Source organism: Dendrobates tinctorius, unplaced genomic scaffold (genome assembly GCF_039654945.1).
Source record: "Dendrobates tinctorius isolate UK_male_01 unplaced genomic scaffold, ASM3965494v1 ptg000095l, whole genome shotgun sequence".
NCBI lineage: Eukaryota > Metazoa > Chordata > Amphibia > Anura > Dendrobatidae > Dendrobates > Dendrobates tinctorius.
The window spans coordinates 22,654,098-22,726,186 of record NW_027361763.1 but is presented as its reverse complement, the minus strand read 5'-3'; positions in this window follow the sequence as shown (position 1 = coordinate 22,726,186).

The following is a 72,089-nucleotide window of genomic DNA, read 5'->3' as shown; positions in this document are numbered from 1 at the left end:
TGTCCCTAACTGAATTCACAGCAGAGTGACCAGAAATGGCGGCTGCGGTGGCTTTTATAGTGCATCATGACATCATTTCGGCAGCCAATCACAGCCATGCCAATAGTTAACATGCCTACATGCCTAACAGGATGTGCCCACACTTCGGAGGATTCCCATTGGCTTAATCAAAGCAAGCAGGCTCATAGCATGATGGGAACTTCCTATTCCGATTCCGATCCCGGAATCCGATATGAAAAAAGTATCGGAATTAAGTATCGGAATTCCGATACCGCTGATATCGGCCGATACCCGATACTTGCGGTATCGGAATGCTCAACACTATTCATGAAGGCAAAGTTTTACGTGGGCAGTATGGTTGCAAAGCTGAACCTTAAAGGAATGTCCAGAAGGGCACCACCAGGAGTGGAGCCTACGGCGTAATTTGACTCAACACGGGCAACCTCAACCATGCCAGCTCCAGAACAGATGCACACATGGCAAGCTTAATTCCGTTAACGAACGAGACTCCGTCATGCCCCGCGGTCCGAGTCCGGCTTACTAGAGGGACACGTGAGGCTCTGGCACATGAGATTGGCCAATAACTGGTGTGTCATGCCCTTACATGTCCGTGGCTGCATGTGCGCTACACTGAAAAGCCAGCGTTTGTCGCTTACAGGTGCAGATAACCCGCAGAACAACGTTAGTGATGGGGATCACTGATTACAATTATTACTTGCGAACGATGATTTCCCAGTAAGTGCAGGTCAACCGCAGTTCCGGAATTAGGCCTAACCGTCATTCCTGAAAAAAATGAAAAACTTACGTGTGCAAACCACAGGTGCTGTAGCTTGCTTAACAGCTCGCCAGCCGTTCTCACGCCCAGTATGGGTTACACGTGATTGCACAAAGGTGAGAAAGGGTACCGTATCCCCGGATAACATGTATGGATAGCGTACACATTCAAAAGATATGTCTATACATCAGGAGGCAGGCTCAGACGGTGTTAGGCCCAGTATGGCTTGCACGTGATTGCACAAAGGTGAGAAAGGGTACCGTATCCCCGGATAACATGTATGGATAGCGTACACATTCAAAAGATATGTCTATACATCAGGAGGCAGGCTCAGACGGTGTAAGGCCCAGTATGGCTTGCAAGTGATTGCACAAAGGTGAGAAAGGGTACCGTATCCCCGGATAACATGTATGAATAGCGTACACATTCAAAAGATATGTCTATACATCAGGAGGCAGGCTCAGACGGTGTAAGGCCCAGTATGGCTTGCAAGTGATTGCACAAAGGTGAGAAAGGGTACCGTATCCCCGGATAACATGTATGGATAGCGTACACATTCAAAAGATATGTCTATGCATCAGGAGGCAGGCTCAGACGGTGTAAGGCCCAGTATGGCTTGCAAGTGATTGCACAAAGGTGAGAAAGGGTACCGTATCCCCGGATAACATGTATGGATAGCGTACACATTCAAAAGATATGTCTATACATCAGGAGGCAGGCTCAGACGGTGTTAGGCCCAGTAAGGCTTGCACGTGATTGCACAAAGGTGAGAAAGGGTACCGTATCCCCGGATAACATGTATGGATAGCGTACACATTCAAAAGATATGTCTATACATCAGGAGGCAGGCTCAGACGGTGTCAGGCACAGTATGGATTTGACGGCCCAGACTACACAGCGGAGGAGCAGGGAGAGGTAAAGATTGCAAATGCTAGGGCCCTGCCCAAGCAAGGGGGGGCCCACTCGTGGGCGTCGGTACTGGCACTGGGCCCCTCATAGTACGGCGGTGTGTCTGACGGCGGGTGTGCACCACCACCGTCAGAGACACTTGATTGCACTATGAGGGACCCTGTGCCAGTGCCCGCGCCCAAGAGTCGGCCTACCCAACTGTCCAGGGCAACGGCACTCGCACGGTGTCGTGCGCTAGGTGGTGACCCTGGCCATGGGGGGGAGGCAGCACAGTTAGGGAGTTTTAGAAAGTGGCATATGTTGATGTTGGACATTCAGCTGATGCAAAAGGCGAAATAGGTCAAGTCCCAGGAAGAGGTGGACCAAAGCAAGCCATTTTTCTGTCACCCTATGTGTCATCAGGGGAAGATGGGACAAAATCCTTGGAAACCCATGCATAGTTCATTTTAATGAAGGTTAGATCATCCACATTTTGGGTTGACAGACAGGTCCTTTTTTCTGTCAGGATTTCTCCAGCTGCACTGAAGACTCTTTCCGATAGCACACTTGCAGCTGGGCAAGTGAGCTCCTGTAAGGCATATTGTGCCAATTCAGGCCAGGTGTCCAGTTTAGCGGCCCAATAGTCAAAGGGGAATGACCTGTGTGGGAGAACATCGATATGGGAGGAAAAGTAGTTTGTAACCATAGTTGACAACTGCTGTCTCCTGTCACTTTCCATCGATGCTGTATTACCAGTTGTGTGAGCGGTACTTGAAAAATCAGTCCACAACATTGTCATGAAAACCCTGTCTCCAATGCCACTTCTGCTGTGTGCACCATGAACACCTCTGCCAAGCTGCCCCCGGCCCGTACAGCTCGTGTGAGAACCATCACCGCTGCTGTGTGCTGGGAATGCCTCAAGCAACCGATTTACCAGAGTTGCTTGTTTATTAGCCAATATTAGGTCAAGGTTCTCCTGTGGCATGATGTTTTGTAATTTGCCTTTATAGCGTGGATCCAGGATGCTGGCCAACCAGTAGTCGTCATCGTTCATCATTTTGGCAATGCGGGGGTCCCTTTTTACGATCCGCAAGGCATAATCTGACATGTGGGCCAATGATGCACTGCGAGTGCTGGTTGGAGGAGCACTTTCTGGCAAATCCACATCCCTCCAGTCACGCACAAACCCTGTACCAGACCTTGCCACACCAACATTTTCACTTGCCCCACGAGAGGCATCCTCCTCCCCTAAGTAATCATCCCCATCATCATCCTCCACCTCCTCTTCTTCCTCCAACTTGTCCAGGAGAGGTCCCTGAGCAGACAATGGCTGAATGTCATCAAGGATTCCCTCCACCTCTTCCTCCTCGTCAACATTGGCCGCAGACGCCTGCTCCTTAAGGTGCGTCAAAGTTTGCATGAGCAGACGCATAAGTGGGATGCTCATGCTTAGGATGGCGTCGTCTGCGCTTACCAGCCGTGTGCATTCCTCAAAACACTGAAGGACTTTACAGAGGTCTTTCAGCTTCGACCACTGCACACCTGTCAACTCCATGTCTGCTCTCAAAGTACCTGGCCGTGTATCCTCCCACAAATGCATTATGGCCTGCCTCTGCTCGCACAGCTGCTCCACCATGTGCAGGGTGGAGTTCCACCTTGTTGCAATGTCGATAATGAGGCGGTGGTTGGGAAGGTGGAGCAATCGCTGCAGCTTCTGCATACGAACGGAGTGTACAGGCGACCGGCGGATGTGCGCGCACAGTCTTCGCACCTTATGGAGCAGGGCTGTTAACTCCGGATAATTTTTGAGGAAGCACTGCACCACCAGGTTCAAGATGTGAGCCAAGCAAGGTATGTGGCTGAGTTTTGAAAGGGCTATGGCTGCCACAAAATTACGGCCGTTATCACTAACTACCTTGCCTGCCTCAAGATGTACACTGCCCAGCCATGACTCAGTTTGTCGCTTCAAGTACTCGGCCAGCACCTCGGCGGTGTGTCTGTCGCCCAAACACATCATCTGCAACACTGCCTACTGATGCTTTCCACTAGCTGCTCGATAGGGGGACACCTCGTGTGCAACAGTGGCAGCTGCAGATGGAGTGCTCGTACGACTGCGCTCTGTGGACAAGCTTTCGCTTCTGGAGGAGGAGGAGGAGGGTGGAACGCCTACAACCAACTGTTTCCTATACCGTGGGCTAGGCAGCACTGTCCCACCACCGCTGTCCCCTGTGGACCCTGCATCCACCACATTAACCCAGTGCGCAGTGATGGACACGTAACGGCCCTGGCCATGCCGACTGGACCATGCATCAGTTATGAGGTGCACCTTTCCACTCTCTGACTGCTTGAGTGCATGGACAATGTGGTCTTTCACATGATGGTGGAGGGCTGGGATGGCTTTGCGAGAGAAGAAGTGGTGACTGGGTAGGTCATAGCGTGGTACTGCATAGGCCATGAGTTCGCGGAAAGCTGCGCTTTCCACCCACCGATAGGGCATCATCTCAAACGAGATTAGTTTGGCAATGTGGGCGTTCAAACCCAGTGTACGCGGATGAGAGACTGAGTACTTTCTTGACCTACTCATAGTGTCTGGGAGGGTGAGCTGGACTTGAGAGCTGCATATGGTGGAAGTAGCGGTGGACAGGGCGGACTGAGAGAGGGTTGATGATGGTGATGGAGTTGGTGTTCTTTCTGATGGCCTAGATTCAGTATTTCGTTGATATAACAGTGGGATTCCCTGAGTGCTGTGGCCTTGCAACGACACCTCAACATTTGCTGCTGTGCTAACCGGTGGGCTTACAGTGGGGGAAACAATGTAGCGTTGCTGACTACCTTCTTTGTGATCAGTTGCACATGTGGCACTTGAGGTTTGTTGTTGTGTCCACGCTTGCAAGTGCATGCTGGTTAAATGTCTAAGCATGCAACTGGTATTCAAATTTTTCAGATTTTTCCCTCGGCTAAAGGTCTTTGCGCACTTCTTACAGATAACCTTGGCCTGATCATGAGGATTTTGTTCAAAAAAGTGCCACACTGCACTCTTCCTACTTTGGCAGACATTTTGCGGCCTAGCACGCTGTGATCTTTTGACCGTCTGGACAAGCTGTCCAGCAACTCTTTTGATTTTTGGAACCTGTCTTTGGAGTGCTCCGGGCCTGCCAGATAACAGCTGTTGCGATGTCGATGTCTGTTGTGGATGATCCTCCTCATCTGAGCTATTGGAAGCAGCACCCTCTTCCCCCAATGGATGCCAATCTGGGTCAACAACTGGGTCATCCATCACCTCCTCTTCAATGTCATGTGCACCTTCCTCTGTGTCACTGTGTATGGTGGTATAGTGTGCGGGAAGGGGCACCTGAGTCTCATCAGGGTCTGAATCTGGCTCTGTACACTGCGAGGACAATGTAGTGCTCTGAGTGAATGTACCAGCAGAATCATCTATCAGCGGCTGTGCATCAATGCACTCCATGTCAGATTCATCTTGGCCTGGGTAATTCACCATTTCACTTGATAATCCAGGCATGGTATGTGAAAACAGCTCCATGGAGTAATCAGTAGTATGATCCTTCAATCTTGGTTGTGGTGAAGGACACAAGGAAAGGTGTGGTTCATGAACATGAGCCTCCAATGACGACTCAGTGCTTTTACTTTTTGCAACTTCAGAAGAGGAGGCGATAGAGCTGGAGGCTGAGACAGCAATGTAAGACAAAACTTTTTCCTGATGCTCTGGCGTTAAAAGCGGTTTGCCAACTCCTAGAAAACTAAGCCTTCGAAGCCTTATGGAGCCAGACGATGACGCAGGCTCAACACCTCCTGCATTCGGTCCTATTTTGCTTTTGCCACTACCATCAGATCCACCACCAACACCATCATTACCAGCTGCCAACCCCCGCCCAATTCCACGGCCTCTTCCACCAGCCTTTCTCATTTTTGGTAGAAATGTAGACAAAATCCTACAAAATATATAGTAATGTAAAACAAGTTACAAGGTGTCTATAGGACAGGGGAGATTTAGATTTTCTGCAGACACTTGTGGACACTGGACACTTGGATTGTGTAAGGCCCACTGAATATCACAGCGCTATGTCACAGGCTCGATGGCACAGGTGTGAAAAAAGTGACTACAGGATATGGGAGATTTTAAATTTCTGGGAGATTTTGAATTTCTGCAGACACTGGACACTTGGATTGTGTGAGGCCCACTGGATATCAGAGCGCTATGTCACAGGCTCGATGGCACAGGTGTGAAAAAAGTGACTACAGGATAAGGGAGATTTTGAATTTCTGGGAGATTTTGAATTTCTGCAGACACTTGTGGACACTGGACACTTGGATTGTGTGAGGCCCACTGAATATCACAGCGCTATGTCACAGGCTCGATGGCACAGGTGTGAAAAAAGTGACTACAGGAAAAGGGAAATTTTGAATTTCTGGGAGATTTTGAATTTCTGCAGACACTTGTGGACACTGGGCACTTGGATTGTGTGAGGCCCACTGAATATCACAGCGCTATGTCACAGGCTCGATGGCACAGGTGTGAAAAAAGTGACTACAGGAAAAGGGAGATTTTGAATTTCTGGGAGATTTTGAATTTCTGCAGACACTTGTGGACACTGGACACTTGGATTGTGTGAGGCCCACTGAATATCACAGCGCTATGTCACAGGCTCTATGGCACAGGTGTGAAAAAAGTGACTACAGGATAAGGGAGATTTAGATTTTCTGCAGACACTTGTGGACACTGGACACTTGGATTGTGTGAGGCCCACTGAATATCACAGCGCTATGTCACAGGCTCGATGCAGCAGGTGTGAAAAAAGTGACTACAGGATAAGGGAGATTTTGAATTTCTGCAGACACTTGTGGACACTGGACACTTGGATTGTGTGAGGCCCACTGAATATCACAGCGCTATGTCACAGGCTTGATGGCACAGGTGTGAAAAAAGTGACTACAGGATAAGGGAGATTTTGAATTTCTGCAGACACTTGTGGACACTGGACACTTGGATTGTGTGAGACCCACTGAATATCACAGTGCTATGTCACAGGCTCGATGGCACAGGTGTGAAAAAAGTGACTACAGGATAAGGGAGATTTTGAATTTCTGCAGACACTTGTGGACACTGGACACTTTTGGATTGTGTGAGGCCCAATGAATATCAGAGCGCTATGTCACAGGCTCGATGCAGCAGGTGTGAAAAAAGTGACTACAGGATAAGGGAGATTTTGAATTTCTGGGAGACTTTGAGTTTCTGCAGACACTTGTGGACACTGGACACTTGGATTGTGTGAGGCCCACTGAATATCACAGCGCTATGTCACAGGCTCGATGGCACAGGTGTGAAAAAAGTGACTACAGGATAAGGGAGATTTTGAATTTCTGCTGACACTTGTGGACACTGGACACTTTTGGATTGTGTGAGGCCCAATGATTATCAGAGCGCTATGTCACAGGCTCGATGCAGCAAGTGTGAAAAAAGTGACTACAGGATAAGGGAGATTTTGAATTTCTGCAGACACTGGACACTTTTGGATTGTGTGAGGCCCAATGAATATCAGAGCGCTATGTCACAGGCTCGATGAAGCAGGTGTGAAAAAAGTGACTACAGGATAAGGGAGATTTTGAATTTCTGCAGACACTTGTGGACACTGGACACTTTTGGATTGTGTGAGGCCCACTGAATATCAGAGCGCTATGTCACAGGCTCGATGGCACAGGTGTGAAAAAAGTGAATTGTAGAATTGGGCAGAATAGGAATCTCCCTAGAGTGTAGGTCTATAAGAACGGAACAAGTCCTCCACTTATCCTTCCATAGTGACACACAGATAGCTTCACTGTGGCTGTGATAACAGCCGTTACACGGTACTGTGTGAGGAGCGTACACCGCTATATGGTGTGAATAAATGCATGCTCAGTACCTTAGCAGGACAAAAAAAAAAATTTGGATTGCTTTTAAAAAAGCAGTTTGCAGAGCAGTGGGGAAACAGCAATGCAGCTGTCAGGAAGCCTTAGAAGGCAGCCTAACAACCAACACCGCTGATCCACCACAATATAGCCTCCCCTTGCACTGCACACACAGTGACTGGTGTGTTGCACAGGCAAAATCGCTAGCAGCAGAAGCAGTTTTTTTTGTCTTCTTCCCTGCCTAACGCTCTCCCTACAGAATCAGCAACCTCTCCCTATGCTAAGATCGGCAGAAGTAAGATGGCGGTCGGCGTGCACGCCCTTTTATAACCCCTGTGACGCCCACCAAAGCAAGCCAATCACTTGCATGCCCTTCTGAAAGATGGTGGCGACCCCTGCCTATGTCATCACGTTGCCCACAGTGTCCGTGGATCCTGATTGGCTGAAAAAGAGCGCTAAACAAACTTTTGAAACGCGACTTTGGCGCGTAAGTCGCCGACCTCGTGGCCGACCTCATCCTAGGGTCGGGTTTCGTTTCATGAAACCCGACTTTGCCAAAAGTCGGCGACTTTTGAAATTGTTCGTCCCGTTTCGCTCAACTCTACCCACTGATACTCAACGACAAGCTTTGACCCAAGACCTGTCGCTGATGCTGCGACAATGGGAGAGACTGATTATCCGAAAGGGACTACTGTACCGTAAAATCACTTCGCAAACAACCTCAACGAATGTTTGGCAGGTGGTTACACCCGGAGCACAACTACACGAACTGGCTCGAGAGGCTCACGAAAAAGGGGCCCACTTTGGAGTCAAAAAGACTTTGCAATGGTTACAACAGAAAGTTTATCACCCACGCTTGTCTGCTGTTGTGGACGAAGTCTGCCGTACCTGCGGTTTATGTGAATTGGCCAAACCGCCTGCTCAGAGGGCCGCAACACAGACGATTGTGACTTCAGAACCCTTTGAGCTCCTGACGGTGGATTATCTGGACATTGGTCCCGCATTCCAGGGATACGAACACTGCCTCGTCATGGTGGATCATTTTACTAAGTTTGCTGTGGTAACCCCTACTCGAGACCAGACCGCGGAGTCAGCCGCCTCCGCAATTTGCAGAAACTTTATACAAGTGTACGGCTGTCCTCAACGTATACAATCCGACCAGGGAGCATGTTTTTTGGGGAAAGTTATGGAGGAACTACATCATCTTTATGGGATTGATAAATCCCGGACCACACCATATCACCCGCAAGGAAATGGGGCTTGTGAGCGATTTAATCGGACATTGATTCAAATGCTACGTACTCTGGAGAGTGACAAGAAAGCTCGTTGGCCTGAATATGTTTCTGAATTAGTGTGGGTATATAATAATCGGGTACATCGAGTAACGGGCTATACTCCTTATTTCCTGCTGTTCGGACGAGAGGGTAAAGGGATTACGGAGGTAGAGTTGGACCCCGAAGAGCCTCGGCCCTGGACCGGAGTGTCGTCTTGGGTCCGAAATCATCGCCACAGGTTGCAAACTCTTCACTGAATTGTACATACCAAACTTCAAGACTGGGAACACCCAGGGAAAAATACAACCTCCCCTCCCCATCTCCAAAGCGGGGACCGTGTGCTTGTACTAGATCAACGACCCCAGAGTAAACTGGAGTCACGTTGGGAAGAGAATCCTTATCGGGTACTACGCCGTATCCATCCAGAAGGACCTGTGTGCGAAATACGGCCCGAGCAGGATGAAACACTGCCCACCCGCATTGTGCATCGTAATATGTTACGCCCATGTATTTCCACTGACCCGAAGCAACTGGAACCTGTCCCGAAGACATCCGAACCGGAGTCCATATGCTGGGACTCGGACGACGAGGATTTCCCTGCAGTTCCCAAATGCCCTTCACCCAATAATGAGCCAGTTGACACAATTAACCCACCAGCAACATGCAGTCCACCGACGTCCACCACCCCAGAAGATTCCACCCCAGTCGAACTTAGACGCTCCGAGCGGTCAACAGCCGGCAAACCCCCCGAACGGTATGAACAAGACCAGTTCGTATGGCAACGAATATTGACACCTTTACGGGACAATCTCAATAGACTCCCTCGCCCGAGGACTGGCGAGCTTACAGGGTGGGGGAATGTGGGGAGGAGGACCCCCATATAGTGATTGGGCCAGAACCAAGGGGACCACCATCAGAGTTATTGAAGGAATCACATCAGGAGGATTACAAAGGGAGACATGCAACTGAGGTTGTCAGGGTAACAGGGGGCGGGGCTAGGGTAAAAGGAGCAGGGGACGCGCTGAAGTGGCAGTTGGGGAAGAGAGGGAGTGAAGGCAAGACGCAGGGTGACTTGCAGGGGCACCGAGAGGAGCCTGCGAGGAGAAAGCAACCGAATGACCGACAAGAGAGACGTGAGAGACTGTGCCCAGAGACTGCTCCCCGCTCCCATTCTAAGAGAATTATCCCCGCTAACCCCCGCCATGAAGGGAGAGGAACTATACCTCCGGTTGTGGCCGTGAGTACTGGTAACCAGGCTTCAGAGACCTGGGCCCTTCCCTCCTGCCTTCCCCCATCACGCCGACCTGGCCATCATCGGCCTCAAGATACGCCACATTGTCACAGGCGGGATAAAAGGCTCGCTACCCTGGCTTAGGAAGAGACTCCTTGGTAAAGGACGTCTACAGGCCTTTCTGGGGAACTGCGTCATCACCGCGCGCCACCTCCATCATTTACTTCAGGGCCCGTTGAGCCCCAACGGCGCTGCTTTCTTCAGGGCCTGTTGCGCCCCAGCGGCAGCGTTTTCTTCAGGGCCTGTTGCGCCCCAGCGGCAGCGTATCCTTCAGGGCCTGTTGCGCCCCAGCGGCAGCGTTACCTTCAGGGCCTGTAGCGCCCCAACGTCCCCGGTTCCTTCAGGGCCTGTTGCGCCCCAGCGGCAGTGTTTCCCTCAGGGCCTTTTACGCCCCAGCGGCAGCAATATCTTCAGGGCCTGTTGCGCCCCAACGTCCCCGTTTCCTTCAGGGCCTGATGCGCCCCAACGTGCTCGTTTTCTTCAGGGCTTGTTGCGCCCCAACGGTATTATTTTCTTCAGGGCCTGTTGCCCCCACCGACGTCACTTTCCTCAGGACAGCCGCCTCAGCGACCTCAACGCGGCCACGCTACTGAACCCCGCAGTCCCTGGAAGGCTAAGTGAAACTATATTTGGTTAAGTTTTTTGAGTCCCTGCGTTGACTGTTGGTGTTGTTTCTTTATCCTTGTTTTGTTCAGCCTAGCCCATCGGCTAGAGTTATATAAACGTGATTTCGAAAACCACCATTCGTCTAGTGTCTCGTCACTGCATCCTGCGAACCTGTCCGACCCTGCACCTCCTTGCCTGAACCTTGTCTTGCCTACCGGATGCCCTGAGCCTGCTGATCGCTGCCAGAGGTCTGTAGCCTGATGACTGCGGCATGATGGCCAGGGCTGATGTCCACAGCCTGATGTCCGGATCATGTCGATCGTTGCCAGATGTCCGGAGTCCGATGCCATCTGGCCCTTGTCGGAACACTGGCGTGCCACCTGGCATGTATCATGCCTTGGACCGTGTCGTGCCCCTGCACACACCTTGCTGTATTTCACTTTATCCTGTAACTATGTCTAGATCCTGATGAAACCATGTGACCATGTTTGTTGAAGAAACCCTGTGACCACGCTTTATGTCTTGTTTCCTTCACCTCCCCTGTTGTCAGACACTCACACTCGTGTCTTCCTTGAGCTGGCCGTCTGGTTCCAGCAGTCGTGGTGGCTCACCCCATTGGTCTTGCCCATGACACTCCCTGTATAGGGGGTGGTGCCTCACAAGGTCAGCTCACCCTCGGTGGGTGGGTGGCACAACCCAGATGGTTAACGCTAGAAAATGATTTAGCGCTAGCTGACTCCCTCACAATATGAATGATGGAAATCTTGGCCAGGGAATATGGGATGGAGGAGAGGTGTGAAGTTTAAAAATTAAACCAACACAGTAAATCAAAAACGTAACACACCTGAAATTAACCTTGACAATTTATTATTACATAAAAATACATACTGAATTAAAAAAATTTTAAAAAATAATAAAAAAAGGGTCCTTCTTTTGTGTCGCTCCATCTTTTTCCATCCTTCACTGCTGTTCAGGCCACCCTACACCAGCACAGGAGTATTGCCAGTGCACGGCACCTTCAGGACTCATAAAATAGTCAGTAAAAGTTTCACACGCACACCAGAGTTGGATGGCCTTCCCAGACCCACGTTGCGCACAGGATTAAATTGTGCCTGCTGGTACTCCACATCTACGTCAGTACTGTACTCACGAGCGTAGTTGTGGAGGACACAGCATGCTTTAAATCACAGTGTCAATGGTGTCTCGATCCAAATGGATGGCAGTGTGAAAGATTCTCCACTGATTAGTCAAGATCCTGAAGGTGCATTCCACATATCTGCGTGCACAACTCAGCCAATAATTAAAAATCCTCCGCCGGGCATTCAGTCCCCTTCATGGGTATGGGCGCAGCAGGGTTAGATTAGATTAGATTAGATTAGATAAACTTTATTGATCCCGGTTGTCATTAAGGGAAACGCCTCATCCGATACCATCACAAAGGGCACTGGATGTGTGGAACCTGGCAAAGGTCTTTGGGCTGGGAGCGTTCCGCAATCTTGAAGAATTTGTAGTCCACTCTGTGATGTTCGCAACACCCGAGAGTCCACAGTACTGCCATAGGCACCAACATCAATGGCAACAAATTTGAAATGTGCATCAGCCACCGCCATCAGGACCACTGAAAAATACTTCTTAGGCCGGAGTCACACTAGCGATTAAATCGGACGAATGCAATGCGATAAAAAAAAAATCGCATTGCATTCGTCCCAATGTTATTCTATGGTGCTGCTCCCATCGTGCGTTTTTTTATCGGATCCATTCCTCGGACTGAGACAATCGCAGCATGTTGCGATTGTCACCGATTTTCGGATCGGATTCGACAATGCAAGTCTATGGATGCGATCAAAAATCGCATTGAAAATGCACCACACGTGTGACCTGCGATTAAATCGCAAGACTTCTCCAGGTCAACAGGAAAGAGCATCAGGCATTGGCATTGGATGTCAATTTGATGCTTAGACGCGAATAAAATTGGTTTGTCGCTGGAAAATGGGATGACAGACGGATCCCTGGACAATATCCTTTGTGCAATTTCGTACCGTTAAAATGGGACCGATTTTTAAAACGTTGTGTGTGACTCCAGCCTTATAATTAAAGAAGCGTGATCCTGATAGTGGTGGCTTCTGCACTCTTACCTGTTTACCATCAACTGCACCTATGCAGTTTGGAAAATTGGGCACAGACTGAAAGCCTGCTGCGACCTGCAGCCAAGTTTCCTCTGTTGGGGAAAGCATCAAAATGGGCTGCAATTTCTGCCAAATCACGGTACATGTGAAACTCACAATTTGAGAGAGGGTGGATTTACTAACTCTAAATTGGAGGTGTAGGGATGTGTAGCTCTCTCCTGTGGCCAAAAATCTGCAAAGCAAAAAAAAATCATTAGAAATGTCACACAAAAATGTAAATGAACCTGTCAGGAGTTATGGCTGCTATAAGATGCGGCCTCGCCTGGTGTTAACTGAAGCATTTTATTATTCTGTCTCTCACACCCCGGTCAGAAAACAAAGCTTCAAATAGCAAAAAATGGACACAAGTGCGTGAGGCGATCATGTCAGGTGTGAGTTGCATGTCCGTGTCTGGGCAGTAAAATCATTTGTGAACACCGGCGGCCTTCTGTTTGATGCTCAGCCGTACTTTTTTACCCTGTAGAGGGAAGAAAAAATTCATGGAGTGAGCAAGCGCCGGAAAACTACTTTGAGGACCAGCGCATGCACACCTCCAGAGTTTAGTGTATTCTCATCAGGACGCAAAAGTAAGCCTGCGCAGTAGAGCAATGAAGCAACCAGGAGAGTGGTATCGCATTATCCGGTTGGGTTAATTATAGTATGCGGCAGATAATCCCTGAAAGGCAGTGACCACATCTTATAGCTGCCAAAAATGCAGACAGGTTATAGGCGTGTTTACACATCATGATATGTCCGGTACCACAAAACAATGTACCAAAGATATCCATGTCAGTGTGTCTGTGGCACGTATGTGCCACCCATGTGCTGCATCATTCCCACACAAATGACTGGCAGTGAAAAAGCGCTACCGAAAGTGCAGTCACACGGTGGCAGATGCTGAAGACAAATCCCATTCTTCCCTGATGGCGGTGAAATCCTGCAGACCAGGGGAGAATGAAGCCAGAATCTTCAGCACCTGCCGCCAGGGAACAGCGCTTCCTGTAGCACTTCTTCACCAGTGTCAATGCGTGTCACTCAGAGGACATCAATGTGTGTTCTCCGTATGCAGGCAAATTTGGGCACGGTGCAACTGGTCAAAATCTGAAATGTCATCGTGTTTTTCACAAGTGCCATGAAAACACGCTGAAATGTGCATCGACTGATTAATTTGAGTGGGTGTGTGTGTGTCTGTGTCTCCGGGACATGTGAAAACTGTCATCACACATACCAGACACACTGACGTGTGAAAGAGGCCAAATGAATGACATACAAAACAAAAATAATTTACTTACCGGAAGGTGATGAGCAGCCTTTCTTCAACAGTGATGGCCTTCCTCATCCGTATCTGCCAACGTAAGATGGGGTGATAATATTTCCAGCAGTCGGTCAAATGCTGGGATGGTTAGTCTGCAGAAGGACACGAATTTGTCCGGAAATCTGAAAATTATGCATGAAAAAAAAATATCATTATTTTTTTACATACACATTTGAATGTGGATAATATATTTTGAAATTTGTCTACTTACCTCCTCAAATCACTGTAGAGCACATAAAAATGGCCCTTTTTTGCACGCACCGCTACTAGTGGGTGCACCCACATTTTGCGTGGTCGTCTTCTTCTCTGGTGCTGCACCTAAAATAAAAACATTGTTTAGTTCACAACACAGTGATAAACCAAAGCCTGGGTTCACATTGCGTTAAAGGTGTGCATTTAACATCTCCCTTTCGTATTTAACACATCTGTTACATAGCGGCATTAACGCGTTAAACCGACTGCGCTAACGCAACTTCTTTTTATGATTGCATTATGTGATCGCGCTAGCAGTGACTGGCCCTAGAACGCTGCAGCCCTTGTAATAATAATAATAATAATAATAATAAATTTTATTTTTATAGCGCCGACATATTCCGCAGCACTTTACATTTCAGAGGGGATTTGTACAGACAATAGACATTACAGCATAACAATAATCACATACAGTAGATTATAACAGATACCAAGAGGAATGAGGGCCCTGCTCGCAACCTTATAGTCTATGAGGAACGAGGGAGACACGAAAGGTGGGTGGTAACAGTTGCCCTGATTGTATGGACCAGCCATAATGTTAAGTGTGTAACAGTACAGATGCAGAGGGCTAATGGATGCATAAAGCATGTGGGAACATGATGCGGGGAACCTGGTTATGGTAAAAAACTTTTGGCTGTGCCACATAGGGATAGATTAGGTTAATGTGTTGAGGCGATAGGCCAGTCTGAATAAATGAGTTTTCAGGGCACGCTTAAAATTGTGGGGATTGGGGACTAATCGTATTGACCTGGGAAGTGCATTCCAAAGAATTGACGGAGCATGTGTAAAGTCTTGAAGACGGGAGTGGGAGGTTCTGATTTTTGAGGATGCTAACCTCAGGTCATCAGCAGAACGGAGGGCACGGGTAGGATAGTATACTGAAACAAGGGAGGAGATGTAGGGAGGTGTTGAGCCATGAAGAGCTTTGTGGGTGAGTGTAACAAGTTTGTACTGGATTCTGGAGTGGATGGGTAACCAGTGTAATGACTGGCACAAGGTAGAGGCATCGGTGTAACGATTGGCGAGGAATATGATCCTGGCAACAGCATTCAAGACAGATTGGAGAGGGGAGAGTTTGGTAAGAGGGAGACCGATTAGAAGGGAGTTACAATAGTCCAGACGAGAATGAATAAGAGAAACAGTCAGAATTTTTGAAGAGTCAAAAGTAAGAAAAGGTCGAATTCTAGATATGTTTTTGAGGTGCAGATAACAAGAGCGAGCCAGTGATCGTATGTGGGGGGCAAAGGAAAGCTCGGAGTCAAGTATGACCCCAAGACAGCGGGCCTGTTGCTGGGGAATAATGGTAGAACCACACACCGAAATGGCAATGTCGGGTATAGTGCATTAGTAGCGGGAGGAAACACAAGGAGTTCAGTCTTTGACAGGTTCAGTTTCAGATATAGTGAGGACATTATGTTAAACACAGCGTTTAGACAATTGCCGGTGTTTTCTAGAAAGGCTGGCGTGATGTCAGGATGCCCATGTCCAAGGATCCATGACAGAATGACAGCACATGGCTAACGCATGCCAATTATGACTTGCATTAGTGAGGCGCTCGTCGATGGTAGTCTATGGGTGCGTTAACGTATGCGTTACATAGTGTTAATGAAGCTATGTAACGGATGCGTTAAACACACACCGACGCAATGTGAACCCAGCCTTAGAGATGTGCTGACATTCTGTGAGGGACCCTCAGACGAGGTCTGCAGCGTCCGAGGGTCCGTCCGTCACTGCTAGTGCAGATGCAGCATCTGCACTAGCGGAATCACATAATGCGATCATAAAAATAAGTGGCGGTAGCGAAGTCCATTTGCATGGGTTGATCGTGCTGCTCAAACGTAGTGTGAACCTAACCAAAGACATGTCAGTGTTTTTTTTACCTCTACTTTCGCTTACCTGCTGTGTGTGGTGATTGAAGATATTCAGCAGGAACTCAAGGATCAGAATTCTATCAGGCCTGCGGAGCCGCAGATGGGCGCTGTGCTCTTGTGTGTGCTGGGTGCTCTGCTGCTCAGTGCGCTGGGTGCTCTGCTGCTCATTTTCCTGTCCACTCATTGTATTATTTGGCAAGATGGAGAATGGAAGAAGGGGCTGGACAAGGAAGTGACATCTTTTTTTTTTATTTTCTCCAGTCCAGTTTGTAAAAACTTTATAGGTCTACATTGCTTGAAAAAATGCAGACAAATCCGCAGGCAAAACTGCTATGAAAACCGCAGCAAAACCGCAGCAACAAGAGACCTGCGGCTTCTGCCAAGAGCTGCAGTTTTTGTGCAGAAAAACTCCGCAGACAAATCTGCACTGTGTGGACATAGCCTCAAGGAGGAGCATGAGGTGCAGGAGGAGGCTGTGTAAAAAGAAGGAGCATGAGGTGCAGAAGGAATAAGGCCCCTAACTGTCACCGTTATTTGTTATAACTAACCACAATTAGTTACTCTGTCCGGGCAACGCTGGGATCATCAGCTAGTATATATATATACTCTATATATACATATACTGTATATAAAATGGTATTGTTTCTCCAGCGATCAGTCCAATGGTGGGGTAAAATATAACTTTTATTTTTCCATTAAAAAGGTTCCATGTTTCTTCAATAACAATTTTGCATATATTCAATCCCTTTTGGATGACATGTTTCGACACTACACGAGTTACAGAAATTTGTATGAAACATTCAGATATCCCAAAGCATCAGAATAGTTAATATTGGAATTATTTGATACTGGATCAATTACTGTTACTGTGAAACCATTATTGTAGTATCACCATTTATGTTTAATATTGCGTTATCAAGTCCATGCGGCTATTCAAACCGCACGGCATTCGAGTTTCCAGTAAAAAAAATCCACTTACTTTCCCTTGCCAGGATTTTTTCATGTAAATTGCCCCCCTGGAGGGCCTGGACACTTTCTCTATTCCTTTGAAGGAGAAAGATTTTAGATCTCCATTATGTCTATTAGCAAAATGCAGTGAACCTGCAGAATGACCTGCCAGCCGTAAGTTAACCGCATCGGACAAGTGTTTACAGATATGTTTTTTCAAAGGGCTCATGGTACAACCTACATATTGCAGTTGACAAATATTGCATTGAATTAGATAAATGACATTATCCGTATTACAATTTATAAAACTGCGTATTGGAAACTCTTTTTTATTTTTAAAGGAGACACATTTTTTATCTTTTGTGACATATTGGCAACATTTGTGGATTTGTAGAAACCAACGGCACAGAGCCAGTCTTTCTTTTGATCTTGTTCTGTCCACAAATAAGCTAGGAGACAAAAGGTTTTTTAATGTGGTCGCTCGTTTTGGCACAAATATGATTGTGTGATTGTCGAAGATCTTTCTGAGAATTATATCTTGTAAAATAGGTAAATATTTCCGTATTATATTAGTGATCTGATTGAATTGTGGACTATATATATATATATATACATGTGAGAAAGCGGCTCTGCGTGGCCGCGAAACACGCGTCGGGGAGCCTCACACCCTCCACCTGGTGCCTGTCCTCTCTCCTTGGTAAGCCTGACAATTTGCTTTATTCCCTACTGAGCTCTTGATTCACTTAGAATCATAGAATCATAGAATCATAGAAACGTAGAGTTGGAAGAGACCTCCTGGGCCATCTGGTCCAACCCCCTGCTCAAAGCAGGATTCGCTAAATCATCCCAGTCAGATGTCTGTCCAGCCTCTGCTTGAAGACTTCCATTGAAGGAGAACTCACCACTTCTCGTGGCAGCTTGTTCCACTCATTGATCACTCTGTCAAAAAGTTTTTTCTAATATCTAATCTGTGTCTCCTCCCATTCAGTTTCATTCCATTGCTTGATAATACTAAAAGCTCAGTCTGGTCAGCGTTACCTTTGCTATTATTTTTTCTGATCTAACATTCACTGCTCTGGCTTACTTTGATTTTGATAAACATGTGATATGTTTCTAATTTGTGTGAGAGGCAACTGGGCACTCGGGGATAGTTTTCCTCTCTGCACTTTTCACTGGTACTTGTGTATTGATATTTAGATACAGTATATGTTACTGTATTACTACTAACTATTTAAAAATAAATATTGATTTTTATTTCTAACGTTCAAGATACTACTGGCTCTTTCTTTCTCCTCTGGCACTGATTGTTTTTGAGCTGGTACTTTTTTCTTCTTTTGGACTGGTGATGAGATCTAGCTGTCCAAATTATGCATTGGGAATTTTGTGCTTTAATAAGTCGCAAATCATGCAGCCAAGACAACTAAAACTAAATCTCCAAGCACGCCAAAATACTAGGAGATCACCAGAGCATGCTCGGGGAGACCCCAGCAACGATGCTACTCACCCATCACTAGATTGCATGTTTCAGCTCTTTCCCAAGTTGCTCAATAGGATCTAGATCAGGGCTCATAGAAGGCCACTTCAGAATAGTCCAATGTTTTCCTTTTAGCCATTCTTGGGTGCTTTTAGCTGTATGTTTTGGGTCATTATCCTGTTGAAAGACCCATGACCTGCGACTGAGACCAAGCTTTCTGACACTAGGCAGCACATTTCTCTCTAGAATCCATTGATAGTCTTGATATTTCATAGTACCCTGCACAGATTCTAGACACCCTGGACCAGATACAGCAAAGCAGCCCCAGAACATAACAGAGTCTCCTCCATGTTTCACAGTAGGGACAGTGCTATTTTCTTTGTTTTCTTGATACGCTTCATTTTTAACGTCTGTGAACATAGAGCTGATGTGCCTTGCCAAAAAGTTCCATTTTGTCTCATCTGTCCATAGGACATTCTCCCAGAAACTTTGTGGCCTGTCAACATGTAGTTTGACAATTTCTAGTCTGGCTTTTTCATGATTTTTTTTTCAACCATAGGGTTCTCCTTGGTCATCTCCCATGAAGTTCACATTGGCTCATACAGCGATGGATTGTGCGATCTGACACTTATGTTCCTTGAGCTTGAAGTTCACCTTTAATCGGTTTTGAAGTTTTTCTGGGGTCTTTTGTTACCATTCATATTATCCATCTCTTTGATTTGTCATCCGTTTTCCTCCTGCGACCACATCCAGGGAGGTCGGCTACAGTCCCATGGAGCTTAAATTTCTGAATAATATATGCAACTGTAGTCACAGGAATATCAAGCTGCTTAGAGATGTTCTTATAACCTTTACCTGTAACATGTTTGTCTATAATTTGTAAAGTGCTGCGGAATATGTCGGCGCTATAGAAATAAAATTTTGTATTATTATTATTATTATTATTATTATTTTCTAATCTCCTGAGACAACTTTTTCCTTCACTTCCTCTGATCCATGTTGAGTGTGATATGCACCATGTCACCAAACAGCACAGTGAGTATCTGTATCCCTCTATACAGGCCACTCACTGACTCCAAGATTGTACACACCTGTGATGCTAATTAGTGGACACACCTTCATTTAACATTCCCTTTATGTATGTCACATTATTTTCAGAGGTAACATCATTTTTGTCCAGGCCTATTTCATGATGTTCTGATAAATCTAGATGGCAGGCTGCATCTTTACATGATCGATTGTTCAGCCTGCAAATAAGTAAGGACACTGAGCAGCATATGCTACTTAGTGTCGCGTTGTGGACTCATATGACCTGACTGATGTCACCTCGAGCGTGAGAAAGCTCTCATGATTGCAGTGCCATCAGAAATGTCCTGGGAGTTCACTACCAATGATCTCAGTTCAACTTACTGCAAGCGCAGAGGATAAGTTGTAATGATGTCAGATAGTGAAGTGAATTTATTTGCTGTGAACTTCAAGGACCTTTCTGACGGCTTCGCAAGCGTGAGAATTTTCTCTAGCTCAAGTTTATGTCAGTCAGGTCATAGGAGTTCACTGCAAGAAACTAATGGTACTGTCACACTTAGTGATGCACCAGCGATCCCGACCAGCGATATGACCCGGTCAGGATCGCTCGTGCACCACTAATTGGTCACTAGTGAGCTGGCACACAGGCAGATCTCACCAGTGACATAGCAGCGGTCAGCGGTCGCTACTTACCTGTCAGACGAGGCGATCCTGACGTCCTCCCGCCCGCGTCCACACGTCGCTCGTCAGCGCCACAGGAAGCCCAGCAGGAAGCTGATGACGAGAAACGGTCTAGGACGTTCTCGCGCAATCAGCGATAACCAGTGGGGGAGCGGTCGGAGGTAAGTACCAGACATAGCGATATCGATAGCAATATCGCGATAACATCACAAAAACCAGTGATGTTATAGCGATATTGCTAGCGGTATCGCTTAGTGTGACAGGCCCTTAAGTAGTGGTAGCATACGCATTGTCTCTGATGGATGTCAGGCTGTATAGTCACAACATGCAACAATGCAGCCTGTCATCAAGATGTAGCAGACGTAGACATGTCGCTGGACAAATTGATCACTATCTTCTCTTTGGACAGGTGAGTAACATTATTATTATTTTTATTTATCATTATACAGCCATTTATTACATGGTGCTTTACATGTGAAAAGGGATATACATAATAAAAAACAAGTACAATATTCTTAGTCAATACAAGCGATGACTGATACAGGAGGAGAGGACCCTACCCATGAGAGGTCACAATCTATGAGGGATGGAACATTGTTGTTTATTATTTTAATTCTGTTACAGGAGACCATGGGTTCTGTAGACTGGGAGATTATGTAAGTATGTTTTAATTAAGATTCATTAAAGGAGACTATCATTCTTTCAATTATAGGACTTTGTTCTGAGTGTGTGTTTGTAATGCAATATGACAATGAGGTTAGTATTTGGGGCATCTTACAGACACCTCTTCATTACTAAACTCTGGGCTTGATGTCACCTAAAAATACAAAGGTGATACTACCCCAAACTATCACTCCACCACACCAGGGCAAGTGTGAAGAGCTATTCTAAGTGCCAGATTTGGCGCACTTATGGATATGCCATTTCTGGGGTGGCTGAGAGCTGATTGTTTGAGTCTGGGAGGAGCCAATATCCATGGTCCTTTCCTAAGCTATTAATATCAGTCTGCAGCTGTCTGCCTATCCTTTGCTGGATATTACATTTAGGATGACCCTAAGTCATTTTTAGGGGTGCTCCATTTTAATAACCAGAAAAGATTAAGTATACAGCTGTGAGCTGATATTATTCACCTGGGAACCTTTATGAATATTGTCTCATTTCCAGAATATTAAAATCAGCCCCCAGCCATTGGCTTTCCCTCTGCTCATGAAAATTATTGGGGGACCCACACATTTTTTTCAATTACTTCTTTAATTGCAAACAAGAACTGTAAGGTCATATGAGCTCATAGCAGCTGTTTCTCAAGCTTTGCAAGTGTCAGTGCCAGACTGATGAACCTCTGCGAATCTGGTTCTCGGCAATCCAGCATTCAACAGTCTGAAACTGGAGCTACTGTGAGACCCAATGGCTTGAACTTTAGATTACCAGAGTTAATAGCCATCTGTTCTCCCAGCAGCTGCGAGGCCTAGAAACCTCCTATAAAACTTTGAGGGACATTTTAAGGTTTCTGGAGTTTCTAGCTGCTCTGAACATTTGAAGGCTGTTAACTAAGATTACCTTGTGTGTGCATTTTACAGTACTAGTAAATAAACAAAATATAAACAAAAAATGGAATGGGGTCCCCTGTAATTTTCAAAAACAGCTGAGGAAAAGCTGACAGCTGGGGACTGATGCTAATATTCTGGGAAAGAGACACTATTCATAAAGGTTCCCAGGCTATTAATATCAACTCACAGCTGCAAACTTAGCCTTTCCTGGTTATTAAAAAGGGGGACCCCCAAAAAAATTACGTAGGGTGTCAATGTATTTTTGAAAACCAGCCCTTCAAAACTGAGAGCTATCAGCTTCAGTAAGGCTGGTTATCAAGAATAGAATTTAAAAAAACGGCATGGGTCCCCCTCTTTTTTGGCAACCAGCCAAGCTAAAACAGACAGTTGTGAGCTGTTATTCTCAGGTTGGTAAGGGACCATGGAGATTGGACCCCATGCAAGTCTAAAAATAGCAGCCCATAGCCTCCCAGAAAAGTGTGCTTCTATTAGGTGAGAAAATTCTGGTGCTTTGCCTGGCTCTTCCCACTTGCCCTGTGGCAGTGGCAAGTGGGGTTGATATTTGTGGAGTTGTCCTGGGACATCAAGCCCACGGCTTAGTAACAGAGAGGTGTCTTTAATAAAAAAAAAGACTTACAGTGCAGTGCTCATCTCACGAGGCCCCCCACAGATCAGGGGCCTAGCTGTGAATGCAGATCAATGACCGGTGGAAACATCGATGATGTCACTGCTTACAGTCGCCTCTCCATTACTAACCTCTGGGCTTTATGGCATCTTACAATACAAAGGTGACATCAACTTCCCAACTATTACCCCACTTGCCATGGCTCTAGGGCAAGTGGAAATAGCCAGAATAGCCAGGCAAAGAGCAAGAATTGACATCTAATAGATGCCCCTTGCCATCCTGAAAATGCCAACTACCAACCCCCAAGTGTCAGCTTTAGCTTAGCTGGTTATTAAAAATGTTATGTAAAACACAACAAGAAGTTGGCCCTTCTGAGTTAAGCTCTTTTCTTTGCTTTTTAGTGAATCAAATCACATGGAATTTAATTTTTGGGTTGAATTTTCAACTCCTATTCAAATTAATGTTATGGTAATTTACTTATCTCTAGTCACAAATAAAACTATTGCAGACAAATAAGCCTAAACCCTAATTATATGATAGTAGAAACATATTTTTTGTAACAATACTTTTTCTTTTTTTTTAATTTTCAGATAAGTTATGGGGCAAGAGACTCTATACTCAGTGATAGAAGATTGTATCCTCATTTCTTTCGAACAGTCCATGACAATGAAATGCAATTTGTGTCTTTAGTGAAGTTGTTATTGTATTTTAATTGGAACATGGTTTGTATTTTTGTTACCAATGATGAAATTGGAGAACAAGATCTTCGCTTTCTTAGCACAGAGCTGAGAAAATCTCCAATATGTATTGAGGAAATAATTTTTCTTACAAAAATAGAAGTCTTACATTCATCTGTTATAAAGAATTTAAAAGCAGAAGTTATTCTGCTTTGTGGCACAAGTAGTGGCCTGTTTGAGGCTATTCTAGCTCATTCAGCACAAATTATCAAAAACAAAACTTTTATCTTTTCAACATCTTGGTCACAAGACTCCATTTATTCATATGGACATTGGATTAATTGTAGCCTTGTATTCAGTCCTGTTAAGTACAGTTTTGATGAGCTGCAGGAAATTGGTTTTCATCCATCCTCACTGCCACATGATCCAATTCTAGAAGACCTTTGGATATCTTCATTGCATTGTGTTTCAAGGAATGATCTGAAGAATGATCTTTTACATTATAGCGTTGACCAGTTTCCCCTTCATAATTGCACTGGTGAAGAACGTTTTACAAATGACAGCCATTTTTTTATGGATGGCGTGCCATACAGAGTGTACACGGCTGTAATGATGATGGCTCAAGCACTGGATGACATGGATAAAACCTTAAAAATTAATAGAATAAACAAGGAAGGAAATGATATTAACATATATAGACAAAAAGTAAGGAAACAATAGATCTTAAAAGCAGACTATTTAAAAAAAGACACAAAAAATACGGCTCTGGCAAAAATTAAGAGACCGCTGCAAATTTTTCAGTTTGTCTGATTTTTCTCTATATAGGTTTATTTTTGAGTAAAATGTAAATTGCTCTTTTATTCTATAAACTACGGACAACATGTCACTGAGTTTCAAAGCAATACATTTTGCATTTTTTTCTAAAAATGAGAAATGGTCAAAATTCAATAAAAGAACCAGTGTTTTCAGACCTCAAATAATGCTAAGAAAACAAGTTCATAATCATTTAGAAACAACAATACTAATGTTTTACCTCAGGAAGAGTTCAGAAATCAATATTCTGTGGAATACCCATGATTGTTAATCCCAGCATTCATGCGTCTTGGCTGCTTTCCACCAGTCTCTCACATGGCTTTTGGGAGACCTTATGCCTCTCCTGGTATTATGCCACTCCTGGTATTATGCCACTCCTGGTACACATATGTCAGCAGTTCTTCTTTGTTTGAAGGCTTGTGACTATCCATCTTCCTCTTGATTACATTCCAGATGTTTTCAATGGGGTTCAGGTCTGGAGATTGGGCGGCCATGACAGGGATTTGATGTGGTGGTCCTTCATCCACAAATTGATTGACCTAGGTGTGTGGCATGGCGTCTTGTCCTGCTGGAAAAACCAGTCCGGCTTGATTCATACGTCCTTTGCAAAGATTAACCTGCCCAATTCCAGCCTTGCTGAAGCATCCCCAGATCATCACCGATCCTCCACCAAATTTCACAGTGGATGCAAGACACTGAGGCTTCTACGCCTCTCCTGGTCTCCGTCTAACCCTTAGACGACCAGATGTTGGGCAAAGCTGAAAATTAGACTCATCAGAGAAGATTACCTTACTCCAGTCTATCCAGCTTGTCCTATTGCAAGAGGATTGTAAAGACCACTGCAGGGTTTTTTTTATACTTTCCTTCGTTAAATAAGATTTGGTTCAGGTGATCACCTAATCAGAAGCACATTAAGTAGAATGAGGTGCACTCTGGTTGGAATTCAACTGACACTGGAATGGAATGGCTGTTAGACCTGGAGAGAAGCTGATTTTTTATAAAAGCGTGCAGTGGTCTCTTAATTTTTGCCAGAGCTGTGTGCTTAATCAGAAAACATTAACCTGATTGAACTACCAGTGGTATATGTTAAAAAAATACTGAGAGAGAAAACTCTAATTGACCAATATTAATGGGCAAATCAGTTCAAATTGCCAGGAAATATAATTTGCAGCAAGATTTACGTTGTCATTTTTTGTATAGTTCCTCTCATTCTAACCGAGTCAAACACATTTTGCCAAGTAAAAAATGTTTCTCTTTTTTTATCTTATTTTAATTTTGTTTGAGGTCAGTTTTTCTTGTCACATTGTGAAGCTGTAATTATATGAAATGGTTATTAATGCCAGATTGCTTTAGCTAGGTTAGTTAGACAGAAGTAAATTGCCACATCGTATACATGGAGTAGGCTATATACCTTGCGGAGACTGAGCATCTCCGTAAGGTAAACAGACATGCTGCGGCCTAAAAAGACGTGCCTCATATCCGATTTCGTGGGTGTGTCACCCGCATATTAGGATGGATAGTGGAGACAGGATTTCATAAAATCCCCTCCACTATGCTGTAACATCTGGACGCTGCAGATTAAACGCTGCGGCTATACGCAGCATTCAATCCGCAGCAAATCCGGATGTAATACCCAACGTGGAAACATACCCTTAGCATTGTCAAAGTCACCCTATCATTTATGGCTATGGATGAATGGATTGTCAACAATAGTAATTAAACATGTTTATTAACACACTGCTCAGTCAGACTTTTTATGTTTTTTAAAATGAGATCACACATTTCAAAATGATTTGCTTTTGGAGGCAGATGCATGAAATGTATGAAAGATGAAAAAACATGGGAGACCAATGGATTATTCACAAGCATTGGTTCAAAATTATCCATTTAGGGAGTAACAACTGATTTGGTGTTTGCTAACATCCTTACCGACAATGCCTAGTTTTACCTTTCTGACTAGACCAAAGATTTCAATAGTCACTCATTTTAGGAGATATGCAAATTGCCTCTTTAGAGAGGAAGAGTACTAGTTCTCTATAGCGCCACCTGTTGGAAGCAGTGATCCTACATTTGGCCTTGCAATATGACTTAGAGTAAATGACTTTATGAGATAATAAGTCTGGAATGCTCCAACATATCCCAAAGATGACTAGATTTGTTTTTTTTTTGACATTTAGTATTTCTTATTGGCGGCAAATTAAAGTTCATAGGAGCTGAACTTATGTATGAAAAATTTGGAAAGCTGATAAAGATTTTGAAAAATTCACAATTTTTGTTTTTCATATTTTTATGCCCTTAAGCAGATGTACCATTGGGGGGCCTATATATCAGAAAATGCACAAAAGTGACCACACTTAGGAAGTTTGCTAACCCTTCAGGTGCTTCACAGTAATTAAAACAAAGTGAAAAAAATTAAAAATTTGCTATTTTCCACAAAATTGTTGCTTTAGTACCAAATTTTTAATGTTTTCAAATGTAAAAAGGAGAAAATGGACAATGAAATTTGTTGTGTATTTTCTCAAGTGCACAAAAATTTTGCTTTAGCCCTAATTTTTTTCTTTTCACAAGACTACACAACACAATGGACTACACAATTTGTTGTGCAATCTGTCCTGAGTATGGCATTACAATAAATGTGGTCAGAAACCACTGTTTGAGCAGTCTGCCGAGCTTGGAAGAGAAGAAGCGCTATTTGAATGTTGGAGATGTTGGAGCGACATTTTGGCTGAAATAGATTACAGATGCATGTTGCATTTGAAGAGACACTGATGTGCCAAAACAGCAGAAACTTCACACAAGTGACCCCATTGTGAAAACTACACACTGTGACACTAGGCAATACTCATTGACAGAGGTAGAGTTAGAGATAGAGGTAGAGAAGTCAGATGTTCCAGGGTCAGCACTTAGAAAGCACTTAAAAAACCAAGGGGAAAGACAAAGGTGCAAGTCAGGTCATGGTCCAGGGTCAAAATACCAGGAGGTAGCTGATCAAAGCAAAAAGATGAAGAGATAGTTAGAACACAGTCCAAAAGGTCAGGTGGTGAAAATTAGAATTTAGCACAATATAATCTGGCAAATACTCACCAGGAAACACAAACCACATCTGACAGGGATCAAAGGTAGATAGCTCAGTTAAGTAGCTGAGCAATCTCCAGAACCGAAAACTTCTGGAGAATAGTCCAGCACCTCCCAATTACAGATTTGATGGCTGAGCTGTCGGGTACTAACAGATCGGAACGGTCATAACAAGATTAGTTGGCCAAGTCATCAATCAACACAGGAATCAGTATTGGGCCCTCCTACTTTTAACATATTTATTAATGACCTTGAAAGAACTGACAGCTGTGCACTGAGGTAACCTTAATGACGTCACCTCGCTTCAAAGTGGCTGGGTCTCGTGGATTACAGCATGACCCGGAGGTGGCTGCTGCTCCAATCCATGGAGCTTTGTTCTAGTAGTAGTAATGGAGTGTCAGCAGATGTCCCTCCACTGTTAACCCTGCTGACATCAACCCCAAAATCCCAATACCCCGATTGCCAAAGTACAATTGTGAAGAGCCAAGAGTAAGCACCAGAATTGGTGCATATAATGGATGAACCATTTCTAGGGAGGTTGAAGGCTGGTCTTATTAGGCTGGTAAGGGGACAATATCCATGGCCCTTTACATCCTATTAATATCAGTGCCCGACTGTCTGCTTTGACTTACATAGTTAGTGAAGAGAGGGAAACCCCCATATCATTTTGTTTTATGGTCCCTCATTTTAATAACCAGCAAAGGCAAAACAGATAGCTGGCAACTGATATTATTAGTCTGGGAAGGTCTGTGGATATTGGCCCCTTCTCAACATAATACAACTAGCTCACAGCTGTCTGCTTTCACTTGGCTGATTATTAAAAAAAAGGGCAACCGCATGTTGTTTTTTTCATTTATTTATTTAAAAAATTCAGTAAGATAAACAAGCAAAGAAGTGTTCCACTCCTCTACTTTGACTTCCACCTCCTGGTTCAAGATATTTTTTATTTTTTTATTATATGGTATTTTAAATTATTTTCCTATCCAGATTTGTAATGTCCTGCTCTTACCCCATTTTGCTTCCTTTTGCGGCCCCCTAGCCCTTACTATGACCATTTTATAGCCATTTTACAGCACCAAAGAACGGGTCCCCATTGACTTATAGAGTTTGGATCCGGGGTCAAGTTAATCTCAAGTTTTGATAGCTGAACCAAACTTTGGACTCAAGTTTGGCAGAACCTGAAAAATCCAAGCTTCTACAGGTTCACTCTTTGGAACTTGAGGCAATTGGCTTCTGTCTCATAAGGTTTTTCTTTTCCTTTGGATCAACACCTTGGGCTGCATGTAGAACCTTATGGATTTATGTCTATGAAATTTCCTGCTTCCAATTCAGTCCCCCAATCTGCTCCTTTTCCTTGTTCATTTCTGTCATAGCATTGTTTTACAACTTCTAGTCTTGAAACAAGGCAGACGACTGACTTTTTATCATTATTATATAGCATATACTGTACCTGTATAGTTTTTGTGTTCACTTTATCGAACTTGTACAAAAACTTTGCTAAGTAGTTATTGTATTTATGTTTTAGTTGAGACATTACATGAAGCTATTATGTATCAATAATCTGAAGATGGGAAAACTATGTTTTAATGAGAAAGGTGAAATACCTGAGACATTAGATATTCTTAATTTTATAACTAAACGACATGATAATACTGCAGGAGGAGACACGCTAGAAGGACTCACAACAACTGTTGGTACATTTGATGGATCACTTCCACCTGATCAGCAACTGAACATTTCAACCTTAGGAATAATTTGGATTAATAATAAGGTAAGTTACCAAGATTTGAAATAGCTTGTCTAATTATCAAAATGCTTATTTAGAAATTGCTCTGTTTAAGACATACGGGTCTCCACAGTCATGGAGAGCTGAACGGCAAAGCTTTGTCTTAAGCATAATTTTATAATGGATGAAATTATCTGTCAAATGGGATTTTGTTCACAGATGGTCAGCACACTTCGGAAACCATTGTAGAAAACGTGTTTACAGCATGTGCTAGGATTGCCGCTGTCTGTATCAGAGTGTTCTTTGTAGGGAAAGTGCAGTTTCCTCAAATGCACTTTTCAATGTTTTATTAGAACTTTTCAGAGCTGAGTAAGGACATGAGAGGACAGTGACCAAATAATGGATGCCAAATCTTCAGAAGTTTCTGGGCATTGATGGCATTTATATTTCTATAAGTGTGGTAAGGAGGGGTGTCCTGAGTGGCGTAACAGTTCTGGGAGTGTACTGGGAGGACGACCTAAAACACACATTTTGTTGAAAGAGTAGACCAAGACTGCCACCTTGTTTGCTCTCACGTCTGAATGTGTGTGATAAAATGAAAGCCAAAATACGAGAAAGCAACAACAGTAGAGGTGTCCAACTGAGAGCCAGGTGGCTAAGAGAACTTGAAAGGAAAAAGTCATGTATATAGGAGACTTTATTACACACTGGTCTTGAATTTCAGAGGTTACACAAAGAAAATTAATGAGATTAAGGCTGTGTGCCCATGATGTAATTTTTAAGCATTTTTGCCACGATTTTCGGCGCAAAAACGCAGCAGAAACGTTTAAAAATCGTGTACAGAACGCCCCCCATGCATTCCTTTGGCATTCCGCACATGCTGTGCTAATGCTGCGCTTTTTTCCGCAGCCGAATTGCATCACGGAAAAAATCGCAGCATGCTCATTCATTTGTGCGGAATCGCAAAGAATTGCCCTGATTCCACACCCATAGGAATGCATGAGAATCGCTTACTTCCCGCATGTGGCTATGCCCACCATGCGCGAAGTTAAGCGTCTCATGTGCGGTTGGTACCCACGGTGTGGAGGAGAGGAGACTGTCCTCCAAGCCCTGGGTACCATACCCCTGTAAAGAAAAATAAAAAATAAAAAATCGGGGTATATTTACCTTCCGACGTCCCGCGCTGACTTCCCGGCCTCAGCATTCCCAGTAATGCCTTGCGGGAGGGTCCTGTGATGACGTAGTTTCACGTGACTCTAGCGGTCTCGTGAGATCGCCATAGCAACACGAGACCAACGTCATCACAGGTCTCGCAAGGCATCGCTGTGAACGGGAGCGTCGCTGAGGCTGCGCGGGACGTCGGAAGGTAAATATACCCCGATTTTTTATTTTTTATCATTTTTAGTATTCTATCTTTTACTATTGAGGCCGCATAGGCAGCCTCATTAGTAAAAATCTGGTCACACTTGTCAAATACTATGTTTGACGAATGTGACCAACCTGTCAATCACTTTCCAAGCGATGCTTCATATCGCTTGGAAAGTGCTTGAATATCGCACGCGAACATAATCGCGGTCAAATCATGGAAAAATCGCACGGAAAAAAACGCGCGATTTCTGGGAAGGAGTCCGGTTTTCAGTGTCTGGATTTAAACGCAAAGTGGTCACATAGCCTAACAGGGTTTCTGAGTGTAGCGGAGAAGGAGTTAAACTTACTATTAAGAGGATGGCCTGAATTAGAGGAGATATCTCTTGCAACTAAGAGAAGGAGAATGCAGAGAGTGAGCAGGCAGGCAGTTCAGTGATTTGTGAGAGCATATCTTGTGTTATACAATCACAGTAAATGCGTCTGTATTGAGTATGAATGTGAAAAGAGTAGGTGAGATGTACGCGTACATAGAAGCTGGGCAATTAAATTGACTAATATAGATAGAGCGCAAAAAGTGTGTGTATGTGTTATCAGGTTCTAGTGACGGACAGGAGACGTAGTAAGTGTTAGCAAGTTTAACCATTTTAATTTAATAGAGTGTTAGCTCCTTGCAGGGAGATTAACCCCTTCACAACATCCGCTGTACTAGTACCTGGCATGTCGTGTCTCCCCCTTTAATGTGGGCTCCGTCGCTAAGCCCACATCAAAGTCATGACATGTCAGCTGTTTTGAACAGCTGACATGTGCCCGCAATAGGCGAGAGTGAAATTGCGATCCGCCCGGGCCTATTAACTAGTTAAATCCTGCTGTCAAATTCTGACAGTGGGCTTTAACTAGAGCTTCCGGCCTCACGGCCGTAAGTCGGCAAACTGATGATCCCCATCGCGTGATCGGGGGTCATCAGTGCGCTGCCATGACAACCAGAGGTCTCCTCGAGACCTCTATGGCTGTTAATGGCAGATTTCTATGAGCACCACCCTGTGGTCGGCGCTCATAGCAATGCTGTCATTCTACTACATAGGGGTGATCTATGCATTGCCTCTTTGTAGAAGAGGTAATCCAGTTGTGGCAGCCTCTAGCCTCCTATGATGACTATTGAAGCATGCCAAAAGTAAAAAAAAAATTAAAAAAATATAAAACAATAAAAAAAACAAAAGTTCAAATCACCCCCCTTTTTCCCCTAATCAAAATAAAACAATTAAAAAAAACAAATGCACACATATTAGGTATCGCCGCATTCAGAATTACCCAATCAATCAAAAAAAAAGGATTAACCTGATCGCTAAACGGCGTAGCGAGAAAAAAAATCAAAACGTCAGAATTACTTTTTTTGGTTGCTGCAAATTGCATTAAAATGCAAAGAACGAATCTGCACAAAGCTGGTATCATTAAAAACCTTATCCCAGTGTGTAAAAAATAAGCCCATACCCAACGTGAGATCATGAAAAATGGAGATGCTATGGGTATCGGAAAATGGTCCAATTTTTATTTTTTTGTAGCAAATTTTGTAATTTTTTCACCACTTAGATAACAGAGAACCTAGACATGTTTGTTGTCTATGAACTTGTGATGACCTGGAGAATCATAATGGCAAGTCAGTTTTAGCATTTAGTGAACCTAGCAAAAAAAGCCAAACAAGAAACAAGTGTGGGATTGCACTTTTTTGCAATTTCACAGCACTTGGAATGTTTTTCCCATTTTCGAGTACATGACATGGTAAAACCAATTGTGTTGTTCAAAAGTAAAACTCATCCTGCAAAAAATAAGCCCTCACATGGTCATATTGATGGAAAAATAGAAAGTTATGGCTCTGGGAAGAAGGGGAGCAAAAAACAGAAACGCAAAACCGAAAAAGTGCTCTGTCTTGAAGGGGTTAATGGCTAACGAGTTAATGCAAGAAACAAAACACAGGGAAAAATATGCAGAATAGCAGCAGTGCAATTGTCAAAACTTATCGTGTTCTTTAGGATCTTCCACAGCTGATCCCGTAGAGGTTGCAGCACCGGCAATGACCGGGCAGCTGTCCACAGATGGGGTCCTTTAAATGACGGTCCATTTTCTGGCAGCAGTGGTCGGTCTCCGGTACCTTCCCTGAGCCCCCAGTCCCTAAACTCGTGCAGCCAAAGCTAAAATGGCCACAGCACTTCCAGAATCAACCATGGGTTGAAGTATAGCAGCTGGTATAGCTGGCCGTGAGCGTATGTCCGCCACCTGTCTTTCTCCCTTCCGCATGTACGCGTTACTCATGGTCACAAAGTGCATAGCACCTCTCTCTCCTACAGTCACTGGGCACATGGAGCCTCTCTCTCCAATGGTCATGCTGTAGACAGCAGGAGATGGAGCTCTCTGCTCACCCTGCTGCATGCTGTTGGTTCGTGCCAAACTCTCCACATCCGCGCATTTTTTCTTTTATCTAGCCCCTCCTACCCGGGTTATGAGGTTGGCTAGTCCCTCATTTCGTCCCCCAAGCAACATGGGAGGCAGCCTCAACAGTTCAGGACCTGGCTCAGTACAGGAACCCGCAGCCCGGTCTACCTCTTTACATATGGGTGGTAGATATGAAGGAATGCAGTAAATAGATATGGTAGAGTGATCTTGTAACACAAGCAAACTAGAAATAAGCTTATTTTCTACTTTACCAGTGAAACAGCTCAGGTCATGAAGTTTCTTGTTTCTTATATAATCCTCTATCACCTGTGAGTGGTTATATAGGGAAAAGGAAGGAATCAAATTAACTCATCCATGAAGTGGACACCATGTAAAGTTACAGAGCAGGATTGTAGGGTTCTGAATGCATAGGGCCTAAGAGTTCACTTATCTCTGCCAAACCAGTAACTGCAGAGCTCTAAAATTTGTGTTTGCTCATCTAACATTCCTATAATTATAGAACATTTTATTAAACTATTCTGGCCAATCATCAACTCAACATTTAGGGTTATCCAAAGACATCCATCCACTGTACATTATTAATCACAACACACAGACATAAAAAAATCCAACTCTAAAAGTCCTGCCAACTTTTAAATTTGCTTATGTCGTGGAGCTCTTTTGTTAATTTAGATTTTTTTCGCCATACAGGTGCCTTACAGCCGGTGCTCACAAGAGTGTTTTCCAGGATCAAGAAAAGCTGTCATAAAAGGACATCACATTTGTTGCTATGACTGTATCTTGTGTTCTGTTGGAGAAATTTCCAATAATTCTGGTAACAGAAGCTAATAAAACTACAAACAAAATGTGGAAAAAGATTCGAAAAGGGAAAATTTGACTGACTAATTCCCCATATCAAAATACTTTGTGACCAACTCTGAATTCAAATTTTAAAATATCTTTATGGCATTAATGACGCATAGACATGTGAAAATAAATACATGAATGCAAAGAATAGTATAACAAAATACAAAATAAATATTTCTCAATTTCATTAACTTTATCCCAATTTGAATTCAGCAAATTCACTTTAATTCAACCGGGAAATTCAGATCACATAGAATTTATTTGATACAAATTAAAGAACCTAGTGTAAGAAGTAAACTCAGGTTTTAAACTCAGTGTTTAAAAAATGTCTAACTTCTCCCCAGACTTCCACTTTTCTGGGCATTTCCTAACCCATTCCTCACAATTCCATTTCAGTCTCTTCTTCCTTTTCACAGTTGTAGTCTGTTCTATGATCACTAGGCAACTTGGCGTCATTCCATGCATCGCACAGCGACATCACAATCTGACAAAATGTGTTAAGCAAGTAAAGCGCTAAAGTGTGAGCCAGAACAATGAAAATGAACACAGCAGACTTGTTAAAAAAGCACCGCAATGTATGAGGAATAGGACAGTTTCTTGAAAAAGTATTCATTTCCCGTGAACTTTTTAAAACTTTTTTATTCAAATTGCATTCACAAACTTAAACTTAAGTGTAGCAAGCAATTGTGAAGTATAAATGAAATAAAATATGTTTATTTAATTATTTTAAAAACATAAATCTGAAAATCATCATTTTCATTTGTATTCAGCTCCTCGAGGCAATACTTTGTAGGACAACATATAGCCACGGTTACTGCTTTGCCCTCTAGAGACTGAAATTGTTGCCCCTTCTTCTTTGCAAACTAGCTTTCACTCAGATTGGGTGCAGAGAGTTCATGAAAAGCGATTTTCACTTCATAAATTCTCAAAAGATTTAGGTCTGAATTGTGACTTTGATCTAAACCATTGTAGTCCTGGCAGCATAGTTAGGGTCTTTGCCTCAGATTCAAGTCTTTAGTATCCTCTAATAGGTTTTCCATCAGAATTGCTCTGTATTTAACTCCATCCATCTTTCCATCAACTCTGATCAGCTTCCCTTAAACTGCTGAAAAAATATCCCCACAGCATGATGCCGCCACCACCACCACCTTGTCTGACAGTGGCAATGATGCTTTCAGGGTGACGTGTAATGTCAGTTTTCCACCACACATATCGTTTTGCACTTAGCTAAAAAAATTCCACAGCATGATGCAAATTTTTCTCATCCAGATTCTAGGTGAGAAAAACATTGCACATGAGCACTGAATAACATTAGTCAGAGTTCAATCTAATCATTTATTGGTTGTGCTTCTCTGATTTATACGCAAATGAGTAAAAGTTGTCATAGTTGTCCAGTTGACAGATTCTCTAAGTTCAGCTGTGGATCTTTTGAGCTTATTCGGAGAGACCGTGGGCCTCATGGCTGCTTCTCTAATTAGTGCTTTCCTTGCTTATTATGTCAATTTAGGTTGACTTCCATATCTTGGTAGATTTACAGTTGTGTCATAATCCTTCCATTTTTGCATGATGGATTGAACAGTGCTCCGTGAGATGATGGTAAGAACTTGGGATATATTTTTAATAGCCTAGCCTTGCATAACTCTACTCCACAACTTTTTCCTTGACATGTCTTGTGTGTTGCTTTGTTTTCATGATGCTGTTCCATCCCTAATGTTTCCAAACAAACTACTTAGGTCTTCACAATACAGCTATAGTTGCACATAAATAGATTCCTATTCCTATTCCTCCTCAGGAGTTAATAAAAGTTAGGCAATAAATTATACAGTATGCAATCCACAATGCAGCTGTCAGGAACACCGCACTGAACTTGCTCACTGAGCCAGTGCACGTGTCCTGAGTAAAACAAACTGTGCTCAGAGATACCTGTGGAGCGGGCAGCAGCAGAGAAGATGCGTACTTCAGAACAGCAGGACCTGAAGCATGTGACTGCTGGGGGCGTGGCCTAAACCTCAGAGGGCTAGGAGCTGCAGGAAAACTCCTTGCAGGGTAACTATGGGACAAAGTTACCAAGGGGCATAGACAGGGACGAAAACAGATCAAGCCGGGGTCAAAGCATGAGATAGCACGACAAAACCAGAGGATTAGATAGGAAGGATAGTAAGGACGTAGCCAATGAGTCAAACATGGAGATAGCTGCAGAGTACAAGAGGGGAGAGCAGAGAGTAGTCAGGTCACAGGCAATGAGTCATACACAGAGAGGGTAGCGCAGTACAGAATCAACAGGCAAACTCACAACGGGGAACAGAACCATTTAAGCAAGCTATAAGACAACGAACAGGCACACAGGGGTCAACACACTTGGCCAAAGGCAAAAGTTTAACTGACGGGGATGGGAGTTTCTCAGGGGTATAAAAAGCTCTCCCTGAACCAAAGAGGCCACAATAAATAACCCCAGGCGTGCAGGTCAAAGCCTGCACTGGGCTCCAGACATTAACTCCTGACGTGCAGGTCAAAACCAGCACTGGGATCATGACAGTACCCCTCTCTCAACGGGGGGGCCTCTGGATCTCCAGGCTTCCCCGGATATTTGGCACGGAAAGCCTGAACCAGGCGATCTGCATGTACAGAGTGAGCAGAAACCCATGAGTGATCCTCTGGTCCATATCCCTTCCAGTGGACCAGGTACTGCAAGGAGTGGCTCACCCGCCAAGAGTCTACAATATGTCCATCCTCATACTCCAATTGACCATCCACCAACACAGGAGGAACAACAAGCTCGGAGTCCTCCTTGACAGGCCCTATGGCTTTCAACAGAGATTTATGGAAAACATTGGATATTTTTAAAGAGGCGGGGAGACGCAACCTATACGCCACTGGATTGACTATCTCCATAATCTCGTTCGGACCAATGAACTTTGGTCCCAATTTAGCTGATGGTACCTTTAAGTTGATGTTACGTGTGGAAAGCCAAACCTTCTCTCCCACCTGAAACATGTCTCCCGAGGCTCTATTTTTGTCAGCAAAATATTTATACCTCCCCTGGGCCCGAGAGATATTACGCTGAACCTCAGCCCAGAGGTTTTTTAACCATTGAACGGACCCCTCTGCACCTGGGCAACCGGAATCCACCTGTGAAAACTCCCCAAAGTGAGGATTAAACCCATAATTAATCAGGAATGGGGACATGTTGGTGGACTGACTCACCCGGTTGTTAAAAGCGAATTCCGCCAACGGTAACTAGAGTTGAGCTATACCGTCCGATACTTCAAAGTATCGGATCGGAATGGATCGGCCGATCTTAAAAAAAGTATCGGTATCGCCGATTCCGATACCGGAAGTCCCATTCAAGTCTATAGGACTTCCGGTATCGGAAAAAGAAAAACCCTGTTTTTGCCTTGTACAGCCTCTCTGGGGTCTGTACGGGCCTTTCGGGGGGCTGTGCCGGCCTGCCAGGGGGTCTGTGCAGGCTCCGGTGGTCTGTGCCGGCCTGCCGGGGGTCTGTGCCGGCCTGCCGGTGGTCTGTGCAGGCTCCGGTGGGCTGTGCCGGCCTGCCGGTGGTCTGTGCAGGCTCCGGTGGGCTGTGCCGGCCTGCCGGGGGGCTGTGCCGGCCTGCCGGGGGGCTTTGCAGGCTCCGGGGGGCTGTGCCGGCCTGCCGGTGGTCTGTGCAGGCTCCGGGGGGCTGTGCCGGCCTGCCGGTGGTCTGTGCAGGCTTCGGGGGTCTGTGCAGGCATCGTCCGATGGGACTACAAGTCCCATCGGGCGATGCCTGCTACCATGACAGTGATTGACACATTAGCCAATGATGGGACAGTAGTAGTCCCATCATCCGGCTAATGTGTTGAATGTAAAAAAAAAAAAAAAATACATGCTACATACATGCTACATACATACAACATGCATACTACATGTAACATACATACTACATATATACTACATGCAACATGCATACTACATACATGCTACATTCATACTACATACTACATACATGCTACATTCATACTACATATATACTACATGCAACATACATACTACATATATACCTCATGCATGCAACATGCCTTCTACATATATACTACATGCTACATACATACTACATATATACTACATGCAACATGCATACTACATACATGCTACATTCATACTACATACTACATACATGCTACATTCATACTACATATATACTACATGCAACATACATACTACATATATACTACATGCATGCAACATGCATACTACATATATACTACATGCTACATACATACTACATATATACTACATGCATGCTACATACATACTACATATATACTACATGCATGCTACATACATACTGCATGCTACATACATACTACATGCTACATACATACCACATATATACTACATACATACTACATGCATGCTACATGCTACATACATACCACATACATACTACATACATACTACATACATACTACATGCATGCTACATGCATGCTACATGCTACATACATAACACATATATACTACATGCATGCTACATACATACTACATGCTACATACATACCACATACATACTACATACATACTACATGCATGCTACATACATACTACATGCTACATACATACTACATATATACTACATGCATGCTACATACATACTACATGCTACATACATACCACATACATGCTACATACATACTACATGCTACATACATACCACATATATACTACATACATACTACATACATGCTACATACAATACATTCATACAATACATACATAGACATACAGTACATATAACATAGAGTAACATACTTACCAATACTTGTCACATTGTTCCCCGAAGCCATTGTCTTTTACGGAATAAATATTAACATAACAAACCACAAAAATACTCACCCACGATCCGAAGCAGTCCACGAGTGTGTCCCACGACGATCTTGGGTAGAGAACTGCAGCATCAGCTGATGCTGCCGTTCTCTACGGGCTGCAGGAATCCAATGACGGAAGGTAGGTATCCTTCCGCACTGTATTCCTCTGCCACTTAAAAAAAAAAAAGTCCCTAGTCTCACTTTATGCCATTGCTGTGTGGGAATTTCCCACGCAGCAATGGCATAAAGTGAGACTAGGGACTTTTTTTTTTTAAGTGGCGGAGGAATACAGTGCGGAAGGATACCTACCTTCCGTCATTGGATTCCTGCAGCCCGTAGAGAACGGCAGCATCAGCTGATGCTGCAGTTCTCTACCCAAGATCGTCGTGGGACACACTCGTGGACTGCTTCGGATCGTGGGTGAGTATTTTTGTGGTTTGTTATGTTAATATTTATTCCGTAAAAGACAATGGCTTCGGGGAACAATGTGACAAGTATTGGTAAGTATGTTACTCTATGTTATATGTACTGTATGTCTATGTATGTATTGTATGTAGCATGCATGTAGTATGTATGTAGTATATATGTGGTATGTATGCAGCATGTAGTATGTATGTAGCATGCATGTAGTATGTATGTAGTATATATGTGGTATGTATGTAGCATGTAGTATGTATGTAGTATGTATGTAGCATGCATGTAGTATGTATGTAGTATGTATGTAGTATGTATGTAGCATGCATGTAGTATGTATGTAGTATATATGTGGTATGTATGTAGCATGTAGTATGTATGTAGTATGTATGTAGTATGTATGTAGTATGTATGTAGCATGCAGTATGTATGTAGCATGCATGTAGTATATATGTAGTATGTATGTAGCATGCATGTAGTATGTATGTAGTATGTATGTAGTATATATGTAGTATGTATGTAGTATGTAGCATGCAGTATGTATGTAGCATGCATGTAGTATATATGTAGTATGTATGTAGCATGTAGTATGTTTGTAGCATGCATGTAGTATATATGTAGTATGTATGTAGCATCTAGTCTGTATGTAGCATGCATGTAGTATATATGTGGTATGTATGTAGCATGTAGTATGTATGTAGCATGCATGTAGTATGTATGTAGTATGTATGTAGCATGCAGTATGTATGTAGCATGCATGTAGTATATATGTAGTATGTATGTAGCATGTAGTATGTATGTAGCATGCATGTAGTATATATGTAGTATGTATGTAGCATGTAGTATGTATGTAGCATGCATGTAGTATATATGTGGTATGTATGTAGCATGTAGTATGTATGTAGCATGCATGTAGTATGTATGTAGTATTTTTTTTTTTTTACATTTAACACATTAGCCGGATGATGGGACTACTACTGTCCCATCATTGGCTAATGTGTCAATCACTGTCATGATAGCAGGCATCGCCAGATGGGACTTGTAGTCCCATCGGACGATGCTTGCACAGACCCCCGGACATCAGCACAGCCCCCCGGCAGGCCGGTACAGACCCCCACAGGGTGCACAGACCACCGGCAGGCCGGCACAGCCCCCCGGCAGGCCGGTACAGACCCCGGGCAGTCCACACAGCCCCCCGGCAGGCCGGCACAGCCCCCCGGCAGGCCGGCAGAGACCCCCGGAAGGCCCGAAATGACGGCGCATCATGATGCGCACACACCGCGCATCATGATGACGTCATTTCGGCTGTCAATCAACTTTGAACTTCCGATTCCGATGCCGACTTCCGATATTGAAAAAATATCGGAAGTCGGTATCGGAATTCCGATACAGCAAGTATCGGCCGATACCCGATACTTGCGGTATCGGAATGCTCAACACTAACGGTAACGCATCACAACAATCCTTCTGTCTGGCGGAGGTCAGACACCTGAGAATTTGTTCCAGGGATTGATTAGTGTGTTCCATCTGACCATTACTCTCCGGGTGATATGCCGATGAGAAGGAGAGTGAGATGCCCGATTTCATACAGAATGCCCTCCAAAATTTGGCCACAAACTGCACACCTCTGTCAGACACAACATTCAGGGGTACCTCTTGCAATCGGACCACATGCTGCACAAACAACCTTGACAATGTTTCTGCTGAGGGTAATGCTGCCGAGGGAATGAAATGGGCCTGTTTCGAAAACCTATCCACCACCACCCAGATCACGGTTTTGCCCCTGGAAGGTGGAAGGCCGGTAATAAGTCCATGGAGAGATGAGTCCATGGCCTATCAGGAACCGGTAAAGGTATGAGCTCCCCAGCCGGCTGGTTATGCTAGCTTTTGGAACGGGCACACACACCACAAGCAGAAATAAATTTCTTGACATCGGACCTCAATGAAGGCCACCAAAAAACCCTGGCTACTGCCTCTCTAGTGGCCGTGATACCAGGATGAGCACTCAGCCTAGACTCATGAAACTCCTGCAGAAGTCTAGGCCGCAATAAATCTGGAACAAACAAATTATCACCTGGCCTGGTTGCCGGAGCTAGGGCCTGAGCCCTTAAAATTTCTTGTTCCAACTCTGATGAGACCCCCGCCACTACCATCCCTGGGGGAAAGAATGGAGGATGGCGGCTCGGGGGGAGACACCTGGTCAAAACTTCTGGACAGGGTATCCGCTTTAACATTTTTGGACCCCGGTCGAAAAGTAATAGAGAATTGAAATCGTGACAAAAAAAAGTGACTAAAGGGCTTGTCTAGGAGTAAGCCTCTTTGCAGATTCAAGGAATACCAAATTTTTGTGATCCGTGATAACAGTGATAGGGTGAGCCGCCCCTTCCAAAAAGTGCCTCCATTCCTCAAATGCCAGCTTGATCGCAAGAAGTTCTCTATTGCATACATCATGTCATGATCCCAGTGCAGGTTTTTAAGCTGCACGTCATGGGTTAATGTCTGGATCTCAGTGCAGGTTTTGACCTGCAAACCTGGGGTTAATGATTGTGTCCTCTCTTTGGTTCTGGGAGAGCTTCTTAAACCCCTGGGAAGCTCCAATCCCTGTCAGTTATACTTTTGCCTTTGGCCGAGTGTGGTGACCTCTGTGTGCTTGTGCCTGTTCGTTGTTATAGCTTGTTTATATGGTTCTGACCCGGTTCTGTTCCCCATTGTGAGTTTGCCTGTTGATTCTGTACTCCGCTACCCTCCCTGTGTATGACTCATTGCCTGTGATCTGACTACTACGTTTTCTGGTAACAAAGATGAATTCAGAGCCTTTAAGGAGGGCTGTAAGCTCTTTTTCTCTTTGAGACCCCGCTCCTCTGAGGATGAGAAACAGAGGGTGGGGTGGTTATGTCCCTGCTTAGGGGGTCCCCACAAGCCTGGGCATTTTCGCTTTCCTCTTCTGCCCCTGAGAGAATGTCTGTGGATACATTTTTTGAAGCCTTACGGCTTATTTATGATGAGCCTGATAGAGTGCATTTGGCTGAGGACAAGGTGATGAGTGTCTGTCAGGGGGAGCACTCGGCCAAGTGGTTCTGTACTGAATTCAGACGTTGGGCAGCCAAGATTTCTTGGAGTGATGCCGCCCTTCGGGGGCTGTTCTGTAGAGGCCTGTCTGAACATCTGAAGGATGCCCTGTCACTCCATCCTCCACCTGACTCCCTGAAGGATGCCATGTCCCAAGCGGTTTGCATGGATCGCAGACTGTGGGCTAGAGATGTTATGCAACTGGAAACACCATTATTCTTCAGTGGAGATGAGACCCGAACTCTTCCTGTGGCTATGGAGGTGAGCGCTGTCTCCTGTGAGGAAAAGGAAAGAAGACGCCGCCGGGAGAAGCAGTTGTGCTTCTATGGTGGGGAATCTGGACACTGGAAGAACGACTGCCCCTCCTGTCTGTCATCCTCCAAGATGGCGGGAAACAACTAGGTCTGGGTAGTAGTCGAGGAGGCTACCCAGACCTTCAGGTACAATTTTCCTCACGTGCAAAAATGGTGCTGCAGGTGGAACTGGAACTTGGTATTGGTCCGGTTCAAACTATTGCTTTTGTTGACTGTGGTTCTGCCGTGAACCTGATTGACACCAAAATTATGACTTTTAATAATATAGGGACAGTCAGGCTTCAGGATCCTGTTAAGCTTGTGGCAATTGACTCTTCCCCTCTTACCCAGGACGGTATCTGTTGCAGGTCTGAACTTTTTTCTCTAAAAGTGGGTTCCACTCATGTGGAAAAACTAAGTTGTCTTGTGCTAAATAACTTGCCTGCAGGACTGGTACTGGGGATGCCTTGGCTTCAATGCCATAATCCTACCATTGATTGGGTGACAGGGGAGATCACTCAATGGGGATGTAAAGATAAATGTGGTAACCTGGGACATCTTGTTAACGCTGTTAAATCTGTATCTGTGTCGTCTGTCGGTCTGGAAGGTATTCCGGAGTACCTGAAGGATTTCGAAGACACTTTTTCTGAAAGTGAGGCTGAGGCGCTGCCACCACATTACCTAAGGCTCGATTGTTCAATTTGTCGGTGCCTGAGTGCCAAACCATGATGGAGTAGATAGGTGAGAGTCTCCGCAAAGGGCATATCAGGCCTTCTGTGTCACCTATGGCAGCAGGATTCTTCTTTGTGAAGAAGAAGGATGGTGGTTTGCGGTCGTGCCTCGACTTTCGGGAACTAAACAAGATAACGGTTAGGAACACTTACCCACTTCCCCTCTTCCCAGACTTATGTAACCAGTTAGCTGGGGCCCAATGGTTCTCCAAGTTAGATCTCCGGGGGTCCTAAAATCTGATAAGGGGTCGGGAAGGGGACGAGTGAAAAACTGCGTTCCTCACATCAGAAGGACTCTTTGAAAACCTGGTAATGCCGTTTGGGTTAACTAATGCACCCGTTATTTTCCAGAATTTCATCAATGTTGTGTTTTCTGACCTGATAGGCCGTTTTGTTAATATTTGTTTGGATGATATTTTGGTGTATTCCCTGGACAGCCAATCTCACTTGCAACATCTACAGACTGTTCTCCAGAGACTCAGGGAGAACCAATTGTTCGCTAAATTGGAAAAATGTTTATTTTTTGTACAGGAACTGTCTTTTTTGGGGTCGATTGTGTCCTGTGAGGGGTTTCGTATGGATCCTAAGAAGGTGCTGGCGATCACTGACTGGGTTCAGCCTCGAGATCTCAAGGGGCTCCAGCGCTTCTTAGGATTTGCAAACTATTATCGGAGATTCATTAAAGGTTTCTCACAAGTAGTTAAACCACTCACGGATCTTATCCAGAAGTGCGCTGATGTAAAAAATTGGTCTGTACTCGCTAAGGAGTCTTTCTCAGCTATTAAGAAATGTTTCATGTCCGCTACAACCAGACCCATCCAAACCATTCATTGTGGAGGTGGATGCTTCTGAAGTGGGGGTGGGGGCTGTGCTATCCCAGAGTCCGGCCACCCTTACCAATCTCAAACTCTGTGTTAGGAACGGTGGAACGCAGTAATTAAAAATAACAATAAAGTGCGTTCGCTGCTCGGGGTCCACCGTGCAGTAGGTGTTACAACCGCTGCTGAGTAATGGCAGATGAGCAATTTGGCGATATAATGCGCACGGGTTCAACTTCATTCGAAGTGTGCAGAGCGGGCTCTGTTCACACACAGAGGCGCCGCAACACAAACATACAAATAGGCTGAGCCTGTTAGAGTCACAGGCCTCAGGTAAATGCACACACGGTATAAGGTCACAGGAGCAGGAACTAAGACAGAGGGGCTGCATCTGTCTAGACCTACCGTGTGTGCGGCTTCGCTACTGCGAACGCCAAGAAGGGCTGCAACTGCAGCGCGGCGCAGGACACTGCCGCTGGACGACACAGCTACAAAGCAGGCGCTATGTCGGACACTAGCACAGAGGTGCGGTGTGCACAGTGGCCTAAGGCTTGCCACAGACTGGCACAGACTACTGAATTAATTCCCTAACCACATGCGTAATATCAGAGGGAAGGGGTTTCATAAAAAGTCAGTCACCAGAATCATACATCCGTCACCATTCACACATAGCAGTATAGTCTATACTAGGGCATGGCGGAACGGCCATGCACGTTTTTATAGCAGCCGTGACTTTCCGGAAGCTTCCAGATCTCCGAGATGGACCAATGAGATCTGGAGCAGTACCTGAGCACATGACTCCCGATCTTCAATGGGAAAGCATCTCATGAGCATGCTCAGTAGGAGGACAGAGGGACTTAGCCCCTGGAGAGATTTGCTGCAAGGCAATCTCCTCTGCGGTTGATAAAGAGCAAGAGACCACAGAATGTAAGGGTTTGGAATCCTGCAGAGCAGACACAGGAACCTGACTCCTAACATCCTGTGCCTTCTTCTCCAAGAAGTTCTCTTCAGCCGAAAGAAACCATGACGTAGGTAATAGAGAACTTCTTGCGGTCAAGCTGGCGTTTGAGGAATGGAGGCACTTTTTGGAAGGGGCGGCTCACCCTATCACGGTTTTCACGGATCACAAAAATTTGGCATACCTTGAATCTGCAAAGAGGCTTACTCCTAGACAAGCCCGTTGGTCACTTTTTTTATCACGATTTCAATTCTCCATTACTTTTCGACCAGGGTCCAAAAATGTTAAAGCGGATGCCCTGTCCAGAAGTTTTGACCTGGTGTCTCCCCCCGACCAGCCATCCTCCATTCTTCCCCCAGGGGTGGTAGTGGTGGGGGTCTCATCTGAATTGGAACAAGAAATTCTAAGGGCTCAGGCCCTAGCTCCGGCAACCAGGCCAGGTGATAAATTGTTTGTTCCAGATTAATTGCGGCCTAGACTTCTGCAGGAGTTTCATGAGTCTAGGTTGAGTGCTCAACCAGGTATCACGGCCACTAGAGAGGCAGCAGCCAGGGCTTTTTGGTGGTCTTCACTATGGTCCGATGTCAAGAAATTTATTTCTGATTGAGGTGTGTGTGCCCATTCCAAAAGCTCACCTAACCGGCCGGCCGGGGAACTCATACCTTTACCGGTTCCTGATAGGCCATGGACTCATCTTTCCATCTATTTTATTACCGGTCAACTACCTTCCAGGGGCAATACCGTGATCAGGGTGGTGGTGGATAGGTTTTCTAAACAGGCTCATTTCATTCCATTGGCAGCATTACCCTCAGCAGAAACATTGTCAAGGTTATTTGTGCAACATGTGGTCCGATAGTTACGCCGTGCGCTTTAGTAGCGCTTTCCAGCCTGGTTATTAGGCTGGTTAGTGGCGTCCGTCAGGGGATACTGCATACGTTGCAGAAGTGGTTCACACCCCGTGATCTGTGACAGTAACAGGTTGCAGTTGTTAGTCGGCAGACACGTGTTACGTGAAGTAATGGCGCACGTGCCTGTTAGCACCTGCTCAGTGATTACACACGGGTGTCCGGCACGCCTCTGCCTCATTGTTCAGCAGAAGTTAGTCACCTCTGCACGTGGGCCCTGGGCTGCGAGCGCACCTTACATATTATTTAATCTTTTTTACTTGGTGCGTTCTGACAGCCCTGTAACAGTAAAATAGAATAAACCAATCTAATTCTAGGAACAATGCGTGGCAAAACAGGATCCCTGTCTATGGGATCGTTGGTGCAAATAGGGTACAAACTCCTGGGATTGTCTGCGTAGTGGACAACCCCTAAAAAGCCAAACTAAGATCTGTTAGAAAGACCTTCATTTTGCATAAAACACCATACTCCAAAAGACATTTTGTTTTGCATTTTTATTTTGCTTTTCTAATACTTTTCTATTTACATTTCTATATTTCAGATGCTGAAAACTGCGAAAAGTGTTTTTACACTGAATGGCCAAATGAGAAAAGAGACAAGTGTGTCCCTAAAGTTATTGAGTTTCTCTCTTATGACACTGATGTAGTCGCCTATGTCTTCTTGTTCTTGTTAGTTTTATCTTCTACTACAATTATATTACTAATCGGAATATTTATATTTTTCTGGAATACTCCTGTTGTCAGAGCTAATAATCGGAACCTCAGCATTCTTATCCTTGCTTTTCTTAAGCTCAGTTTCCTCTGTATTTTCCTCTTCATTGGTAAACCAGTGGATATAACTTGTATGCTCCGTCATGTCTCCTTTGGGATCATCTTCACTATTGTATTGTCAGCCATCTTGGCCAAGACCATCATGGTTTGTATTGCCTTCAAAGCCACAACACCTGGCAGCTCCTGGAGGAAATGGCTCGGTGTTAAATTTCCTAATTCTATAGTGATGATCTTATCATCTCTTCAGGTTCAGAATTCAATACTCTGGTTGTTGTTTTCTCCTCCATTTCAGGAGCTAGACATGGACTCCTATCCTGGAAAGATCATCATTCAGTGTAATGAGGGCTCACGACTGGCCTTTTATTTCATGTTGGGCTATATGGGTTTTCTGGCGGCTGTGAGTCTAATTCTGGCTTTTATGGTTAGGAAATTGCCTGACATCTACAATGAAGCCAAGCACATCACCTTCAGCATGCTGGTGTTCTTCAGTGTCTGGATCTGTGCCATCCCGGCTTACGTAAGCAGTAAAGGGAAAAATATGGTTAGTGTAGAAGTATTTGCCATATGGGCTTCAGGAAATGGAATAGTGATCTGTATATTCTTACCTAAGCTTTGGAACATACTGACAAAATCAGAAACGAAAAAAAAAGTAAAAAATGAACTAACCAAAAACGAATAAGTCAGTTGTATGGATAGTCTGTACTTGATAAACTTTTATTGATTCCTAACCAGTCAAATTATAAACTGAGTGCCATGGATCCAACTAAAAGATCATTAATGGTTACTGAAGAAGAGACCTGCTGTTCGCCATGTATTTTCTTAATGCCTAAAATAAAATGTAGCATGACATCAGTAGCAGACACAGACAGAAGAGACTGTTGTGTAAAAATATTATATGGTTCCTTTGCAATCCAGTAGCTTATCATAATGCACAATTCCACCTACTTTGGTGGAGTATGTGTTCCCTCTTACCTCTTTGGCCCCTCTTCAGCTGCACAGGTTGTACCAATACTATGTCCGCTCCTGCAGCACATGCACATCATTCAGGTGATTTGTCGCATTTTACCCCTTAACGACCAGAGACATTTTTGGTTTTACATTTTTACTTTTTGCTCCCGTTCTTCCCAGAGCTATAACTATTTTACATTTTTGGTCAAAATGGCCATGTGATGGCTTGTTTTTTGCAGGATGAGTTTTACTTTTGAATGACGCCATTGGATTTACCATATCATGTACTCGAAAATGGTAAACAAATTCTAAGTGCGGTGAAATTGCAAAAAAAGTGCAATTCCACATTTGTTTTTTGGTTGGCTTTTTTTTTACTAGGTTCACTAAATGCTAAAACTGTCCTGCCATTTTTTTACAGGGATGGGAAACTTCTTGAAGTTTATTAAGCCAACCAGATTGTACTTGGGATTTATTTGTCATTGGGGACAATACATACATTGAAACCTCTGAATTTGCGATTTTGCAGAATTAGACATCTGACACTGCGTCAACGGAGAGGGGACTTGGATAAGTTAGTCCTACAAGAGGAGTTGAAGTGGATCTTTACATTCAACTCTCGCAGCAATATTGGCTTTAATGAGGGTTTTAAGGGCCTTTTACACATAGCGAGATCGCTAACGATATCGCTAAAGCGTCACCGGTTTTGTGACGCAACAGCGATATCGCTAGCGATCTCGCTTTGTGTGACACGGACCTGCAACCGGCCCCCTCGCTGGATATCACACTGGAATGTCCTGGGCCATTTTTTCCTCATTGGTGTCCCACTGGTGCCTACTAGCGACGCATGGACGCAGGCGGAAGTAGTCATCATCGCTGCGGTGTGACAGGTAAGAGTAACCACCGACAGATCGCTTATCACTGCTGCATCGCTGGTGAGATCTGCCTGTTTGGCAGCCTACAAGTGACCATTTAGCAATGCACCAGCGATCCTGACCGGGTCGTATCGTTGTCGGGATCGCTGGTGCATCGCTAAATGTAATGGGACCCATACTCATACAGCTTCACTGTAAGGTTGAATTTAATCACCCTGTCTTTAGTGAGTGTATTGAATGCCATTTTAGATCTTTAACACAAACACAGCTTAAGTAATGTCCAACTGTCTTCAATCTGTCTGTGGAAAAAATGGATGATAACCGATGGGAATCAGGATTCTATTTAACAAAACATTGCAGACTTTTAGGCTATGTTAATTGTATAAACTTCCAAAAATTATCGCCATTTGGATTCAGATTCCTGCCTTACTGGTATTTATAAACAAGTGGCGCAAGCGAAAGAAGATATTGCTTTTTCAAAAGAGGTGGTGCAAAAAATATATCAATTTTTGGGCGTCTTTGTTAAATGAAGAAGTGATAGTTTTTTCAAACGCAGTTAAAAATATCATTATATTTATGCAGTAGAAACAGGTTATTTGAAAGCGATAGATTCTCAACTAGGAGTGAAAAAGTATTCCTTTTTGACTTTGCAGAAACTTTGCTATTTTCAAAATGATTAAACAATTACAAAGGCATCTCGTCAAACTGTCCGACAGTTGTTCTTTTTTAGAGAGCAGGAACAGGATAGCTCCTTTTAAAGGGAATCTGTCACCCCATTTTCTGCCTTTGAGCTGCGGCCACAGCCATCAGGGGCTTATCTACAGCATTCTGTAATGCTGTAGATAAGCCCCCAATGTAACCTGGAAGAAAAGAAAAACAAGTTAGATTATACTCACCGGGGGCGGGGTTGGGTGCGGTGGGTGTCGCAGTGCGGTCCGGCACCTTCCATCTTCTAGAGATAATGTCCCCCTTCTTACTGCTGCTGTGGCTCCTGCACAGGCATACTTTCTCTGCCCTGTTGAGGGCAGAGTAAGGTACTGCAGTGTGCAGGCGCCGGGAAAGGTCAGAGAGGTACGACGCCTGTGCACTGCAGTACTTTACTCTGCCATCAACAAGGCAGAGAAAGTATGCCTGTGCAGGAGCTGTAGCAGAAGTAAGAAGGAGGACGGCATCTCTAGAAGATGGGAGGCGCCGGACCGGACCACGACACCCATTGGACCGGACAGGACACCAGGGTGAGTGTAATCTAACTCTTTTTTCTTATCTTTCAGGTTACATCGGGGGCTTATCTGCAGCATTACAGAATGCTGTAGATAAGCCCCTGATGGTGGTGCCAGCAGCTGATAGGCCAAAAATGGGGTGACAGATTCCCTTTAAAGTGAAAAAACAATTGTTTGTCAACAAGCTATGAATAGAATTATCCCTCTTTTAGGAGCTATTTTATGTTTGGGTGATGGCTTAAAACTGCAGTGGCAGCATCAGAAGCATAATTGAATGAATATTATAGATTAGTCAAGAAGATGTCCGGCAACAATGGCCACCTGGCCAGAAACAGCACTGTACAGCACGATAAAACACAGTGTGCAGCCTAGACGTACTTGGCTTGAATGGCTATGCAGTGGTAGTGTCAGAGGAAGAAGTTGCATTGTATAGAATTATTATGACTCAGGCAAGGCAAGTAGATGTCTAGTAGTGTAGTGACATCAAAGGCAACCAAGATTAATAGCAGTACAATATAAAACATATTGTGCAGTGAGATTTATTGCTGTGCAGTGTCAGTAGCAGTAACAGAAGCCACAAAGTATAAGACAGTATAAGATTAGAATAAGAATGTGATGCTCAGCCAAGGAGATATCAGGCAGTGAAGGGCCAGCAAGGACAGCCCTGGCAGCAGCAATATAGTATAGAATTATAACACACAATGTGCAGCCAGGAAATGATTAGCCAATACGGCTGTGCTGTGACAGCTGCAGCCGAAGAAGCCAAGGGATATAAAGATATGACGAGACATGCTAGAAAATATCTGGTTGTATGCGGTCAGCAATGGAAGCAAAGTGATTGTTCCGCTGCACGGTTGAAGCTCTAAAAAAACTCTAGGGAGAAAAATACTGTATCTAAAAATCTAATTAAAGCTGCCAAAAGGAAACAGAGAAGCACATTGCTAAGGAGAGTAACACTAATCGCAAACTGTCCTTCAACTGTATCAATAGTGAAAGAATCAAAAGTGAAAGTGTAGGTACCTTAAAAAATTGTGAGGAAAGAATGGTTATAGATGACGAGGAAAAAGCTAATATATTAACCACCTTCTTCTCCACGGTATTCACGGTGGAAAATGAAATGCTAGGTGAAATGCTGCGAGACAATGAAAACCCTATATTAACCCATTCCTGCCATCCGACGTACTATCCCGTCCATGGGACCTGGGCCCCTATGCCCATGGACGGGATAGTACGTCTCAGCGATCAGCGGCGCCCACGTGGTGAGCGCAGCTGATCGCGGCCGGGTGTCAGCTGATTATCACAGCTGACACCCGACACAATGTGTCAGGGGCGGTCACGGACCGCCCCTGACACGTTAACCCCTTGTACACTGCGATCAAACATGATCGCGGTGTACTGGGAGTTAAAGGGAAGCATCGGCAGGGAGGGGGCTCCCTCCGTGCTTCCCTGAGCCCCCCACGGCAGCGCAATGTGCAGCGCTGCTGCGGGGGGCTCTTTCCCTACAGGCCCCCGGATCCAAGATGGTGACGGGGGACTTCGGGGGCCTGCAGGAAGCTGGCTTCCTCAGTGCCTGCAAAGCGCAGGCATGAGGAAGCCTTCTGCACTGCCTGTGACAGATTGCTGATCTGTCACAGTGATCTGTGATGTGACAGATCAGCGATCTGTCACAGGACACTGATGTCCCACCTGGGACTATGTAATAAAGTAAAAAAAAAATAAAAAAAAGGTGTAAAAATAATTTGTAAAAAATCGCCAAATAAATTAGTAAAAAAAAAAAAAAATATTCCCCAATAAATTCATTTTTTGAAAATAAAAAAAAAACAATAAAAGTACACATATTAGGTATCGCCGCGTCCGTAACGACCCACCCTATAAAACTGCCCCATTAGTTAACCCCTTTAGCGAACCCCTTAAAAAATAAAAATAAAAAACGAAGCAAAAAATAATGATTTATTATCATACCGCCAAACAAAAAGTGTAATAACGCGCGATCAAAAAGATGCATATAAATATCCATGGTACCGCTGAAAACGTCATCTTGTCCCGCAAAAAACGAGCCATGACACAGCATCATCAGCGAAAAAATAAAAAAGTTATAGCTCGCAGAATAAAGCGATGCAAAAATAATTATTTTTTATATAAAATAGTTTTCATTGCATAAAACCGACAAAACATAAAAAAACGACCTAAATGAGGTATCGCTGCAACCGTACTGACCCGAAGAATAAAACCACTTTATCAATTTTACCGCACGCGGAACGGTGTAAACGCACTCCCCCAAAAGAAATTCATGAAACGCTGGTTTTTGTTAATTCTGCTTCCCAAAAATCGGAATAAAAAGCGATCAAAAAATGTCACGTGCCCGAAAATGGAACCAATAAAAACGTCAACTTGTCCCGCAAAGAATAAGACCTCACATGACTCGGTGGATCAAAATACGGAAAAATTATAGCTCTCAATATGTGGTGATGCAAAAACTATTTTTACAATAAAAAGCGTCTTTTAGCGTGCGACAGCCGCCAAACATAAAAACCGCCATGAATAGCAAATCAAACCCCCCGTTATCACCCCCTTAGTTAGGGAAAAATAATAAAATAAAAAAAAATGTATTTATTTCCATTTTTCCATTAGGGTTAGGGTTAGGGCTAGGGTTAGGGTTAGGGCTAGGGTTAGGGTTAGGGCTAGGGTTAGGGCTTGGGTTAGGGCTAGGGTTAGGGCTGAGATTAGGGTTAGGGGTGTGTTGGGGTTCGGGTTGGAGTTAGAATTGGGGGTTTCCACTGTTTGGGCACATCAGGGGCTCTCCAAATGCAACATTGCGTCTGATCTCAATTCCAGCCAATTCTGAGTTGAAAAAGTCATATGGTGCTCCTTCCCTTCCAAGCTCTGCCATGCACCCAAACAGTGTTCTACCCCCACATGTAGGGTATCAGCCTACTCAGGACAAATTGCAAAACAATTTGTAGGGTCCAATTTTTCCTGTTACCCTTAGGAAAATAAAAAATTGGGGGCAAAAATATCATTTTTGTGGAAAAAATATGATTTTTTTATTTTCACGTCCGAGCGTTATAAACTTCTGTGAAGCACTTGGGGGTTCAAAGTGCTGAACACACATCTAGATAAGTTCCGTGGGGGGGTCTAGTGTCCAAAATGGGGTCACTTGTGGGGAGTTTCAATAGTTTAGGTATATCAGGGGCTCTCCAAACGCACATGCCACCCGCAGACCATTCCATCAAAGTCTGCATTCCAAAACGTCACTGCTTCCCTTCCGAGCCCCGACGTGTGTCCATACAGTAGTTTTCTCCCACATATGGGGTGTCAGTGTACTCATGACAAATTGGACAACAACTTTTGGGGTCCAATTTCTCCTGTTACCGTGGGAAAATGAAAAAATTGGGGACGAATTGATCATGTTTGTGGAAAAAATACGATTTTTTTATTTTCATGCCCGGGCATTATAAACTTCTGTGAAGCCCTTGGGGGTTCAAAGTGCTCACCACACATCTAGATAAGTTCCTTAGGGGTTCTCGTTTCCAAAATTCGGTCATTTGTGGGTGTTTCCACTGTTTAGGTACATTAGGGGCTCTCCAAAGGCAACATGACACCCGCAGACCATTCCATCAATGTCTGCATTCCAAAACGTCACTACTTCCCTTTCGAGCCCCGACGTGTGCCCATACAGTAGTTTTCTCCCACATATGGGGTATCAGCATACTCAGGACAAATTGGACAACAACTTTTGGGGTCCAATTTCTCCTGTTACCCTTGGGAACAGAAAAAAATGGTGACTAAAAGATCATGTTTGTGGAAAAAATACGAATTTTTTATTTTCACGCCCGGGCGTTATAAACTTCTGTGAAGCACTGGGGGGTTCAAAGTGCTCACCACACATCTAGATAAGTTCCTTGGGGGGTCTAGTTTACAAAATGGTGTCATTTATGGGGGGTTTCCACTGTTTAGGTACATCAGGGGTTTTCCAATCGCGACATGGTGTCCGATCTCAATTCCAGCCAAAAACGTCAAATGGCGCTGCTTCCCTTCCGAGCTCTGCCATGCGCCCAAATAGTGGTTTACCCCCACATGTGGGGAATCAGCGTACTCAGGACAAATTGCACAATAACTTTTAGGGTGCTGTTTCCCTTGGAAAAATAAGAATTGAGGGTGAAATGATCATTTTTGTGGAAAAAATATGATTTTTTAATTGTACGGCTTTATGTTATAAACTTCTGTGAAGCCCTTGGGGGTTCAAAGTTCTCACCACACATCTAGATAAGTTCCTTAGGGGGTCTAGTTTCCAAAATGGTGTCATTTGTGGGGGTTTCCACTGTTTAGGTACATCAGGGGTTTTCCAATCGCGCCATGGTGTCCGATCTCAATTCCAGCCAAAAACGTCAAATGGCGCTGCTTCCCTTCCGAGCTCTGCCATGCGCCCAAATAGTGGTTTACCCCCACATGTGGGGTATCAGCGTACTCAGGACAAATTGCACAATAACTTTTATGGTGCTGTTACCCTTGGAAAAATAAGAATTGAGGGTGAAATGATCATTTTTGTGGAAGAAATATGATTTTTTAATTGTACGGCTTTATGTTATAAACTTCTGTGAAGCCCTTGGGGGTTCAAAGTTCTCACCACATATCTAGATAAGTTCCTTAGGGGGCCTAGTTTCCAAAATGGTGTCATTTGTGGGGGGTTTCCACTGTTTTGGTACATCAGGGGTTTTCCAATCGCGACATGATGTCCGATCTCAATTCCAGCCAAAAACGTCAAATGGCGCTGCTTCCCTTCCGAGCTCTGCCATGCGCCCAAATAGTGGTTTACCCCCACATGTGGGGTATCAGCATACTCAGGACAAATTGCACAATAACTTTTAGGGTCCTGTTACCCTTGGGAAAATAAAAATTGGGGTGAAAAGATCATTTTTGTGGAAAAAATATGATTTTTTAATTGTACCGCTGTACGTTATAAACTTCTGTAAAGCCCTTGTGGGTTCAAAGTTCTCACCACATATCTAGATAAGTTCCTTGGGGGGTCTAGTTTCCAAAATGGGGTCACTTGTAGGGGGTTTCCACTGTTTAGGTACATCAGGGACTCTCCAAACGTGACATGGCGTCCGATCTGAATTCCAGCCAATTTTGCATTGAAAAAGTCAAACGGCGCTCCTTCCATTTTGAGCTCTGCCATGCGCCGAAACAGTCGTTCCCCCCACAAATCAGGTATCAGCGTACTCAGGACAAATTGCACAATAACTTTTTCAGTCCAATTTCTCCTGTTACCCTTGGTAAAATAAAAAAATTGAACCTGAATTATTTTTTTGTGAAAAAAAGTTAGATGTTCATATCTTTTTAAATATTCAAAAAAATTCCTGTGACGCACCTAATGGGTTAATAAACTTCTTGAATGTGGTTTTGAGCACCTTAAGGGGTGCAGTTTTTAGAATGGTGTCACTTTTGGGTATTTTCTATCATATAGACCCCTCAAAGTGGCTTCAATTGTGATGTGGTCCTAAAAATAAAATGGTGTTGTAAAAATGAGAAATCGCTGGTCAACTTTTAACCCTTATAACTTCCTAACAAAAAAAAAATTTTGGTTCCAAAATTGTGCTGTGGGAAATGTTAGTTATCAAGTTTTTTGTGTGCCGTATCTCTGTGATTTAAGGGCATAAAAATTCAAAGTTGGAAAATTGCGAAATTTTCAAAATTTTTGCCAAATTTCCGTTTTTTCACAAATAAACACAAGTTATTTGAATGAAATTTTACCACTACCATGAAGTACAATATGTCACAAGAAAACAATGTCAGAATCACCGGGATCCATGGAAGCGTTCCAGAGTTATGACCTCATAAAGGTACAGTGGTCAGAATTGTAAAAATTGGCCCGGTCATGAACGTGCAAACCACCCTTGGGGGTGAAGGGGTTAAGGGTCACCAATCTAACCCAAGAAGAGGTACGAAATTGGCTAAATAAGATTAAAATAGATAAATCTCCGGGTCCGGATGGCATACACCCACAAGTACTAAGAGAACTAGGTAATGTAATAGACAAATCATTATTTCTTTTATATTTTGGGACTCTATAGCGACGGGGGTTTGTTCCACAGGACTGGCGCATAGCAAATGTGGTACCAATATTCAAAAAGGGCTCTAAAAGTGAACCTGGAAATTATAGGCCAGTAAGTCTAACCTCTATTGTTGGTAAAATATTTGAAGGGTTTCTGACAGATGTTATTCTGGATTATCTCAATGAGAATAACTGTGTAACGCCATATCAGCATGGGTTTATGAGGAATCGCTCCTGTCAGCTTTTATGAAGAGGTAAGCTATAGACCGAACCAAGGTGAGTCATTGGATGTGGTATATCTTGATTTTTCCAAAGCGTTTGATCCCGTGCCACACAAGAGGTTGGTATACAAAATGAGAATGCTGGGTCTGGGGGAAAATATGTGTAAATGGGTAAGTAACTGGCTTAGTGATAGAAAGCAGAGGGGGGTTATAAATCGTATATTCTCTAACTGGGTCGCTGTGACTAGTGGGGTCTCACATGGGTCAGTGTTGGGACCTATTATCTTCAATATATTGATTAACAATCTGGTAGGTTTACATGGTAAAATATTGATATTTGCATATGATACAAAACTAGGTAAAGCAGTCAATACAAGATAGTATTCTGCTACAGATGGATCTGGATAAGTTGGAAACTTGGTCCGAAAGGTGGCAGATGCAGTATAACAATGATAAATGTAAGGTTATACACATGGGAAGAAGAAATCAATATCACCATTACACACTGAACGATAAACCACTGGGTAAAGCTGACATGAAGAAGGACTTGGGGATCCTAGTTAATGAGAAACTTACCTGGAATAGCTAATGCCTCGTAGTGGCTGCAAAGGCAAACAGGATCATGGGGGGGCATTAAAAGAGGTGTGGATACACATGATGAGAGCATTATACTGCCTCTGTACAAATCCCTGCTTAGACTGCACATGGAGTACTGTGGATAAATACAACCCCCAAACTGCTAAATATAGCAAAGAGGAAAAAGAGTGTTTTAAACCAAATATTATATTTTATTAAAGTACAATATAATCAAAATAAAATAAATAAACAGAAAAAAACTTCCGAAGCAGGATTGCAAGGGAATCCAAAGTAAATCAATAGCAACCAGTAAGCCTAATTATAATGGACAAAGTCACATACATATATATGCACAGTAGAAAAAAATTACCATGGAATAAGCCCAAGTATTGGAGCGCCAACAGTCACTGAGGTTAAAACCCATGTAGTACTTCGTGCATGTGCTGCTGGACCAAGAACTCACAATAAGGGCAAGGTGGCTGCACAGAATTGTATGTATAATATGTATAAGTAACGTGCTTAGTTGTGCAATTGGTGCAAAATCGCAGGCCACAGATGGGCTAAAGTGCATATGAAATAATGTAGTGAACCGTCATTTACTGGTGCAATGTGCTGTAACGGGACCCCAGCCTGCCACCCCTACGTGCGTTTTGCTGTGTTCTTCATCAGGTGGCTTGTTTTGGGAATAATATAGTGTCTAAACATGGAGTACCGTGTACAGTTTTGGGCACCGGTGCTCAGGAAGGATATAATTTAACTAGAGTAGACTAGCTATTATCAATTTACAAAACAATTTACAGTTTCCTATTTGACATAATTGCAATGTATGTATACAGAATGGATTCATGGATTCTATGCTGCCGCATTCAATTTGTTTTGTATACCATTAGACTTGAATATTGAAGTCTTATCCAATTTACAGAACAAACTTGTGCCTGCTGCCATTATTTCCACGTGCAGATTCTGCTAGTGCAAAAAATCGTTCATCTGCTCTAACTCATTGTACAGCATTAGTCCAAGTGCTGCCCGATTTTTTTTTTTCCACTGAGACCAAAAATAAGTGAATAAGCCCGAACCAAAATGTCATTAACAATTTAAATGAAAATTGACAATTTTATTAGTAGTAAGGTAGCTGGATGTTTTGTCAAAAAGAAATCTGACAGTTGCCCCGCCCCTTATTAAATTGATATCAAAGTGATATCAGAGTATTTCATATTGATAGTGTATTAACTAGATATTATATGGATATTGTAGTGTATCAAAGTGTATTAAATTGATTACTGACATGATTCCCAGTAATCAAAGTGAACAAAGTGCTATTCATCTTTTATAAGCCAAATGACGCTTTAATCACATTTGTTTCATTGTGCCTATTATTTATAGAGACAATAATTGATCACTTTTATAGGTTGATTTTTGTAAAATAAAGAACGAGAGACACCTTTGTCAAATAAAAGTTATAATGTTTCTTGAACAAGACGTATGAATAAATTTCAGCGTTCAGTTAGATTCAATCAGTTACATCATATTTCTTGAACTCCACAATACTCCACAATTAAACAAATGAAATCAATTATCACTGAACACTAATAGGATTACAATCATATAGATTGCACGTTGTAGGTCCGTTAAGGGGGTTTTACACATAGCGATATCACTAAAGCCATCACCGATTTTGTGACACAGCAGCGATATCGCTATGTGTGATACTTACCTCCGACCGGCTCCCCCGCTGTCTGTCGCTGATGGCGCGAGATCGCGCAGCTCCATTTCTCGTCGGGCCCTTCCTGCTGGCGCCAACCAGCGACGCGTGGACGCGGACGGGAGGACATAGGATCGCCTCGTCTGACAGGTAAGTAAAGACCCCCGACCCCTGCGATGTCGCTGGTGAGATCTTCCTGTGTGGCTGCTCACTAGCGACTATTTAGCGATGCACCAGCGATCCTGACCGGGTCGTATCGTTGTCGGGATCGCTGGTGCATCGCTAAATGTAAAGGGGCCTTTAGGAAGCAACAAATGAATGCAAACACATCTAATTTTAAGTTGCAAGAAGTAAATTGAGACATGTGTCAGCTGTTTTCAGTTCAGTGATGGATCTATTGATAGTGAACATAGAGACCTGCATATTTGGTAATTATTATGAGACTTGCAATTATTAAAGTTTGAATCAACTGAAATGTGCATTTCAAAGTCATAAACCATATGATCATTCTTTTTAAAATCATTAGTAAATTGGTATAATATCTCACTGTATGTCCAATCCCTCACCAGATGCTTCAGAATAAGCACACAATAATGACCGCAATCAGTACTATACGTATCCTGGAGGTGCTTATCTTGATACCAGTATAATTCACTATTTCTCTTTAAGAAATTTACAAACTCATCACGAAAAAGTAAGTTGTCTGGGGAGAAACCAAAACTATCAAAAAATATGGCCTTCTTACCATAGCATAGTAAAATCAATGTCCAATGTTTTACCCTATTCTTCGAAGTGTTGGTATTCACTATATATACTGCGGGTCTCAGAGCAACTCTTTTGTTCTGAAGCAAATCAGACGGAAACACCCCAGAAAATATTCATTCTGTATAGCAATCCACCTTCATTAGTCTTGTGAGTAGTAATGAATCCATTATCTGTAGAAATCATACAAGAATTCACGACGGTTAATGATTTCTCGAATAGATGAGTTCAGGACATAAACCACCATATTTATAGTGTGTGGCGTAGGTAGAGCAAAACATGCCTGTTTTAATAAGAAAGAAGTGGCATCCAGGTTCTTGATCGACTGATAAATCAAATGCAAAAAATTTGAAACCATCCATCAATTCTTCGCGATCAATCGCTAGAGCGCTACCAGACTTATGTTTACCAGCTATATGGGCTAGGGCCATATACTCTCTATCGGCTAGATCAATATTGAAATTGGGTTGAAATGGCAGGGATGGTATCTCTTGTCCAGCTAAATATAAAGCTGCATTATACACATTATAAGGATGAAAGTACAGCGGGTTTTTATTATACGCTCCGCTGAGCGCTTCATTATCTACAAAGCCCAATATAATCAGACAAGGAAGAGCACCTAAACAAAAGTTCTCATGGCTGGAGATTCGTATCCCTGTGGGAATGCTGTACACTTTCATGCATACCCTATCAATAGCGTATTTTGCTGTGGCATTTAACAGAGCCTGGCTATGGCCTATCCCTACCGCCGGCAAAACTTGTGCTCTCTTTCCATAGAGAGAGGATTGTAAAATTTGTACTTTAATCAGATCAGTTTCAGCCGACATAAGAGAGAAAGTGTCCTTATTTCATGTCAACTTGATGTTAAGGTCAATGCCATTCAATATAAGCTTCGGTTGATTAAATGTAACACCAAAATCGGACCTAAAAGATCAACAGGTTTAGTGTGCGCAACTGCGAGGGCTCTCTTGTTGAATCCAGCATTTGTGCTATCCAGAATTCAAACATTATGATTTCCCGCAGTGTCTTTAAAACAAAATCAGGCAGTCAATTGGGATGATAAGTTCTTCGAGTTTTAATTTAATAGGCTCTATAGCTGTAGAGACTGACAGACTGTGAGATGAGCCGATCTTCTAGAGTAACATCAACCTGATTAAAAAGAGTCGCTAGAGGATAACTTATAAGTGCTCCACGGGCACCATCCACAATAGCAGAATTATCTTGTTTGACGACACGACAATTTATGTAGAGCAGTGCGTTGTTTAAATCATAATAATATTCACCGCTCCAGGATATGAAACATTCTAACGGTGTATTGTCCGCCAAAGCTGCAATAGTTTGAATTTCTACAAAAAGAGATTTCTTGATACATGTTTGTGTCAGTGGTATGTCAAAAATATCCAGTTCAGATTTTGTGCACTCTACAGAGCCATCATGTACGAAAGCCATGATTATTGCTTAACCCCTTCATCCCCAAGGGTGGTTTGCACGTTCATGACCGGGCCAATTTTTACAATTCTTACCACTGTACCTTTATGAGGTCATAACTCTGGAACGCTACCATGGATCCCGGTGATTCTGACATGTTTTCTCGTGACATATTGTACTTCATGTTAGTGGTAAAATTTCATTGATATAACTTGCGTTTATTTGTGAAAAAAAACAGAAATTTGGCAAAAATTTTGAAAATTTCGCAATTTTCCAACTTTGAATTTTTATGTCCTTAAATCACAGAGATACAGCACACAAAAAACTTGATAACTAACATTTCCCACATGTTTACTTTACATCAGCACAATTTTGGAACCAAAATTTTTTTTTGTTAGGAAGTTATAAGGGTTAAAAGTTGACCAGCGATTTCTCATTTTTACAACACCATTTTATTTTTAGGACCACATCACATTTGAAGCCACTTTGAGGGGTCTATATGATAGAAAATACCCAAAAGTGACACCATTCTAAAAACTGCACCCCTTAAGGTGCTTAAAACCACATTCAAGAAGTTTATTAACCCTTTAGGTGCGTCACAGGAATTTTTTTGAATATTTTAAAAAAAATCAACATCTAACTTTTTTCACAAAAAAAATACTTCAGGTTCAATTTTTTTATTTTACCAAGGGTAACAGGAGAAATTGGACTGCAAAAGTTATTGTGCAACTTGTCCTGAGTACGCTGATACCTGATTTGTGGGGGGGAACGACTGTTTCGGCGCATGGCAGAGCTCAGAATGGAAGGAGCGCCGTTTGACTTTTTCAATGCAAAATTGGCTGGAATTCAGATCGGACGCCATGTCACGTTTGGAGAGTCCCTGATGTACCTAAACAGTGGAAACCCCCTACAAGTGACCCCATTTTGGAAACTAGACCCCCCAAGGAACTTATCTAGATATGTGGTGAGAGCTTTGAACCCACAAGGGCTTTACAGAAGTTTATAACGTACAGCGGTACAATTAAAAAATCATATTTTTTTCCACAAAAATGATCTTTTCACCCCAATTTTTATTTTCCCAAGGGTAACAGGACCCTAAAAGTTATTGTGCAATTTGTCCTGAGTACACTGATACCCCACATGTGGGGGTAAACCACTATTTGGGCGCATGGCAGAGCTCGGAAGGGAAGCAGCGCCATTTGACGTTTTTGGCTGGAATTGAGATCGGACACCATGTCGCGTTTGGAAAACCACTGATGTACCAAAACAGTGGAAACCCCCCACAAATGACACCATTTTGTAAACTAGACCCCCCAAGGAACTTATCTAGATGTGTGGTGAGCACTTTGAACCCCCCAGTGCGTCACAGAAGTTTTATAACGCCCGGGCGTGAAAATAAAAAAATCGTATTTTTTCCACAAACATGATCTTTTAGTCACCATTTTTTTATTTTCCCAAGGGTAACAGGAGAAATTGGACCCCAAAAGTTGTTGTCCAATTTGTCCTGAGTATGCTGATACCCCATATGTGGGAGAAAACTACTGTATGGGCACACGTCGGGGCTCGGAAGGGAAGTAGTGATGTTTTGGAATGCAGACATTGTTGGAATGGTCTGCGGGTGTCATGTTGCCCTTGGAGAGCCCCTAATGTACCTAAACAGTGGAAACCCCCCACAAATGACCCCATTTTGAAAACTAGACCCCCTAAGGAACTTATCTAGATGTGACGTGAGCACTTTGAACCCCCAAGGGCTTCACAGAAGTTTATAATGCCAGGGCATGAAAATTAAAAAATTGTATTTTTTCCACAAACATGATCAATTAGTCCCCAATTTTTTTCTTTTCCCAAGGGTAACAGGAGAAATTGAACCCCAAAAGTTGTTGTCCAATTTGTCCTGAGTACGCTGACACCCCATATGTGGGAGAAAACTACTGTATGGACACACGTCGGGGCTCGGAAGGGAAGTAGTGACGTTTTGGAATGCAGACTTTGATGGAATGGTCTGCGGGTGTCATGTTGCCTTTGGAGAGCCCCTAATGTACCTAAACAGTGGAAACCCCCCACAAATGACCCCATTTTGAAAACTAGACCCCCTAAGGAACTTATCTAGATGTGAGGTGAGCACTTTGAACCCCCAAAGGCTTCACAGAAGTTTATAATGCCAGGGCATGAAAATAAAAAAATCGTATTTTTTCCACAAACATGATCAATTAGTCTCCAATTTTTTTATTTTCCCAAGGGTAACAGGAGAAATTGAACCCCAAAAGTTGTTGTCCAATTTGTCCTGAGTACGCTGACACCCCATATGTGGGAGAAAACTACTGTATGGACACACGTCGGGGCTCGGAAGGGAAGTAGTGACGTTTTGGAATGCAGACATTGATGGAATGGTCTGCGGGTGTCATGTTGCCTTTGGAGAGCCCCTAATGTACCTAAACAGTGGAAACCCCCCACAAATGACCCCATTTTGAAAACTAGACCCCCTAAGGAACTTATCTAGATGTGAGGTGAGCACTTTGAGCCCCCAAGGGCTTCACAGAAGTTTATAATGCCAGGGCATGAAAATAAAAAAATCATATTTTTTCCACAAACATGATCAATTAGTCCCCAATTTTTTTATTTTCCCAAGGGTAACAGGAGAAATTGAACCCCAAAAGTTGTTGTCCAATTTGTCCTGAGTACACTGACACCCCATATGTGGGAGAAAACTACTGTATGGACACACGTCAGGGCTCGGAAGGGAAGTAGTGACGTTTTGGAATGCAGACTTTGATGGAATGGTCTGCGGGTGTCATGTTGCCTTTGGAGAGCCCCTAATGTATCTAAACAGTGGAACCCCCCACAAATGACCCCATTTTGGAAACGAAACCCCCTAAGGAACTTATCTAGATGTGTGGTGAGCACTTTGAACCCCCAAGGGCTTCACAGAAGTTTATAATGCCCGGGCATGAAAATAAAAAAATCATATTTTTTCCACAAACATGATCAATTAGTCCCCAATTTTTTCATTTTCCCAAGGGTAACAGGAGAAATTGGACCCCAAAAGTTGTTGTCCAATTTGTCCTGAGTACGCTGATACCTCTTATGTGGGAGAAAACTACTGTATGGACACACGTCGGGGCTCGGAAGGGAAGCCGTGACGTTTTGGAATGCAGACTTTGATGGAATGGTCTGCGGGTGTCATGTGCGTTTGGAGAGCCCCTTATGTACCTAAACTATTGAAACTCCCCACAAGTGACCCCATTTTGGACACTAGACCCCCCACGGAACTTATCTAGATGTGTGGTGAGCACTTTGAACCCCCAAGTGCTTCACAGAAGTTTATAACGCTCGGATGTGAAAATAAAAAAATCATTTTTTTCCACAAAAATGATATTTTTGCCCCCAATTTTTTATTTTCCTAAGGGTAACAGGAGAAATTGGACCCCCCAAATTTTTTTTTTTCAATTTGTCCTGAGTAGGCTGATACCCTACATGTGGGGGTAAAATACTGTTTGGGCGCATGGCAGAGCTTGGAAGGGAAGGAGCACCATTTGACTTTTTCAACTCAGAATTGGCTGGAATTGAGATCAGACGCAATGTTGCATTTGGAGAGCCCCTGATGTGCCCAAACAGTGGAAACCCCCAATTTTAACTCCAACCCGAACCCCAACACACCCCTAACCCTAATCTCAGCCCTAGCCCTAACCCTAACCCTAGCCCTAACCCTAACCCTACCCTAACCCTAACCCTAACCCTAATGGAAAAATGGAAATAAATACATTTTTTTATTTTATTATTTTTCCCTAACTAAGGGGGTGATAACAGGGGGGTTTGATTTAATATTTATGGCGGTTTTTATATTTTGCAGCTGTCGCACGCTAAAACACACTTTTTATTGTAAAAATAGTTTTTGCATCACCACATATTGAGAGCTATAATTTTTCCGTATTTTGACCCACCGAGTCATGTGAGGTCTTATTCTTTGCGGGACGAGTTGACGATTTTATTGCTACCATTTTCGGGCACGTGACATTTTTTGATCGCTTTTTACTCCGATTTTGGGGACGCATTATGAACAAAAACCAGCATTTCATGAATTTCTTTTGGGGGGGTGCGTTTACACCATTCCGCGCGCGGTAAAATTGATAAAGCGGTTTTATTATTCGGGTCAGTGCAGTTACAGCGATACCTCATTTAGGTCGTTTTTTTATGTTTTGTCGGTTTTATGCAATGAAAACTATTTTATATAAAAAATAATTATTTTTGCATCGCTTTATTCTGTGAGCTATAACTTTTTTATTTTCTCTCTGATGATGCTGTGTGGTGGCTCGTTTTTTGCGGGACAAGATGGCGTTTTCAGCGGTACCATGGATATTTATATGCGTCTTTTTGATCGCGCGTTATTACACTTTTTGTTTGGCGGTATGATAATAAATCATTATTTTTTGCTTCGTTTTTTATCTTGGATTCGGGGGCCTGCAGGAAAGGAGCCCCCCGCAGCAGCGCTGCACATTGCGCTGCCTTGGGGGCTCAAGGAAGCACGGAGGGAGCCCCCTCCCTGCCGATGCTTCCCTTTAACCCCCGGTACACCGCGATCATGTTTGATCGCGGTGTGCAAGGGGTTAACGTGTCGGGGGCGGTCCGTGACGCCCCTGACACATTGTGCTGGGTGTCAGCTGTGATAATCAGCTTACACCCGGCCGCGATCAGCGGCGCTCACCACGTGGGCACCGCTGATCGCTGAGACCTACTATCCCGTCCATGGGCATAGGGGCCCGGGTCCCATGGACGGGATAGTACGTCGGATGTCAGAAAGGGGTTAAAAGATATATTCAGCAGAGCGTCTTACTTTTTTCTGACAGGAGCGCCTTGCGGTTGTAATTTTATTTGTAAGAATAGGTAAAGTACGCCTTTCTCTTTTTTTCTGTTTTTTTAGCAATGTAAACAATACCAGATCCATCCTGAGGAGGTGTATTTAATTTCATTACGGATGTTGAGAGGGATGTATCTCCATCTTTAGCAATATTTCGGACGGCTGTCTTCACGTGCAGTTTTACTAACTCTAGGCCTTTTAAAACAGAAAAAAGAAAAAGGCGTACTCTACCTATTCTTATGAATAAAATCACAACCGCAAGGTGCTCCCGTCAGAGAAGAGTAAGACGCTCTGTTGATGACATCTTCTAAACGATAATCACGGCTTTCTCTTAATATTTGAAAAAATAAATGTGAAGAAGTAACTACAAAAATGGGGAGTGATTTAAACCAAATAAAAACTTTAAACCAATTTTTTGCCCAATGCAGCTCTGGTTTATATGAGGAAAAGTCTTCCCTGATACACATATAAAAAAGTACAATATTACTGAAAATGGTATAGAAGCTGTCTGATATATGTAGCAAAAATTTGATGCATGAAACGCAACAAACTTTTATTTTTAAAACATCATTTTGTGCCTTGACTCGCACAGGGGCAAAATTCTGCCCAGAATGTACAGATAAAGCGTAATAAAATGCAAAACAGCTGTAGCCCAGTCTTTGCGTCTTCACTTTGTATTCCCATGATTTTGGGATAATATAGCACAAATTATTGCCCCAGTGGTGAGTGTCACTCTTTTTTTCTATTCACATTATTTTTGAAGATTGTATTGATGCACAGTCGAGCACGACCACGTCTAGCATTCTCTTTTAACCAGCATTTCATACTGTAGTGGTAGAAGAAAAAGCACGAGACTGCTGACTCTTTTTAATGGATGACAACCCACTACAATCCAGATGGTCTGGTATTAATTGTAGTGAATTTAGACATGGGAGAGTTTAGCTGCTACAAAAACAGACAACTGAACATACGTTTCTTGAGCACACAAATCGCTAACCTACACACAATGGAGGAAAATGGAAAACATGAAAATCTATGGATGAGGCTGAAGATGGGGCTGATGACTATGCTGTAAGTAGGGGCAACCGACAGGAGGGTGGTCCGTTACTGGCCACAGACAGACTCGAGACAGAGACAGGATCGTGTTCAACAGGTCTTCTTTATTGATCGTCTTTCCACAACCCACAGCACCTCACAGCAGCTGCACGTTAATCTCCGCAACCTCACACAGTAGCTGCTCGACAATCCCCACAGCCGCACACAGCAGCTGCTTGACAATCTCCACAGCCGCACACAGCAGCTGCTCAACCATCCCCTCAGTCGCACATGGCAGCTGCTTGACAATCTCCACAGCCGCACACAGCAGCTGCTCAACCATCCCCTCAGTCGCACATGGCAGCTGCTCGACTTCGTACACAGGCCCAGGTATCTTCACTTTCTTTTGTTGGCAAATGGACGTCCCTCACGGCTCCTTCACTGTGGCTGCCCTAGGCCTACCACCACAGTGTTTCACCAGTCCGAGTCCATTCGGTTTGTGGTACCCCAGGCTGTCTCTGTCTGTGTCCCTTCCTGTCAGGGCCCCCCCATAACCTATTCCAAATGTCAGTCTCCTCCAAAGCTTCTTCTCTTTTCTTTCCCCTCAGCAGACCTTGCAGTTTCCTGTGTTCCCCTCGCTGACTGGACCTTCCAGAACCTTCTCTCTGCCTTTTATCACCTTCCCTTTCTGGTAACTCCGCCCCATGACTTGACAGTTTTCTTAGCCAATGGCTGATGTTTGGTCCTATCCTTACACTCTCCACTGCCCTCTAACAGTACAACTCTGCTATTACACTCTTTCTCTTTATCTCCAGCTGTTTTCCCATCTCTCACTGTAACAGTCCACCTACAATGCACTACACCACTTACCTTCCTATTGCAGACAGGTCCGTCCGTCAGTCCACCTTCCCTACAATGACAAGGCAGAACTTGTGGACTGGTAACCAGAAAGACAATCAGGAGGAGAAGGAAGAAAGTTTGAACCTGGCTCATCTTGGAGATCAGTTTGTTCTCCATCATTAGCAAGTGATGCTGTCTCATGCGCTAACTTGGTGACATAGTTACAATTCGCTGTGTTCCAGGATGTTCTAACAGCACAGCTTGCAAAATGCAATAGATTGGTCCTCAGGCAATACGAAAAACAGAATAAATCCTCCTGCTCCAAAAATACTATGTAATAATAAATGTCAGAAGGCAGGAACATGTCCTAAAAATTATTCAACAGTTCTCATGACAGCTAATGTGTGTACCGTTACCAAATTGGAATATTAGAATAGATATGCAAAAAGGTTTGTGTCCTTTTTTGACAGTTTAAAGAAAACTCCCAGGAGCCTTTACAAAAAAAATGAATGAGACATGAAGAGGTAAGTAGGCGCTCAAAAATCCAAAAGCACAAGGAAGGAAGTGTGCAAAAAAAATCCCATACTATTTTACAACGTTATTTGCAACATTTTTGGAAAGCAATCTTTTGCGCAAAAATATTCAAAGCCTTTGCGACAGTTTTTTGACCTTGAAGTTTTGATGAATCTGCCTAAATTTTTGTTACAAGTTAGAATAGAAAAAGGGGAAATAAAGGAAAAAATAGCAAACCTGATTATATGACATGACTGACAATAAAGAATAATTTGATCTGTTTTATTATTTGAGACCTTTAGTTTAGTTTTGAGCTTGAGTATTGATTTTGTTTCATTAATAGAGATGAGCAAAGACGAAATCAAAGGTTTGGGGTTCGTAGCAGACATCTAGTGCCTGGTGCTGAATACCCAACACAGACTTCTTCTGGAAGGTCATCTTAAGTTTCCGGAGATTGCGGAGAGAGAGATTTTCCAGCTCCAAAATTTGGTTTCCCATTGATTTCAATTGGGTGCATGTACAGGTTCAAGTTCATGTACAGTTTTTGTACCCAAACCAAACTTTATAGTGAAAGATATAATCGAACCAGACGAACCCAAACTTCCCCCGATCAGCTGATACTTATTTATCAATTAAAAAAAAATTTTAAGTCACCTCCATTTGATGGTTTGTTAATTTTTTCAACTGCTGTTGCTACAAGCATGGACACATCACCGTTGTGTATAATGAAACAAACGCTTTGAAGCTCCAGATAGAGACTATATACAGTAGATGCTACACTTTCTGGATGAGCACATACAATGCTGTATGTTCTGAGATGGATTTTTTTCTGGTGGTATAAACTATGTAAAGCTTATGTCACACTGGGAAGTCAACTTGATATATTAATTCTGTGGTATTACATTTCATTAGAGATTTTATTTGGTAGGTGTTTTTATGTGTGCTGTCAGAAACAGTTTAGGCTTTTTTTATATATATTTGCACTTATTGCATGTTGAGGCACTACAGTAGTAAGTGTCCTCACTATAAAGTAAGTAGTTTATATTTCATTTTTTACTAAAGAGGCTTGATGAAAGTTTTATACCAAGGGACATTCTTCATGTAGAAAAATATTTTATACCAAGTAGGAGAATTTTGGGAAGTATTCTCTTTTTTAAAATTTATGTAAGGTTGTTTTTTAATGTAATAATTTGTTAATTTGTAGCTTGTATTGTACAGTGTAGGAGAAATACTTTCAACATTGTTGTAGACTTTTCTAGCATTAGTTAAATAGAAATGTCAAGATTTTTTGATTAGCTATGTTTTTGACCAAATTAGAATTTTATTTCAGTTCCCTCTGAGACATAATCTTTGATAAATTATTCTGTACTCATGTTCATATGAGGAATTTATAGAACAATTGTGTCATCATCCTGCAATGCCCCCATTGGAAGAAGTCAGTCTTGGCGAAACGGCGCTGTCGGGGTGGTAGATGCAATACCAGGAGCGGACATACCGCCAGTTCAACCGGTGCGGTTGCACAGGGGCATAGAGGTGGAGGGGGGCCCTGAAGGATGGCTAATAATGAGGGAAATCTGGCCTGTTTTTCCGGCACCGAGACTCCAGGGGGATCCTGGCCAGATTGCCCTCATGTAAAAGCGATCCCTGCAGCTTTGCTGCCCTCGGCTGCCTGCAAGAGAAAATGGCAGTGGAGCGGAGCTGTAGGGATCTATCCTGTACTTCCTGCCTGAGCTTCCTGTCTCACTCACACAGCAGCAGCTGAATGACATCATCATACAGCACTGAGGCTGTGTGAGACAGGAAGGAAGCTGCCAGCGATGCTGCGGCTGCAGGATACCGTGCGCAAAGGTGAGGTGTGTGTTGTGTGTATATGTATGCAGAGAGTTGAATGGTGCTGTGTGTGTATGTGTGTGTAGGTGGAGGAGAGGGCATGTGTGTGTGGATGCAGAGAGGTGAATGGTGTGGTGTGTGTAGGCAGAGGAGAGGGCAATGATGGGGCAGAAGGCAATGATTGGGTTTATGGAGAGGGCAATGATGGGGGAGAAGGCAATGATTGGGTTGACGGAGAGGGCAATGATGGGGAAGAAGGCAATGATTGGGTTTATGGAGACGGCAATGATGGGGGAGAAGGCAATGATTGGGTTGACGGAGAGGGCAATGATGGGGGTGATGGGGCAGAAGGCAATGATTGGGTTGATGGAGAGGGCAATGATAGGGGTGGTGGGGTATAAAGCAATGATGGCCTGGTGGAAAGGGCAATAATGGGGGTGGGGGAGGAGGAAGTGATGGAGGTGGTGGAATGGGCAATGATGGAGGTTGTGGAACGAGCAATGATGTGGGTGGTGGGGAAGAAGACAATGATGATGGCAGTGAAAAGGACAATGATGGGGTGGTGGGGGAGGAGGAAATGATGGAAGTGGTGGAATTGGTAATGATGGGGTGGTGGAGAAGAAGGCATTGATGGTGGCAGTGGAAAGGACAATGATGGGGTGGTGTGGAGGAGGTAATGATGGAGGTCGTGGAATGGGCAATGATGGGGTGGTGGGTAGAAAGCAATGATGGAGGTGGTGAAGAGGGTAATCATGGGAGTGGTGGAGAGGACAATAATGGGATGCGGGGGGAAGAGGACAATGTGGAGGATTGGGATGGGAGGAAGGGAGATTTATAATGGCCTTAGGAATGGGGGGAGGTGGAGGAAGACGTTATTATCTCTTATTATGTCTAACACAGTCCTTTAGTATAAAGTGTTCTCACTTCTTATGTACAGTATAGCACAATCCCTTAATATATAGTGTACTCGCTTATCATGTATAGCGTCATCCCTCAGTATATGGTGTAGTCACTTTTTTATGTATAGCAAAGTCCCTTAGTATATAGTGCACTCACTTATGCACAGCACAGTCCTTTAGTATATAGTGTACTCACTTATGTATAACACCATCCTTAGTTACATAGTTTCCTCTTTTGTTATGTATAGCACTGTCCCTTATTACATACCATCCGTTCTAGTTATATATGATGCCGTCCTTACTATATAGCTTCATCTAATGTTATGTATAGTGCTGTCTCTTCCATAGTGTATTCTTGTTATTTCTGTTATTCACAGTGCCCTCTTTTATTACATAGTCCCCTCTCTTTTTAGATATAAAATGACTGCTGATCGAGGAGCCAGTGACCAGAAGACCAGTCCTTCAGCTCCTCCTTTAGAAAGGAAGCTTTCCCTTGCTCCTTCAGCCATCATTGCATTATACAGCTAGCAAGTCAGGATGGCATGTAATAAAAAACAGGGCTCTATATAATCCAAAATGTAAGGGACGATACTGTACATAACAAGAGAGGGCACTGTATAAAAAGGATGGCAATATACATAATAAAGGTGACTTTGTAATATATACATGTGTGTGTGGCTATATATATATACTAGCTGAAGAGCCCGGCGCTGCCCGGGCATAGTAACTAACTGTGGTTAGTTATAGCAAATTATAATTATCCTCTATCCCATAGTCCCGTGCCCATATACCCATCATACATATCCACGATCCCATAGGTCGGTGCCCATATACCCATCATACATCCTTCATCTCATAGTCCCATGCCCATATACCCATCATACATCCTTCATCTCATAGTCCCATGCCCATATACCCATCATACATATCCTCCATCCCATAGTCACGTGCCCATATACCCATCATACATATCCTCCATCTCATACTCCCGTGCCCATATACCCGTCATACATATCCTCCATCCAATAGTCCAGTGCCCATATACCCATCACACATCCTCCATCCCATAGTCAACCATTATGACATCATAATGAGCGGCGGCAGGGCTTGCAACCTATGATGACATCAGCGTCGCCATGGCAACCATTGTGACATCATAATGAGGGGCGGGGCTTGCTACGCACACACTGTTTACCCAGTATGCAAATATGGGCATTATGACATCATAATGAGGGGCGGGGCTTGACACGCACACACTTTTTCCCCAGTATGTAGACAGGGGCAAAATTGTTTGGTGAATTGGAACGCGCGGGGTTAAAATTTTGCCTCACAACATAGCTTAGGACGCTCTCGGTGTCCAGACGTGCGACTGTGCCAAATTTTGTGGCTGTAGCTGCAACGGTGTGGATGCCTATCCCGGACATGCACACATACATACACACACACATACATACATAAATACATACATACACACTTTGAACTTTATATATATATATATATATATATATATATATATATATATATATATATATATGTAGCTTTGTTGCCTTAATATGAGGAGGGCCAAGACATTTCCTGCATAGGGGTCCCAAGCTGTCAGTGTCCATAAGGCGGATGCACACTCGTGTAAGTACATTTAGACTTATGTGATTGTCTTGCAGCATTCTTTAAATGTGTAGGTACTTGCCTTTATAACTTTGCTCATAGCACAGCATATTGCACCTTACTTCAGGATAAATTAATTACAGGTTACTGTTACTTAGGCACATTGCTCACTTGAACTTTTTGAAAACACAGTTTGCTCAGTGCTGCTAAGCCCGTGGTTCCATTGGACATTTTGTACTGTTCTATCTCATTGTAATCACTATGGTTGAATGTTATGCGCAACCACCCTTTTTAATATAATTACAATAAAATATTAGGATTTTAATTCA